Source organism: Gobio gobio (genome assembly GCF_949357685.1).
Source record: "Gobio gobio genome assembly, chromosome: 12".
NCBI classification, from domain to species: domain Eukaryota; kingdom Metazoa; phylum Chordata; class Actinopteri; order Cypriniformes; family Gobionidae; genus Gobio; species Gobio gobio.
Window position 1 is genome coordinate 27017854 of NC_137105.1, and position 72089 is coordinate 27089942.

The 72089-nt window shown below is 38.9% G+C and overlaps 1 protein-coding gene across 1 annotated transcript; it reads left to right on the plus strand.

Annotated features, from left to right (window-relative positions):
• The first annotated feature begins 41510 nt into the window (after window positions 1-41510).
• On the plus strand, window positions 41511-57951 carry LOC307134567 (apolipoprotein B-100-like). Its single transcript, XM_079830425.1, has 26 exons — window positions 41511-41627; window positions 41885-41923; window positions 43122-43234; window positions 43363-43508; window positions 44667-44811; window positions 45905-46057; window positions 46331-46455; window positions 46558-46643; window positions 46747-47197; window positions 47359-47476; window positions 47570-47716; window positions 47823-48034; window positions 48156-48384; window positions 48556-48735; window positions 48846-49049; window positions 49240-49404; window positions 49539-49744; window positions 49921-50094; window positions 50191-50321; window positions 50465-50666; window positions 50764-50936; window positions 51074-51249; window positions 51336-51451; window positions 51544-51917; window positions 52036-56423; window positions 56574-57951. Exons 1-26 carry the CDS (start codon window positions 41573-41575, stop codon window positions 57735-57737), a joined length of 9672 nt encoding a protein of 3223 aa, XP_079686551.1. The 5' UTR covers window positions 41511-41572; the 3' UTR covers window positions 57738-57951.
• Window positions 57952-72089: the final 14138 nt, after the last annotated feature.

Below are 72089 nucleotides of genomic sequence, written 5' to 3' on the forward strand. Positions count from 1 at the left end.
CCACTGTCCACCATGGTGTGACATTCAGGCATCTCCAGAAGGAAAGCGTTCACATTTGTAAAAATGTGTTTCTTTCTTATTACATAATTCCATAAAATTAGTTGTGAAATATTAAAGCCATGAGTAGGTAGGTATGCAAAAATAAACAAGTAATCAGAGACTGATATTAATATAAATAATAAGTAAATCATTTATAGAATATAAATTATATATAGGCCTACCATTATATAATTTAAATCAGATAAAGTATTTACAAATTAGCCTATTTATATATCAGACCCTGCATTGCCGTCTAACTAATTAAACAAAATGTCAAATACACCGTTGATGTTCCTCAACTGTAATAAGTTATGGTGTATCTTTGCGCTGGCTAATGTGTATACTGACACCTATAGGCGAGCGTGCAGCATCATGATGCTTGCATGCACAATTTAAAGGTTTACAGTAACGTGTGCGACTGTTAATGCGGTATTTATTGACTTATGACGAATGGTTTATTCGTGTTTTATAGGATGTGCAGTTTGCATGATCAACAACATTCATGGCATTACATTTAACATTCAGTGGCAGATACAGAAGATTGTCACAAACCAACACGTCATATATTACGATCTTTAAAACGTTCAATTGACATTTATTTCAAACATATCTCGAAAATAGTTTGTTTAGGTTTTTGTGGCACAAATACACCAGAACAGCTGCTCAGCTCATCTGTCAGTCACTGCTGAGTGTCACAACATACAGCGAGATGTTCCGCGACTCACTGTCACTGTGAGAGTCAGTGTTTCGCGACAATGTCAGTGACACATGCCACTCTCCACTGGCACATGCCACTGAGAACCGGAAGTGCCACCGGGTGTGTCAGTGTTTCGCGACAATGTCAATGACACATGCCACTCTCCACTGGCACATGCCACTGAGAACCGGAAGTGCCACAGGGTGTGTCACTAAGCATAGCGACATGTGCCAATGGCCTCTGTGCGTCAGATGCCATGTCACTTAATGTTACTACTGCGATCCTGTCAAACATATCACCTGTCGAACCTATCTGAACCTGCTTTTTAAAACCCAAAGGCACTTTTAAGAGCCATCTTTTCATTATTTTCTATATCTTACATCCTCTCTGTTCTCACTATCTATATTTCTGTCCATCTCTTCAATCTTTATCTATCTCACAGTCTTTATTGCTCTTTCTTTCCTCCCTGTACTGTCTTTGTCTACTTGTCTGTCTTACCCATCTTTTGTCAGCCTGTCTGTCTGTATCTGACTGTCTGTCTGTATCTGACTGCATTGCAATGGCCACCAAGCATAAACTTGATTCAAAGGATCCCCACTACCAAGAGGGGAGACGCATGGCTCTGGAGCTGAAATGAACACATTCTAGCTGAAGCCAAGGTTAGAGTTTTTGTACACCTCAATCATTTTATAACAAACATAACAAATTAAAATTAAAGTAAAGTATGATGAGGAATATGTAAGAATGATGAGTGCAGAAGATTTAATACAGGTATATTGCATGATGCATCCTGCCATGCTCTGTGACATGTGTTAATAAGGGAATATAATAATAATAATAGTATATGCAGTTCCATTCCTCTGAGTTACAGAGACTTGGAGAATCTATTCCAAGGCTCATTTAAGCTGTTCAACACCTTACTAACACACTATGTTGTGTTTTCCTTTCACAAGTTACCTGCCTTTTGGTTACCGTACTTTTATCAACATCAGTCTTACAAGAAATATTCACTCCAATACACAGAGAGCAGCTGATGAGAGGAAACGTGTACGAGACCCTCCACACACCTCTAAAAGGGACTCTGGAGGACGTGGTAAGCCGAGGAGGAGGCGAGGAGGGCGACGCCAAGCCTCCGCTACAGGTTATATCTGGATTATTTGACATTTGTAGGAATTTACTATGACAATGTTGGACCAACTCAAATTAGAACAATGTAATTGTTTATTGAGAGTTTAAAATATTCAAATATCTAAAAAGACATTAGAAAGTAGATAAACCTTTCAGTGACATTATTATAGAAGACACTACCAAGTACTTAACAAACATATGTCTGATTTCATAAATTGTTTAGTATATAGTTTGAAAAGAAGAACAAGAATAGAGTGTGATAGCCTAACTTGTTCTTATTCTTCTATTACTGTTTTACAGCCACATACCCCACGGTTGATTGCTCCCTGTCATCCAGTGTGGAGGTTCCACTTGCTGCAACCTCAACAAAACTAAATCCTCAAGAGGAATTTGGTAATTCACAGTGATGAATTTATGCATGTACAGTATAAAAAAAGTGTTCATTCTAATACTGATCAGTTAACTTTTAATTGTTCCTTATCTACAGTAAATGATACCTTACCGCTTTATTTTTGGATTTTCTTTACAGAAAAAAATATGGAGAGGCTCTCTGATATTTTGGCGTCATGTTCTTCTGCTGCTCAGCCTCAAAGTAGCTCTGCATCATCATGGTCTTTTCGGCAGCAGAAAGCCTCTGAGCGCTGGAAAGAGGCAAGACCATACCACCTAAAATGCCTTATTTCAAAAGAGGCTGTTGGTCATCCCCTGTGTTGCCTTTGCAACGAGCCTACTGTTATTAGGTTGGTTTTCATTAATACCAAACTTCAATTACCCAGGGTAGGTTTGCTGAGTGCCCTGCTTTATAGGCTAAGATGCATGTCTTTTGGGATGGGAGAAGACTTAGATACCCAGATGAAAAACACATTAATGAGAAAAGTAAATCTAGGACCTTCTTGCTGTGAGGTGACAGTGCTAAACACTGAGCCACTATGCAATCCTATACAATAAAATCAAACCTAGTAAAAGTGAAATAGCTTAAATAGAGTGTACAGTACTTTATATGAGTTATTCACCTGTAATAATTATATTATATTATAATATTGTTTTATTTTCTCCTTAGGTGCAGAGAGTGTCTTCCTGAGGAGTGGTTCTGTGGGGACTGTGATGTATTGCATCACAAAAAACAGCCACCTCACAACAGGGAATGCGTGATTCGTGTTTTTTTTTAAGCCATTCCTCCGACCACATGCATCATTAAAGGGGAAGATGGATATTGCACCCATGAGCAAGGTACGTTCTCACGAAAGCTTTAATTTTGCTGTTCAATGTGTGTTAGCAGACAGTTATAGATAATCTAAATAATTGGTTCTCCTTCTTTTTGCCAGCTTGCATTTTGCCAACTGTGAAGGTGCCAGACTGCTCCTGTGGAGGCACAAACTTTACTGTGTTACCAGGCAAACCAGTGATTTTAATTACCATCGATGGTAAAAAAAAAACAAAAAAACTAAAAACTAAATATATATATATATATTCTAGATTTCATGTTTTTCACACTAGTGTGCTGTGGCATTGTGCTTATAATTGCAGAAGTGACATAACATATGGAATAGCACATGGTATTGTTATTAACTGAAACAAAGACAGATGGGTTTTTTTTTTTTTGTCCTCCGCAAAGAAAAAAAAATAATTGGCATCTTTCCAGCATGATGTCCAATCAACACAGCAGTGTGGAATTTAGTGAATTAGAAAATATAAATGTGGGATTATAGGAACTTGTGCAAGTTCTCTCGACCATTCACAATGTGCATAATGAACTAAGTGTTGTAAAATTAAGTATGTGGTAAATGTGTATTATATTTTTTATTTTTATTTTTTGTTCCAAGGGCGTTTTGACTTGCATCAGCCACTGTATGAATGTCAAACATGCCAGCAGCAGTGGACCCCTGACTTTAAAGACCTCCTAAGAAGTGAATATTGGCCAGCCTCCGTCACCAATTCCACACTTTATACACTGGACCTCTTGAGCTCCCTTCAGGAACTCAAGATCATCTCTCCGGGATTCTCCAGACAAGCCTTCGCAAAGCTGCTGGAACATCGCACTAAGTGTGGAGGAAGAGTAAGTGTAAATGTTATTACCATTTTATATAAAAAAAAAATCCATTAGCAGACAATATCAAAATATTATTTCATTCTATATATTTTCCAGTCTGGACCTATCAACGGCGATGCACTGCAGCGCAGCTTCTCAGAGCTTTCGTATGCATCATTTGAGGAAGACCAGCTCTGCTGTAGTGTTCCTTTCACTTGCCCAGCCTGCACGCCGGAAATGTTGGCTGTTTCAGCAGATGGAAACAGAAAGCTATATCGCTTTCGCCGAAACGGAAGGTGATCTTTCTTCCAGTCTTTTTATTGATTTATTTTCTTACTTCATATATTTCATGAATGGATTTTCTATTTTTCTTTCTTCCTCAGCTCTGATGATCCTGGCTTTTTTGAGGGGCTCTTTGTGGCTGAAGACAGTGCGGTGTCTAGATTTGTCGACACCATACAGAAAGCAGTGAAAAATGCAAGTTGACAAAATAGTTGTTACAATAATAAACGTAACCCCCACTTCAATTACTGTTGACTACCAATTACAAAATAAAATTGAGAGAATAAATGCCATATATTGAATGACACCATTGTATTGAAATTTGATTTGTCGTGTTTGTTTTGTGTGTCATAGACACAGGGAAGAGGCACATGTGGGGACTCCCAGTGGACAGCAGCGAGGGAAACTTCAAGGAGGGCTTCAAAATTGGATGAAGAGGGGATGGAGGTTGCTGTGTGTCACCATGGGTTCCTTTTGAAAGCCCTTAATATGTACAGGGGGGAGATATTTGCCTACCCTCTGTACCTTCAAAGGGAGCTCATGCCAGCCAAGGAACAATTCTTCGCAATGGACGTGGCATGCAAATACTGGCCATACCTGGAGAAAGTTGCTAGTGTCCTTCCTGCTCTTCAGGAACTGACCACTATGAAACCCTTTCTCAGTGTAATGCAGGCTCGAGCCCATGCTACTAAGTGTGAGGTGTGTATAATATTTTGGCATCATATGTACATTTGTAATATTTACAAGCACATTAATAATATGAAATATAAGTTAAGCTACACTATATTATCTTGTGTTTTTGCATAACCATTTCTTGCATGGAATGTAATGCCCTTTGATGCAAATTTTGGTTTGTGATATTGGGCTATATAAATAAAATTAAATTGAATTTCTTCCACCCTTTACTAACAGATTAATTGGAGTGGCAGGAACCAGGAAGGAGCAGGGACAACCGCTGTGAGGAGGTGGAGCAAGTGAACAGCTACCTCTCACGTTGTGCCCTGACAACCAAATATATGTCCAAAGCAGGTGATCAGAGTTTGCAATATTCGTGTATACTTTTTTTTAGATTGATCATCATAACCTCATTATTTGCTTTCAACAGCACGGGTGGACATGCTTACATTGCATGCAATGGGGTGGAACGAGAAAAAAAATCTCTCTTTACATCAGGCACTTTCCACGAGATATGTGAAGGTAAGTCTCATATTCATTGTTTTGTGTGTCCTTTTGTTGTGTTTACTTGGCCTGTTGTTAATCATACAAAGTTTTAATCCTGATTATTGTATAACACTGTTCATCAGACTTGTCAGAGACTCCATGATGAGACTGCAAGGCTAGCTGACCTAAAAACAGAGCTAGATTGCACAGATGAAGTGGTGACACAGTGGCTATCTGATGTAAAGGAATGGGTATCTGGTGGTAAGCATGACCAGATAAAAGAAACAACAAACATCCCTTTCTACAATCTAAATTTTATGTTTGATATTAAAGAGCAGCAGAAAATAGTAGGCGGATCATCATCTAATGTGATGCCACATTTTTGTCAGGTTTATTAGTATATTCCAGTTCCCTGCAGGAAGTGCACATACAAAGTTTAAATAAGTTGGATTAAAAGGTTTTACATAAAATTCAAACAGAGAAACGGTTCTGTGTTGTTTTAACAGTGAATTTGCTTTCACTATATCTTCTACAGAGACACCTGATACATCTCGTGCCAGTCAAGGCACAACACACAGAGGAATGCAGCAATCAATTGAGGGGCTCTACCTTAGTGTGAGGCACCGGAAGTGAACCCTCTACCGTCAGAATGGTATAACTATATAATATAATATAATAGGTTGATAAATTCAGGCTACTGTATGCATCCTACTCCACCAACATGGAATTAGCTAATAATGTAGTAGCACAGTTCAGCTCAATCATTGAATTCTGTTCTTTAAATTACCAGTCTGTAGGATTTAGTCGTATCTGTCAGTGAGGTTTGACGATTGCAACCAGCTTCCCTCACCTCTATCTTTCCAAGCTACGGTAGCCGACGAGAAAATGTGAGAGGTACAATCTAAACCCAGTGTTTGTTTGTCCGTTGTGGGCTACTGTAGGAACATGGAGGTGCAACATAGCGGCCTCCGTGGAAAGGGAACGTATTTAGATAAAAAACTGCCCATTCTAAATTAATTAATGCACAATTATTATTTTCAGGCAATCATGAAAAGTGTGTGTGTTAGTTATTCCTGCAAATAGATTCCCCCCAAAATGTTACACACTGGACAATTTGTTTCCCATGTCAGTCTACATTATAATTTTCACATACTTCAATAACTGCAGCTTTGCTTTTAAAATTTTTGGTGCTATACTTTTTTTCTTGTTGAAGAGTTCTGTCAAAAACCTCTGCCTCTGTACTTCATGTCTTTCTAGACAGCAGCAAGTTTCGCCATCGCCTTCGAAGGAAGCTGGCAGAAGACAAAAAACTCCTTCTTCAGGAGATACAGAAATACAATGATCTTGTACTAGACTCTGCAACAACCATTGATGTAGCTGTGGTGGAGCATTCCCTTACTGGAGATAGCACTGTGTCTCAAATATGGCCGTGGGAGGTTCATGGCAGTGGTATGTCTGTTTTTATATGCTTCACAGGAATTTATTTACAGTTCTGCTTTATAGAGTATACTGAACTAAGGCATGCATGTTACATATTGAGTGTTGTAAAATTAATTTAGTTTAATGGTGTATTTTCAGTTTTCTTATGAATCAATTTGATAAAAAAAGTCAATGTTTGTAGTGATTATCCAAGATTGTCTCATGTATACATATAACTGTTATTGATTCTTAGCAAACATTTCAATCAAGAAACGAGTGCACGACCAAGTGATGTTAACAAGGCGACTGCATGAGGAAACAAGAGTTTTGGTTTTGGAGATGGCACAACACTGCACGTGGTTACAGAGCCTGGCAATGGTTCTCAAGAACAAGTTGGCTGAGGAGGGTAAGTTTAATTAAAACCCTGTCCATATAATGTGTTTTAAAAAAACATACAACAAAACACATCAGTCACTGAACTTGGATGGAGTAGAACGGTTATGGCTCTCTTTGCCGTAGTCCTTTGGGATATACATAAAATGGGGATTAAAGTTGTTACTGAAGCTATGGTAACAAGTCAGTAAGGCTATAAAGATTCACATTTGCTTGAAAGATGTGCAGATTTGTTGTACTATGTCTGTTACTGGAAAGCGGAAATGAACAAAAGAATTTGAACATTGGAATTTTTGTCCTGATGTGTTACATGGGGTTAGCATAACATCAAGATTAATCTTATTATTATCTCCCCCAGTCAACATAGAAAACCTTGCTGGTCAGCAAGTAACAAAATGTGTTACTTCAGCAAAACTGTAGTGAAGAAGAAAACTGTTTACTTAAAACAGCTATCAGACATATATATGCTGCTTTGGGCCTCCCTCCATAAAGTCACCTCAGTGAGCCATGTTGCCTTAAAGGGGTGGTAAACCACGATTTCACTATTCTAACTTTAGCTAGCGTGTAATATTGCTGCTTGAGCATAAACACCATCTGCAAAGTTACAATGTTCAAAGTTTAAAGCAAAGGGAGATATTTGCTTTTAAAGAAATCAATTTCTAAGGACTACAGCAAACGGCCAGTAGGCGACTACACACATTCCTCCAGGGTTGGTGACATCAACAGGCTCAATATTTACATAAACCCCTCCTCCGAGAATATTAAATAAGGGGGGATGAGGCCATTTTGTATCGCGGCGCTGTTGTGGTATAGTTAGGCTGGAGTGGTGTTGCTGCAATTCCGACGAAACGCTGTTATTTTCATCCGGATTGCAGTTCTGGGGTACTTGCTTTGTTCAGCCTTCCTTGTGGGATGGGGGTGCGTTGCAGAGCGTTTAACATACAGCATGTTATATGCACATGTGTGTTTGAGACGGAGGGGAACAGGCGCGTGTGGGGCTTCCACAATCTTTGCGAGTTCAATACAGGATTCGCACAACGTCAGCTGCCTGAGACAAACACGGCCAGTGTGAATCATGCACGACGCGTGCGGGGCTCCAGCAGCAGATTTCACGGAGGAAAACTTCCACAAACTTCGCGAGTTCAAAACAGGATATGCACAACGGCTTGTCCTGAAAGCTGGATTTACAAACAGAAGCTGTTTACGGACCACAACCTGTAAGTCTGATTTATTTTTCATCGATGTGTTTTCCTGTAATACATTGTACGTTGTAGCAAGGAAGTAAACAGATGACAACGCTGTTCTGCAAACCAGTCTGTTAAATGCTCATTCATACTTAACGTTATCCGACGAACACTTAACGTTACAAACACTAACGTTAAAATCTCAACAGCGAACTTGGCATTAGTGTAAATGATTCTTTGATTTTATGTATTGTTTATCTACAGGCATGCTAAACATGGTTCTGTGTGTGATTTGGCTAACTTACTAGTAAAGCCAATGTTTAGTGTTCGTTTTGGGTTAATAGTTCTTGCGACAGATATTTGGCTATAATCGTTATAAAAATACAAAAGTAACAGTGCCATTCAGCGATCGCTATAGATCCGCAAGCAGAATCTGAGCCCATCGCGTATTTTTGAGGGACTGGCTTCATACAACCCGGAAAGCATCAGACCGTTTTACAATGAGGGACAGAGCAGTGTAGAATAAAGGTCAAATATATGAAAAATAATGATTTTTTTTTTAAAACGAAGCATGAACACATGTTACAATGCACCCCACAAACACAATCAAGCCTTCAAAAGAATGTGTTTTACCACCTCTTTAAGTTGTTTTATACAGAAGCTAGCCTGGTCCCATGTCAGCGATACACATAAAAATGCCAATCATCCTGCTATGTAGATTTGAATTGGTGATATATTTTTACTCCATTTAAGTTATTTGGCCTTATGAAACAATCTTAAAGGTTGTATCAGTGATTTCAGGCCCAAACATAAATGATCACATTCATCTAATCTTACCTAACGATCCGCTAGCTGCCCGCCCCATAAGCAAGCCGTCAAAAAAACGCGTCTCTGTAGGCAGCCTGGGCTCTGAGATCTGCACACAAAAACAATTGGGTTCACCAACCACTCAAAACCAAAATAAATAGTGTCCTAATTCTTGCTTTTTTGTTTTTCTGTATTTCCCCAGATGGAAGCTGCACGATGGACTATGTTGAAGGAAATGGACTTGCCCTAAATCTGTGTATTATTAGTATGCTGATTGATAAACCACATCAAAATCTTGTTGAAAATTCAAACTGTGTCTTTAGATTTTCCAAGCAATTTAGTAAGGACATTGCAGTTCATTGAAAATGGACAAACCTCTCAGTATAGGTGCACCAATCTTATCCAAAAATGTCAACTTTGCATGTATGATATTACCAGATGTAATTACTGGGCTCAAATGATATTAGGGTAGTGTATACTCTTTTAAGAGAGACTCTTTTAAGGTGTCAACTCTTTTAAGAATTGACACCAACGTTAGGCCAAACTTTTGACTTGCATACAACAAATGTTATGAACCAATTTCTGTAATTTGCTCAGCAATGAATCATGTCATGTCTACCTTATGACATTCCCTGTAGCACAATCATTAGACCAGAATGTAAAATTGAATATTGTCTAATTGGGCAGATTGCCATGAAATCTTGTAAGCACATGATGACTTTGGTGACCTCATGACAATTCCTCTATCATCACATTTAGGCCTTAATGTAAAAACTCATTCTTGATTGCATTTCTCAATATTCACTTATTCTGTGGTGCAGCAGCAGTGTCTGTGTCAGTCTATGATATTTTGTTTTTCCCCAGAGGAGGCTGCCTATGGATCACTACTTGATTGAGTGTATATAACTGTTGTGTAACTTTATATCACTGCAAAGATGCATTAGGCCTATAGTATGAGGCGCCACGTAGGATTTAAATCAAACTTCGCTTATCAATACATACATAACACACGTGCATATACACCTATAAATTACTCGAATATATGTATACTATTGGATGTTCAAAATACATATATGAAATACACGTGCACACTAATATGAAATCCACACCAATACATATTATGTTAGTAATGAATGCATACACACTCGTGAATAACTTGCATATACATATAAACTTGACGCACGCATAGGCCTATAAATACTCGCATATAGGCCTACATATAAACTTCCATGCATATACACCTATAAACACTCGCACATACATATACACTCACTGCACGCAGACACACCTATACACACTCGCACATACATATAAACTTCCATGCATATACAACTATAAACACTCGCACATACATATAAACTCGATGCGCGCATACACATCCATAAAACACTCGCGCACACATACAGAATAAAACGTGGATGCATGCTTAAGTTGTGTATATATGTAGCCTATATGCGAGTGATTTCATATGTAGATGTGCGTGAACTTTTCAGTGCAAACGGAAGTGTTTATAGGTGTATATGCATGGAAGTTTATATGTATATGCGAGTATTTATAGGTCTATGCGTGCGTCAAGTTTATATGTATATGCAAGTTATTCACGAGTGTGTATGCATTCATTACTAACATAATATGTATTGGTGTGGATTTCATATTAGTGTGCACGTGTATTTCATATATGTATTTTGAACATCCAATAGTATACATGTATATGCGAGTAATTTATAGGTGTATATGCACGTGTGTTATGTATGTATTGATAAGCGAAGTTTGATTTAAATCCTACGTGGCGCCTCATATTATAGTATGTAACAGAAAAATACACAGTTTTTTATTTTACGATTATAATTTATATTGTATATTATTACAGTTGACAGATGACTTAATTCTTTGTTTTGCTGGAGCTTTTTGCAAGTGAACTTAACCTCACAGTCCAATGTTTTAAAATATAGCCTTATGGCTTGTTTGACAAATATGCATTTGGTGTATTTTCACTGGTATTGTTGTGAAAGACAAGAAATAAAGTATTTCCAAAGATGAATATTTTGTTTTTACTTTTTCATACTTTATTGAAAAACAATATTTTATATTTTTATAGTTGATAAAAAACATCACACTGTGGAATCTTGTTTACAGATAAACTGTTTAACAGATTAAACTCTGTTTAACATAAAACTGCATTATTAATTACTTTAATGCATGTCTTTTTACTTATTTTCAAACAATCAACCTTGTTTGTAATTAAACAAGATCTATCATAATAAGTAATGTGTATCTGTTAGGTGTATATGTTACAGTTTTTCTCGATTGCTGAAACACTATAACTATGGATTTGAACTAAAATTTCAAAAACACAACACCGTTTATCAAAAACCACACCCTTTCCCCCAAATTATAAACACTACTCCCCACTTTTGACACATGAGTCAGATTTGTTAAACTTTCACTGCAAAACTTTACACACATTATCCATTTATCATTGCCTGCCTACACAATGTTGTAATTTAGAAAGCACTACACAAAGAGTCAAAACTGATCACACAGCAATCAGAACCTTCAACAGATCGATGAAACGGATAAGATGAGAGGGGGAGGAGAAAGGGAAAGGGCAAAGAGACAAGCAGTCTCAGATGAGATTTGTGCCAGCTCCCTAGTTGGAGTTATCCCTCTGTTCCCACAGCTCTATGTTACAGCTACATGTTATGCTACAGCTAGTTAGGGTTAGGTTTAGGGTTAGGGTAACCCTAACCCTCTGTGGGAACAAAGAGCTGTGGGCACTTAGGGCTCTGGGAACATAGGGCTGTGGTAACACAGGGCTGTGGGAACATAGGCACGCTCCCCCCTGTAGAGACGTGCCATTGAACTTGTTACTAAGCGTACAAATCAGCGTCCATACTTGAAGTTCTTCCAGTTTCCAGAGTAGGGTTGGTGTTAGGGTTATAAAATTGTAGCTTTACTATACACTCACCTAAAGGATTATTACAGTTTTTTTCAATTGTTTACACGCAATTTTGAAAACAGAGTTCTTTTTTGTCAAAATATAATCACAATTATCCAAACACCACACTCAATTAGCAAAATTCCTAGATTGTTTGCAAAATGACACACTTCAGTCAAAACATACACACTTCAGTCAAAACATATACACATATTTGTGAAAATGCTATTTGTTTTCATTTAACCAACACAGTCATCAATGATCATACACTATTGCAGCCAGTTTCACACTGCTGTGATAAATAAAAAACACATTTGTAAAAAAAAAAAAAAATAGATTTTTAGCCAGACATTCTTACTGTATGTAAGAGATAATTTAGGTGACAAAAATAGTGAGAAACTCACAACATTATTCATGATTTGTTTTGAGATAGGAGAATGTAGACAAATACTGTAGGCCTACTATAACCTTACTGCACTGCACAACACTTGATGCTGCAGACTGAATATTTCAAGTATTTATTTCAATACTTACAGTATTGTAAGTTACAGTAATCAACCAACAATGATATCAATTACTGTAAACAAATAAAATCTATAGACAAATAAAAATTACTGCATGAATTACAGTACATACACTTTGACTCTGAAGAAAAGTAAAGTAAAAGTAAACAGAAATGAAAGAAAACTCAAAGCAACAAGAATACTGCAACTATCCATCTCTCCGTCTGGCTGGATCAGGCCATAAGATTTCATCAACATCACAGGCTATGTCTTCATTGGCAAGGCACCGTTGGAAGAATCGCCTTGTGTGACGAATCCACCCCTGCACTGAAGCTGCTTCAATAAGATCACATGCCTGTTCCATGGCCTGAATGAGGGGCAAACGGTCATAAGGCCGCAGGTCATATACCTTCCACCGCCACGCTGAAAAAAATTCTTCTATAGGATTCAGGAAGGGGGAGTATGGGGGAAGGTATAAAACTTCAAAATCAGGGTGATCATGGAACCAGTTCTGGACCAGAGCAGCCCGATGAAATGAGACATTGTCCCAAACGACAATGTACCACATCTGGTCCACTTGGTGTAATGCTGTGACAATCTCATGCAATCGGTCAAGAAATGCAAGTATCAGATTTGCATTATAGGGTCCCAGATTTGCATGGTGGTGGAGGACCCCATTTTGTGTGATAGCAGCGCAAAGGGTGATGTTACCCCCTCGCTGCCCTGGCACATTGGTGATTGCCCTGTGCCCAATTATATTTCTCCCTCTTCTTCTTGTTTTTGCAAGGTTAAATTCAGCCTCATCCACATATATAAATTCATGTTGAATTTCAGCAGCATCCATTTGCAAGACTCTCTGAAACACATTAAAGAAAATAGGATGCTATTCAATATCTATAGCACAGTATTTTTTTGTGACAGAACATTATGAGCAGTGCATGATACCACACCATAGTCAGATGAACAATGCATACCTCCACATACTCATTGCGCAGATGTTTCACCCTCTCTGAATTTCTGTCAAATGGTACCCGATACAGTTGCTTCATGTTTATTTGATTTTTCTTTAGGATTCAAACTAATGTTGACAGAGAGACTCGTTGGATGTTATTGAAAATATTGTCATCATTGATGATATTGGCTTGGATTTCTCGTAGCCTGATACAATTATTGGCCAAAACCATGTTCACAATGGCGGCCTCTTGTGCACGACTAAACATAGGGCCCCTTCCACCTTGGTGTCCTCGACCCTCAATCCTATGTAAAAAAAAAAAAGAGATTATATATATATATATATATATATATATAGATATATAATCAAATATACTATCAAATGTCACAGTAAACAATATTGATTATACAAGCTTCAGTTTCAATGTATACTGTGTGGTTAGCTTACCTGTTTTGTCGATGAAATATCCGAATTACTGACGCAACAGTATTTCTGCTGAGATTTGGTTGAACTCTTTGTCCAGCTTCCATCAGTGTCAGTCCATGATTGATAACATGGTCAATAAGTGTTGCACGGATTTCTCGAGTCAAATTTGGTCCTTGTCTTCTTTGTTCAGGTTCTATCACCTCTTCAAGTCCTTCTCTACCTCTTCCTCTACCTAGGTGTCCTCCTCTACCTCCTTCTCCTCTTCCTCTTCCTCTTCCTCTTCCTCCTTCTCCTCTTCCTCTACCTTCTTCTCCTCTACCTATGCCTCTTCCTCTACCTCCTTCTCCTCTTCCTCTACCTCTACCTCTACCTCTACCTCTACCTCCTTCATCTCCTCTTTGAGCTCCCCCTCTCATTCTCACTCTTCTTCTTCTTCTAACTCCTTCCATTTTTGTTGAAGACAGGTGAACTATTTCACAATCTGCTCAGTTACTGGGATTTTCACGCACAACCATTTCTAGGGTTTACAAAGAATGGTGTGAAAAGGGAAAAACATCCAGTATGCGGCAGTCATGTGGGCGAAAATGCCTTGTTGATGCTGGAGGTCAGAGGAGAATGGGCCGACCGATTCAAGCTGATAGAAGAGCAACTTACACTGAAATAACCACTCGTTACAATCGAGGTATGCAGCAAAGCATTTGTGAAGCCACAATACGCACAACCTTGAGGCGGATGGGCTACAACAGCAGAAGACCCCACCGGGTACCACTCATCTCCACTACAAATAGAAAATAGAGGCTACAATTTGCACAAGCTCACCAAAATTGGACAGTTGAAGACTGGAAAAATGTTGCCTGGTCTGATGAGTCTCGATTTCTGTTGAGACATTCAGATGGTAGAGTCAGAATTTGGCGTAAACAGAATGAGAACATGGATCCATCATGCCTTGTTACCACTGTGCAGGCTGGTGGTGGTGGTGTAATGGTGTGGGGGGTATTTTCTTGGCACACTTTAGGCCCATTAGTGCCAATTGGGCATCGTTTAAACATTTCTAGTACATTCCCTTTCGAGATTAAACTCCAGGTCATATTCTTGGAGATGTTCCCCTTTTCATTACTACAGAAAGATGAGATATGACTTCAAATGCAGCACAGAAACAATTTAATAAATAGGCTGAAACCAAAATGGAGTTCAAAACATACATTTTATTTATTTTCATTATTTTGGAGTGAATCCTTTGGCTGCCAGGAATGGGCCCACTGCTCACCACTAAAAACAGAAGGGATTTTTTTATGCTACTGGTTGGGGTTTCCAATAAACTTAAAATATTACCGAACATGTCTTTTATAAGTATAAGTTTAATTTTCTGTCTATGAAGGACCACCACCTTCATGCATGCATTAATGGTGGTGGTCCTTCATAGATGGAAAATGAAACTTATACTTATAAAAGACATGTTCGGTAATGATGTGTGCTTTACACTTGTTTAAAAGGCTTGTTTAAGCTGAAACAGAACAGATTAATAAAAAAATGTTAGCAAAAAACAAAAGTTTAATTAAATAAATAATTAATGCATTAATTCATAAAGCAGAAGAACAGAATAATACATACCATACTGGACAGGGCTCCCAGTCAACCAGCATTTCTGCTTTGCCCTAATGTAAGAAAAGACACAAAATAAAATCCATTCTTATCATAAGGCTATTATGTCTGATTATAGGCATTGAGTTTCACTGATTTTCAGAAGACACTCCTTCATAAACTGTAATTCAAAAAGACTGAATACATAAAAAGTATCTACCTAACAATTATGGCATGTATAATATATGTATTTGCCAAAACACACGGAAGTTTCTAAATCTTATATTACACTCTGCATACTGCCTACACTCTGCAGTTTCTTTATGACTGTCTAACCTTTCTCACTCTTTCTCTTAATACCCTCCTGATGGGGAAAGCCTCTAGGCGAGTGTGGTAGGAGCAATCTGTGAACATCAAAAACACATTTCAAATATTTTTTAGATAGTTAGATTAGAAACAAAATAAACACAACTATGAATACTTAAGTAGTGACCAGACTTGCAAGGATGACAAGTGATGTTTATCACTAATCAAAACATGTATCATGGAACCAAATTACTCTCGGTTCCAATGTGGTATGCTTGCTTGAATAACCATACTACTGCTAAGCCACAGCTCACAACTAAGAACACTGCTGCTACTTCTACTACTTGGCAATGCATTTTGGTCAAATTTGACTAATTAAGCCTGTTGGATTTTATAGCTTGTCAATTGTAATAATCTCAATAATACTAATTCCTATTCTATAGGCTATCTATTATGAATAATCATGGTTACGTGTGCTACGCTGCACTCTCAGAAAAAAAGGTACAGGGCTGTCACTGGGGCGGTACCCTAAGGTACAAAAGTGAAAAGGTACATCTTTGTACCTTACTCACCCCTGAAAGGTACATTTTAGTACCTCAAAAGGTACATATCAGTACTTTAAGAGTGCATATTAGTACCTTAAAGGTACATATTAATACCTTAAAGGTACATATTAGTACCTTTTTTGTTATGTACCTTAGGGTACCGCCCCAGTGACAGCAATGTACCTTTTTTTCTGACAGTGTGGACTAGCTGGACTGGTCACGACATTTAAATACAGTATTGTTGCCCTGTTGTTGATTTGACTGCATGTAGTGTAAATATTGTATTTATTTGTAAGTCACTTTGGATAAAAGCGTTTGCTAAATAATTAAATAAATAAAATTGTGACTACCGGAAATTGTCTGTTGTAGTAGTTAAAAAAAATAAGCAATTGAACTAAAGCGAATTAACAGGGGTTAAGTTGCAATGTTTAGCAAAGTATGAATCATTGCACTTACATGCACTTACTCTTTTGTGGCCTTTTCCTTTCAGGCATATGCCTTGGTCCCCCTGTGGGATATAAGATTACAGTCCAGTCATATATCCACTCAGAAAACAAAACAAAACACATTTACAATAATTAGACAAAATGCACTTTGTAATGTCTTTTCAACATAAATATGTGTCCCTGGTGTGTCTAGACACCCCTGAAATATGAGAAAAGACCATCCTCTCAGTTAATGTGTGTGCAAACACGCTGTTTAATTTGGCTCCAGATTTTACATCACATGCAGGCTCATTGGAAAATAGTAATCATTGTAGGCTTTTAGAATACTCCATCTAAAATGACCTGTTTCAGACAGGGTCTGCATAAAGGACCAGTTTAAGATAAATAAGGACTTTTTTAGGATCATGCAAAGCTACTCTAGTGGAGTATCAGAATAAAAATATAGAACTGAAAATTAGCATAATAGGTCCCCTTAATAATTTACTTTACTAAAATGAATTTACTTATTAGAGAATCTGCTTGACTAATGAGTTTCATTGAGTTTCATAGTTACCAAGCTATGGTAACAGTTATCAGAACCACCAATAATTACCCTAATAATAATAATAATAATAATTCATTACATTTATATAGCGCTTTTCTGGGTACTCAAAGCGCTTTACATTGAAGGGGGGATCTCCTCAACCCCCAACAATGTGCAGCATCCACCTGGATGATGTGACGGCAGACATATGGGCAGGGGCCAATGGGCAAATTTGGCCAGGATGCTGGGGTTACACCCCTACACCCCACCGCACCCTACTTTTTCGAAGGACACCCTGGGATTTTTAATGACCACAGAGAGTCAGGACCTCAGCTCAATTTAACGTCTCATCCGAAGGACGGACAAACATTATTTACATACCTGACTTCTTTTTTTTCCGACTTGCGACTGTGCCCCTGGCTGTGCCCCTGTGAAGACAGCTGTGGGTTTGGAGAAAGAAAATTACTCATATACCAAATAAATCTTTAACTTATTATTTAAAATTCGTGAAGATCATAACATCGCACAAGCGTGGCAGTACATGTATTAATAGGTGTAAAGTACATGCATTCTTATTGCGATTGAATTAAGGTTGCTCCATTAACTTCACGTGTTTCATTTTCTAATTTGTGTCCATCCTGTTTGTGATAATCCTAATTTGTTTCAACAAGCGCCGATCCTGCGCTGACTTGTTCAGGGAACGCAAGGGGTGGGAGAATGGTTAAGTTAAGTGTTCATGGGACACTGACATTGCCAATTATTTTGAATATTTGAATTATCCTAATATCTTTAATAATAAAATTTGGCCTAGTAATTTCAGCATTTGATTAGTAGTACTTATTTTACTTTTAGATTTATAATAGACTCACAAAATTCCTTCCAACAGCCCTAGTACAGAATCAGATAGACCTATCATCTATCTAATTATGTAATATCAGATCAACTTTGTTGATTATCCATTGAAAATGAGAACCCTGTAGGTGATGATACACAGGGCAACTTTTTGAGCAATGTTGCTGGGCAATGTTGCCGTCAACGGGCAACCAGATGAGACACAGGGCCCACAACCCATCTAAATTATCCAGATAGATATGTTGCCCATTTTCAATGTGAAAGTGCCCAAGGAACAATCGCTCGGCAAGATTGCCCAGCAAAATTGCTCAAAAAGTTACCCTGTGTATCATCACCTAGTGAGTTTTACTTTATCAAGCAGCAAAAAAGTTATAGCATGGTGTGTTTGAGTTCATTTCATTGAAAAGAGCCCTAACCTGCATCAAGCTCTATGGGGGAAAAACACTGGAAGTCAAGTAAAGTTAAGGTAACCCATGGGTCAAACACTTTTGGCCTTTACAAATATAAACTGTAACTCTTTAAATTTGTTCTAATTACCTTGCCCCTCCGTGGATTCTGGCTGCTCCACTTGCCCCTCCGTGGATTCCGCCTGCTCAACTTGCCCCTCCGTGGATTCTGGCTGCTCAACTTGCCCCTCCGTGGATTCCGCCTGCTCAACTTGCCCCTCCGTGGATTCTGGCTGCTCCACTTGCCCCTCTGTGGATTCTGGCTGCTCCACTTGCCCCTCCGTGGATTCTGGCTGCTCCACTTGCCCCTCCGTGGATTCTGGCTGCTCCATTTGCCCCTCCGTGGATTCCGCCTGCTCAACTTGCCCCTCCGTGGATTCCGCCTTCTCCACTTGCCCCTCCGTGGATTCCGCCTGCTCAACTTGCCCCTCCGTGGATTCCGCCTGCTCAACTTGCCCCTCCGTGGATTCCGCCTTCTCCACTTGCCCCTCCGTGGATTCCGCCTGCTCAACTTGCCCCTCCGTGGGGCTCGCCTGCTCAACTTGCGCCCCTGTGGGGCTCGCCTCGCAGGGTGTGAGCTGCAGAGTAATCAGCTGATCCTCATTGCCACTGGAATCCTGGGTCCATCCTGTGCAAGTTAACAAGTGTTGTGTTTTGCTTATTTAAAACATAGAGGTTAACCATAAGCTTGATCTGTACCTGTTTAAACTGTTAGGTAAATGTGTTTGAATAATATATACCAAATTTTCCCCAACCAGATTTGAAGGCACCTTTGATTGCAGGAGTCTATTGAGAGTCTACTGGATGTATTAGATATCTGTAATATATTTGATTGATTTTCTATGACGATAACCAATACAATATATCTTTAAGTCAGGAAAATAAAACCCAGAGTGCTCATAATATCTTTTGAAAAAATGACAAGTATAATGTTTGTTTACAGTCTGGGTCAAACTATTCAGTTAAGACTAGACTGTGTGCGCTAAAAAACGTTGGGCTTTATGCCTCAAAGTTAGTAGCAGTGTAAGTTTGTGGTGTATCCAGCAAAAATTTGATGGTTTTCTTTTTCTCTGTGTTATTTCCGTTAATGATCTACATTTTAGCACTGTCCTCGATATTGTTTCAATGAGTATATATAGATTCATCATCATTTGATTCATTGACCCAGTGACCAAAACGGGTCTTTGCAAATGTAAAGTGTTCAATTAGTATGTCACTACAAAAAATGCTGTGGTCACTCAGTGTGCCTAAACATTAAAAATATGGTTGTATGTGGGCTGAAAACAGAAATGAAATATGGCTCCTACAAAAACATAAATGGTAAATGGACTGCATTTATATAGCGCTTTTAACAGACCAATGGCCATCCAAAGCGCTTTACACATTGCCTCACATTCACCCATTCACACACCGACGGCGGTGTCAGCCATGCAAGGCGCCATCCAGCTCGTCGGGAGCAGCTGGGGTTAGGTGTCTTGCTCATGGACACCTCGACACTTGGTCAGGTGGAACCGGGGATCGAACCACCAACCTTCCGGTTTGTAGACAACCTACATGAACCACTGAACCACTGCCGCCCCACATACCACACATATGCTTGAATGCCCTTAACTCTGGGTGCCAAATCCCATTGTAGACCAGTGTGCTGCATGCTATTAATACAAACAGGGCTCAATACACTTAGAATCTACATGTCTACATCTGCAGTTGCAGTTGTTTTAAAACAGTTTACTTCAATTCCCATAATCAATTGCCAGGTGTGAATTTTTATGTTTTTCTACCCATTTGCGTCTACATTAAATGTGTTGGTAGAGACGTCACATAGAGTAGACTATGATCATACAAGCATTCAGCAGCAGAAAAAAAGAATGACTGAATTTAAGTTTTAGAGGTGAGCCATTCCTTTAAGATTTAAACATTAATAAAATAATTTGCTTTCTCAACACAAGTTGTGAACTGTGACTTTAAGATACAGTGCATGCATCTCACCTTCACAAAGGTATTCATAAAATGAACCTATCTTCTGTAGGTAGTCCTGGGCAAAGGTGGATAGTGTGCAGCGAGGCGTTAATATTTCACACTTGATTTCTTTTTTTTGTTCTCCTTTCCTAGTAGCAGAACAGGTTTGTAGCCAATGGCATGGAGTTTCTCAAGCTGCAATGACAAAATTGTGTGTTTGCAGTTTAAAGTAATAGAAAAACAACATAAAAAATAACTAAGAATATTAATTAAAAAATATATAACATTATTAATGACAGCATCCAGGTTACTGCCATTCAGGATTTTGAACCTAATGGTGAGTTTAGCTTTATGTGCAAACAGGAAAGGCTCATACAATAGAAGCAAAAAACAACTCTATATAGAAAAACAGTAAAAAGATGAACCTGACACCATGAGGGTACCCTTTATATAACTTTATATAAATATTTATTTTCGTAACATTAGCTCGGGTTTTGCACCTACATTGATAAGATTATGTAACCATTGTGCAACTGGACAATGACAATCTAAAGATTTATTAAAAAATAAAGGCAGAACCTTAGTGATTACTTGACCAAATGGGGGAATGCTGCACATATTTACAGTTGATGCATTCACATTTTAAAGTGCTTTTAGTAGTACAATATGAATGCATTTCATGTGTTATTTCTCATCCACTCGATAAGAAAGTTTGATTATTAAATTGCACCTGTAATTCCGTCATAATGCATGCCTGTATATGTTTTGAACTCAAGAATTCCTGAGTTTCAATTATATTTGCTGTGTGTTCAAATTTTGCTCTGGTAGATAATTTAGGTATGTGATGTATTACGGTGAAGATGTGATAACTTTATGGTTGTATTACCACCACTAAAATAAAAACTACAAATCACAATTATGTGTGCCTTCAAAGTTGATAGTTAAATTATACTTTTAAATTGATTCTGATGACACAGGGAGGACAAAGTATCATTGGAAAAAAAAATATTAAAATGTATCTATATTGGCAAAAAATAATGCCTTTCTGACCTTGTGCTGGCATGCTCAATAACAAATGGTACCACTGAATGTACTTCCTAGATGATCTGGACAGTTTACTGTCATGTATGAAATTGTACGTACCATGATATTGGCTTCATCCTTGATGGATGCAGTGTTGTGGTTTTTCTTACGAACAGCCACCCATTCCTCTCGCTTCTCATCAAACCTCTGAAGCTTCTTCTTGAGGCGCTGCTTCAGAGGCTGCTCCTTTTTACAATGCGAGCAGATTTTTTGAGCGCAAAATATTATCCCCTGACAAAAGGGGCAGATCTTTTTGTAGACCCCCCTGGCATTATAACGAAAGACAGACAGACAGACAGTCAGATACAGACAGACAGTCAGATACAGACAGACAGACAGTCAGATAAAGACAGACAGTCGTATACAGACAGACAGTCAGATACAGACAGACAGTCAGATACAGACAGACAGACAGACAGACAGTCAGATACAAACAGACAGGCTGACAAAAGCTGGGTAAGACAGACAAGTAGACAAAGACAGACAGGGAGGAAAGAAAGAGCAATAGATAAAGACCGTGAGATAGATAAAGATTGAAGAGATGGACAGAAATATAGATAGTGAGAACAGAGAGGATGTAAGATATAGAAAATAATGAAGAGATGGCTCTTAAAAGTGCCTTTGGGTTTTAAAAAGCAGGTTCAGATAGGTTCGACAGGTGATATGTTTGACAGGATCTGCAGGGAGAACAACAGAAAATGTTAATTATGTAGTGTTATGTTGATATAAGATTTAAAAAGTGTTCCCTAATAGTGAGTGATTCCCATTTTTTTATAAATGCTTAGGATAAATAAATACAGATCACGTTCTTCCTATTTCCTGTGCTACTGTTAAAAGTCAAGTTTTAATTATTTTTTATTAATATATATAGGCCTACATATAGGCCTATATCTAGAACCTATATCTAGGCCTAGAACATGTTTTTTTTTAATAAACTCGTAATTGTATTAATTTTGGACGTGTAAATAATGCTTATGAATTCATCTTGCTTATTAGACTGTTGTAAGCGACTTACCGTGGTGGAATCGCGCTGGGCAATGGTTTCTGCGATGGTCGCACACAGTGACTTGTTGCACAAAATTGCGCCAAAATATCAATCATAATTAAAAAGTACAGTCTTAATATTTTATATCCGTGCTCAAAATTTTAAAGGGGTCAGCATAAATGTCCAAGTGAAGGAAACACGAGTATGTAGCCATTACATTTAAACACATATCACTTCCCAGAATGCATCCATCTCTTTGCCAAAGGATATTTCCATATAAAGTAATATAAACATTTCTGCAGTAGGCTATATAAATAATTTATTACAACTTCATAATCAGTATTGAGATGAAAGTTATATAAAAGTAGGCTATTCTTGTGTTCTTTTCTTTTTTTGTCGCAAAAAAAAGCAAAGTAGGCTCACTATTGCAAATTGAAATACCATCGACAATTATAAAATATCCCACAATAAATTAAGGCATGTTTTAAGCCTACAGCAAATATGCAGTCCTGCAATTATGTCGTTTTAATGTATTCCGAAATTATATTAAAAAGAGAGGAAAAATCGTGATATTACCGAATTAGAAAAGGGTTTCAGCTAGCTACCCTCAACGTCGGCTTATGGACGTGAGGGGGAAATTACCACAATATGTGATCGAAAATTATCAAATATCCCACCTAAATTAATGATGAATGTTTTAAGCATATAGAAAATATACCGTCCTGTAATTATGTAATTTTAATGTATAAAATTAAATAAAAAAGAGAGGAAAAAGAGTTAGTGTTAGAAAAATAACCGTTGTCAAGTGACGAATAGGGGTGAGACCATGTTGCAAAGAAAGACGTCCCTTTGAAATACATTAGATTGAAAGTCGTGCTGAGTGACACGGAAAAAAGCAAGTAGGGCTCGCTGCAGCCGAGAAGGGGCTCGCTGCAGCCTGCGGTGGATGTCCAACCCGGCCCACATCCAAGTGTGACGTCAGAGGCCAGGCCAATGCTGCCCTGCAGCCGATTTTTAAGATTTTATTGGTCATATCAATCACAGTAGTAGAGACTGCCTCTACACCAAACACTGATCCCTAAACCTACCCGTCACTGTAACAAATTAAGTACTGATTGCCTACACCAAACTCTTTTCCCTAAACCTAACCGTCACTGTAACGAATTAAGTACTGATTGCCTACACCAAACTCTTTTCCCTAAACCTAACCGTCACTGTAACGAATTAAGTACTGATTGCCTACACCAAACTCTTTTCCCTAAACCTAACCGTCACTGTAACGAATTAAGATTGCCTACACCAAACTCTTTTCCCTTAACCTACCCGTCACTGTAACAAATTAAGTACTGATTGCCTACACCAAACACTGATCTCTAAACCTACCTGTAACTGTAACCAATGAAATTAGCTGCAGGGCAGGAGTTCTGACGTCACACTTGGATGTGGGCGGAGTTGGATATCCACCGCAGGCTGCAGCGAGCCCTACTTGGTTTAGGGAAAAGAGTTTGGTGTAGGCAATCAGTACTTAATTCGTTACAGTGACGGTTAGGTTTAGGGAAAAGAGTTTGGTGTAGGCAATCAGTACTTAATTCGTTACAGTGACGGGTAGGTTTAGGGAAAAGAGTTTGGTGTAGGCAATCAGTACTTAATTCGTTACAGTGACGGGTAGGTTTAGGGATCAGTGTTTGGTGTAGAGGCAGTCTCTACTGTGATTGATATGACCAATAAAATCTTAAAAATCGGCTGCAGGGTGGCATTGGCCTGGCCTCTGACGTCACACTTGGATGTGGGCCGGGTTGGACATCCACCGCAGGCTGCAGCGAGCCCCTTCTCGAAAAAAGAAGAAAATTCGTGCTAAAGGAGTAGCCTACCGAATATAAAGCAATACAACAAGGATTAAAATCTCCTGATTAAATGTTGAGTAAAGTAGCCCTTAAAGTTTACAAAATAAATAACAATTGGAAAAAAATAGTGTGCTCTCGGAAGAAAGACATGGTGCAGGCACGAAAAATACGTCCCATTGAAATACATTGAAAGTCGTGCTGAGTGACACGAAAATAAAGAAGGATATCTGTGCCCTTGGACACGAATAAATAGATTAATGTTGAGTATAGCCTAACGTTACCGAATATAAAGCAATAAAAACGAGGATTAAAATCTCTTGATTAAATGTTGAGTAATGTAGCTCTTAAAGTTAGCTAAATGAATAACAATTGAGAAAAAAACAATACTGTGCTCTCGAAAGAAAAACGTGGTGCAGGCACGAAAAATACGTCCCATTGAAATACATTAGATTGAAAGTCGTGCTGAGTGACACGAAAAAATGGGGAAATTCTTGTCCATGAACACGAATCAATAGATTAAATTTCGTGACTATGTCACGAACTGCCGTGAGACTGGGTTGTATAGAAAGGTAGGGTTTAAGGACTCTTGGGCCAAAAACATTTCCAGTTGGTCAAATATGGACTTCTGTACAGCCATAACATGTAAAAAAATAAAAATAATAATAAATAAATAAAAATGTAAAACCTTTCATGGAACTTTTGGCTTTTAATGAGAATCAGATGGGAAGTCAATGAGTATGTATAGTAAGGTACGGTTTAAGGACTCTCGGGCCAAAAATATGTTCAGTAGGTCAAATATGGACTTCTGTATAGCCATAATGTACAAAATAAATGAATTATTTTGTACATGATAATTATTTATTTTTTATAATTAATTTATTAAAGGTCCCATGGCATGAAATTTTCATTTTATGAGGTATTTCAACATTAATATGAGTTCCCCTAGCCTGAATATTGTCCCCAAGTGGATAGAAATGTTGATCGGTGTAAACCCGAGTTCTGGCTGTCTCTCTCTGCCTTTGAGAAAATGACAGGCCAGACGAGCCAATCCTGAAGCCTCCTGGTTTGACGTCCAAGCAGGAACGGTTACCTCCCTTTCCTCCACCCAGAGAATCTGGCACGCCCATGCAAACGCTCGAGAGATCATTAACGTTACTTGTGAACGAGTGAACTGGCAGTTTCTCAGTGTTTGGATGTACAAATGAAAACAGAAGTCTTTCTTCAGTTCCTTCTGATCTGTGATCATTGATTTCTGATGTGTAGCTAATTATTTATTATTCGTGCACACGCTGCGGCTTCTCTCTCTCCCGACAGAACGGTGTTTTCGTGTTTTCTATCTTGTGAGTCAGTGTTTTGTACGTCCTCGTCGCGTCTATCTGTTCTAAAATGTGCATACAGTCTTTTCTGTTTAACATCAGCAGTAACATCTTTAGAGATAAACCTCACACACGCCGAAGCTCGGCCTTCAACATCCCCGACCCCCAGTACTGCATCTGGCCCACAGCGGAGGCACCAAACGCGGCGTGAGATTAAGCAGAAGGGGGGTAAGCGTGAGGGTATCTGGGCTAGGCTAGCCAGCTTTCCCCACAATAAACTGGATTACATTCGATTACTGCTGTTGTGTCTTTGTTTGCGCTGTGTAAGTTACTCAATGCGCATCACTGACGCTATTCATATGATTGGAACATATCTAGAAATAATGCTTTAATCAAACTTACTAACTCGTTCATCTCGCTGTAATGGTACATTGCATGTGTTACAAAGTTGGTAGAATAATGATGAAGAGGACTCGGTGTGACTGGGACTCGTGTTTATTCAGAACTCTCAGATACAAACACAATAAACTCGCGCTGACAGACAGCGCTCTCATAACTCAGTAGTTACTATAAATAACTTTGTTAGCAATCGCTCCGTCTCCGTGATGTCCTGTTCGCGAACGAATCATTCTTTTGAATCGGTTCTTTTTAGTGAACCGAACCAGTCACCAAATCGGACTGAATCGTTCTAAACGGTTCGCGTCTCGAGTCAGCGCTGATCCATAATTTACTAACTTTCTGACATGAGTGACAGCCCCTCTGACTAGAAATAAACTAATAACCTGAAGTATATTCTAGTAACTACAACAGTTCACCCTGAACTGAGACATGCTGAGAGAACTGATGTGAAGTGAACACAGGTCTATCTGTCTCTGGCAGACTCGTGCCTGCTCGTGCCTCGTTAAACCACGCCCCCTCCGCTCATTTAAAATGCAAAGATGTCAGCCAATCACAACAGTGGGCGTTTTTGCTGAAGTCTCACAGCAGACACGCCTCTTGAAGCAGGGCAGTCAGCCACAGGGCAAACAGCAGTATAGAAAAAATGCCTTTTATTTCTAAATTATGACATTTTATGATGTAAAAATCATACTAACAATATAAGTACACCTCAGGAAACACTATAAAATAATAGAAAAATGCCATGCCATGGGACCTTTAAAAAAAAAAATTTAATTAAAAAAAATCTTTTGTGGAACTTTTGGCTTTTAATGAGAATCAGAAGTGAAGTGAATGAGTATTTATTGTAAGTTAGTTTTTCAGGAGTCTTGGGCCAAATATATGTTCAGTAGATCAAATATGGACATCTGTAGAGCCCTAATATGTAAACAAAAAAACAAAAAACTAAATTAAACAAATTTTAAACCAATTAAAACCTTTTGTGGAACGTTTGGCTTTTAATGAGAATCAGAAAGGAAGTCAATGAGTATGTATAGAAAGGTAGAGTTTAAGGACTCTTGGGCCAAAAACATTTCCAGTTGGTCAAACTTCTGTACAGCCATAACATGTAAAAAATAAAAAATAATAATAAATAAATAAAAATGTAAAACCTTTCATGGAATTTTTGGCTAGTAATGAGAATCAGAAGGGAAGTCAATGAGTATGTATAGTAAGTTAGTGTTTAAGGACTCTTGGGCCAAATATACTGTATGTTAAGAAGATCCAATATGGACTTCTTTACAGCCATAATGTACAAAATAAAGGAATTACTTTGTACATGATAATTATTTATTAGAGACCAGGCTTATTGTCACTTTTCATGTTTGTGTTTACAAAAATAATTTTCAGACTATATATTCAGAAGCAACTTAAGCCTTGAATTTCTGAAAAAAATGTTTTATAGGTTTTTGAAATTTGCCAATGCAAATGTTCTGACTATTTGTCAACATTTCAGACAAAATGCAATGCAGCAGTGACCTAAAACATCTGTCATTACTTGGGGATTGTTCTGTGGCTTCATCAAACCATAGACTACTAGACCATATCACAAATCACAGACTATTGTGATATGACATATATGTGTGTCATGTGTGAATGTGTGAAAAATGAACAAAAAAGGAACAACACAGATTCAACACCTCTTTTATGACAGCATGCCACACCTTATTGTATTGTATCGAATAGTTATTTGAATATAATTTTGGTTGAAAAACTAAATTCACTACAATTATTATAATTAAAGAGGGTTGTAATCCGACAATTATGTGCGCAAGATTTGGTGGTGTTACGAGTTTGTGCTCAGGAACAGGCAGGAGATGCGGAGTCAGACATATTTTAATTCTCAATAAACAAAAGGCAGGTAAACACACAAACACATAACGGAATGTTCACACTTAGCATAACTGACCAGACAAACAATGAATGAACAGGGAGGAACTTAAATAGTGGACAGAAACGAGATAATTAACAAGACACAGCTGGGATAAATTAACTAATGTCCTCACGCCGTCAAAAGACCAACCGGGGAGGGGTGGCGGGCACCCTGGAGGACTGTGGCAGGTGTCTGGGAATTCTCCAGGGCGGATTGGGAGCCTCGGGCGGCCATGGCGGATCGGGAGCCCCACCCACATGTTCATGCCCCACCCCCCCTTCTTTGGGGAGCTTCAGGGGTGGAGTGGAGGGCTCGTGGAATGGGACCACCTCGTGGGCTGGAGCAGGCTCGAGGAGAGCTGGAGCGGGAACGTGGAAGCTTGGAGCGGAATCCAGAAGACTTGGAGCTGGGACGTGGAAGTCTGGAGCGGAATCCAGGAGACTTGGAGCTGGGACATGGAAGCCTGGAGTGGAATCCAGGTTACTTGGAGCTGGGACGTAGAAGCCTGGAGCGGAATCCAGCAGACTTGGAGCGGGAACTAGGGATGGCTGATGCAAAACTGATGTTTCGGGCCTTTGTTGAGATCCAGAAGCGCAGATGTTTCGAAACACTGCTCCGAACTGTGATTCGAAACACCCATGTCACGCGACTATGGCTAAATGAAGCATGGAAGTGTTTCATCAGGTGGCGCCTGCCGAAACTGCGTTTGATTGAAAAGGGCGGGAACAAACCACACAGTCACACATCTGTATGAACCTAATTCCTCTCAGTTTAAAAGTGAAGTTAATCTGTCTTCACCTCGTGGGTTTTTGTGAGAGGAGAGATATTTTGTGATAGCAGTGATTTTGTGATAGCAGTCATTTCCCCTCATTTGTATGTAAGTTACTTGCTAAAAAATATTTGTGCATGCCAGCAAAGTGTCCCTTGTGAGAGGATTTTTTCAAAGGCTGGAGAAATTATATGTAAAAAAAAAGAAGTCAGCTAAGTCCTTCAACAGCAGAGCAAATAATATTTTTGAAAAAAAAAATTATGTAACAAATGTGACAAATTGTGGCTTTTTTAGGCTATTTTTATTAATCTTCTTTTTTCATGACCAGAAAAACCTATAGTTATTCACAATGAGTAGGCTATAGGTTAAAACACCAAGATCATGTAGTTGTCAGACAGATGTTAAAAACTTTTTTTTTTTTTTTACATGGATTGTCAAGGTTATTTCAGATCAACACATGCAAGTGACCACTAGGTGTCTCCGTAGAGACGGGTGTCGGATTTATTCGAAGCTTCGAAACACTATGGCACTTTGCTTCAACTGTTTCAGTGCTTCACGAAGCCTCGGTCTGCCCATCACTAGCGGGAACGTGGAAACCCGGAGACGTATTTTAATTCTCAATAAACAAAAGGCAGGTAAACACACAACTTGACATAACGGAATGTTCACACTTAGCATAACTGTAACCAGACAAACAATGAATGAACAGGGAGGAACTTAAATAGTGGACAGAAACTTGATAATTAACAAGACACAGCTGGGATAAATGAACTAATGAGGGTAATCAGGGAAACAGAAATGGCTGGAAAAATAACAAAGGAACATGTGACAAATCAAAACACAAGCAAAACAAACTAAAGCCAGGTGCACACTGTGAGATTTTGGCCACAATTTGGCCGTCTGAGACAAATTTTGAAATCCTAAAAGATTTCTCTGATCCTAGGCTAAAATCTGAAGTCTTTGATCCTTAGTCTGACATGTGCACCGACAACCGATTAATGACCGTTGCGATCAAATTTGACCTCGGACAAAATTCTGGCAGTGTCAGAAGATTTGAGCCGCAATCCTGCAGTGTGACCTCCTAGGACGACCGTCAAATCAAGAACCAATAGGAGCGCAGAACCTGATGACACATTTCGTGCGACAACATTAAATCACAACAGGGAACATGTCGAAAAGAGTCAGGTGAATGAAAAATGCCACCACTTGTTTTTGTTGTTTGCTGAACGCTACCATTGGGTGCGTTCCATTCGACCGCAAGTGGACTGCGAAGTGGACTTCAGAGGGTATTCCGCCATCTTAAGTGTGATTCCAATTCAAAGAGAGCAAACATGTTCAGTCCGAAGGGCACTGCGAATGGCGTAGGGAAGAAGGGAACATCGATACATCACTTCACAGGAGAGTGAAAATCACCCAACTGTCTTTGCGCGTCGCATGCATCACCTGTCTGAACTAATGATGGTGCAGAGCCATTGGTTGGAAGAGTTTTTTAACAGCTCTGCGATGGAGGAGTTTACATATGCATTTGAATATTCATAGTTATTATACAAATTCAGTATTTATGAATGGTTATGGCAATAACTGTTACATTCATATGTTATATTTTATGAATATGTAAACCAATTAAAAGTGTTGAGAAGCACCTGAGGGCTGTCATTTTTTATATTTTACTTTATTTACCTCAGGAATGATATATGCAGCTGCATTTGGGAAAGAAAGTGCACGAGATGAGACTGCTATAAAGACCATTGATTAAGAATAGCCTAAATTTATACATAGTTAACCAAATCAAAATGTATTTTTATATTGAATAGGTGCAGCTTCAAATCTGTTCATAGTCAATACAGGTAACTTATAAGTAAACTAATAAAACTAATGGACAATGTTTTGATTATATTTTTTAGATACATACTGTGTATTTTGTAAATGTATATGCTTATTACATGGTTTTCAATTTGAAAGTAAAGTAAATTACAATATTAATTTATGTTATATCATAATCTGCACCCGTTGTTGCTTTTCTTTGATGACGTTGCAGGGCGTTCCAAATGAGTGATTATTGTCAGCGAAGTCCACTTCAACTGATATACCGTGCTCAGGGAGTAGGGAGCAGTGAACAGTAGGGACCCTGTCGAATGGAATGCACCCTCAGTGTCTGTGAATTAGGGATGGGCGGATCGATCATAGAGTATCGATACTTCCGATACTGGTATTGTATCGAAAGTATCGATTCTCACATTGAAATATCGATTCTACCTGGGATTTATTTTAAACAAGTGATTTTAGAATATGTTTATAATAGTAGTAGGCCGTATAGTATATAAATTTACTTCAATATGAACGTCAATGAGAACTATTTCTTCTTCCGCTGTGTCTGTGCTCATGTATTCATGTCAGTGGCACAGCGGTAAGCGCCACAATCTCTCAGCACACTCAGCACAGAATCGAGTGCATTGCTGCGGTCATGACTTGACTTATTGCACTCCAGTTAACAACGATAAAGCTTCATGTGACATCTTTCAACAAACAAGTCGCCATTGTGGCAATACCACAAACATGACAAAGCATCTAAAAGTTAAACAGCATGACCCTAAAGAGCATGAAGTAGTACAGCTGAGCCGAGCAGAGAAGGTAAAACAGTCACGACCCTCATGTACCAAGTGATGATAACATAAATTCAATTATTTGAATAAAATAGTCTAGTCACGATTATTTATATATGCTTTAGACCTATACAATACAGATTGTTTCAGATATGAAAATTAAATACAGTATTTCATGAAGAATATACTGATTATAATAACTTACTGGACATTTTAATTTAAACAGTAGGATTTTAAATTTTTTCATTAGCCTATATGGAAGTTTGGGAATAACCCCATATGATATCAGAGTTTTAAAATCAAACATTTTAAAAAAGAACCATACATCACGGTTGTTTAAACCAATAAGCATTAAGCTGTGTCGTCAGCAAGTCGTTTCCCATCATGCTTTTGCTCCGCGCAGTCGGTGGAGAGCCCCTGCCCCTTTTGTCTCAAAATGTAATGTGCCCCTCCCTGGTAATAGTAAATAATATGTATTACTATTATTATAAATATTTTAATGAATAACAATACGCTTATATACCATTTTACCACTAACAATATTACAAAAAGTATTTTTTTAATTATTATTTTTTTTTTTGCGGAGGTGGATCGGTAGGCGGAGTTACATTTTCATCTCTATACACGCAGCCTGCGCACAGCACAGTCAGCAATTAGCCGCGCAAGTTTTCAAACGAGCAGCAGGTAAGCTAATAGCCTACAGAAAATGTATATTTATCCTACCACCACGCTACTGTAAAGGTTGCGGTAGCGTGCAAGTTATGCTTAATTATAATAAAAGCATAACTCCAGTCTTGAGTTCAGCAGCAGCATTCTGAGTCTGACAACAATGTCATTCAATTTGTTTTTATCCAAGACCATAGTGTTGTGTTCTTCTGTGCATATTGGCCAGTAGGTGGCAATAGAGGGTTGTGATATGTGAGATTGAAAACAGAAAATAATAGAGTCTGAGTTGTTGCATCAGCTGCTGTCTGCGCTGTTCTATTTTGCTACTTCTATTGTTCTTTAAAGAATTCCTTAATTAAGAATGCCTTTCATCCCTTCTTACTAAGTATATAACAAATTGGCGATGAGGTACTTTTCTTTTTTTTTTGGAGATGGCAGCTGTTTCTACTTTTTCCACGCCATTTTTGCCATGTCCTGGTGAACCAACTATTCCTTTCGACACGTGGCTACGGATGTTCCAGAATTATTTGCTTGTTGTTGGAGCTTCTGGAGATGCATGGCCAGTTGAGCGCAAACGAGCACTACTGCTACATTGTCTGGGGACTGAAGGACAAAGACTGTTCTATTCCTTGCCGAATCAAGGTAATACGATGGAAGATGCGATTGCTGCCTTGAAAGAGCATTTTACCCCTCGACGGAACATAGTAGCTGAGCGCCATGCTTTCAGGAAACGTGTTCAGGCACCAGGAGAAACTATAATTCAGTACGTAGCTGCTCTACGGGATTTAGCAGTTACTTGTGACTTTGCAGCTACTTTGGATGACATGTTGCGTGATCAGCTCGTGGAGAATGTGTCCAGTCATCGGATTCGTGAGAGACTGCTTTTGGAATCTGAATTGACTCTAGAAAAAGCCATTACTATAGCCACCCAAACAGAAGCTGCTGGTGAACAAGCCAAATTATTATCGAATACTCGTTCAGTTCCTGTGCAAGTGATACATGGAAAGCCTCCACCTGCAGCTGGACGTTTCCGTCGTAGACCACCTTTAAAGCCACCGTCTCCAATGCGTTCTTCAAAGCCTTCGTCAACTACTGCACCTGCTTCGTCCTCCCGTGAATGCTAACGTTGTGGATCTAAGAAACACCTCGCGAATGATCGTAGTTGTCCTGCTGCATCGGCACAGTGTAATAACTGTCAAAAAATGGGACATTATTCGCGGGTGTGTCGTTCAGGACAAGCTTGCTCAGTGCGTGAAATTGACTTGCCTGAAGTTCAGATCCTTTATATGCATGACTCACTAACTGACAAAATTCAATGCACTGCTCTCATTGCGACCGCAACTACGTCTGTGCCTATCGAGCTTACCGTGGATTCTGGGTCATCTGTTTCTATACTGCCTAAAATTGTGTATGATACACACTTCCAGAAAGATGCTCTGCTGCCTCCTTCATTGAAACTGGTGACGTATTCTCGTGCTCCGATTCCTGTACTTGGCTGCTTACCTGCCACTGTATCTATGGATGACGTTACCTGCTCCACGTCATTCTTTGTGGTGGAATCTGGCACAGCTCTGCTTGGGATGGATCTTATAAATGGCTTACATCTTCGTTTTGAAGGCAATTCAATTTTGCCAGCGCAGTCATCAACACCTGTGCTGCGATTGTCTGCGTTGACGCCTTCAGCTGCATTGGGATGTGCAAAAAGCTTTGTGCACAGAGTAAAGACTTCTCCAGCTGTTGCTCCTGTGCGGCAGAAACTCCGCCGCTTACCGTTGTCTGTTAGAGCTGCAGTCAGTGAGGAAATTCATCGCCTTCTCGAGTCTGACATTATAGAGAGAGTGGACGCTTCGCCGTGGGTCTCCCCGATAGTAGTAGTACAGAAAAAGTCGGGTGCCATTCGAATGTGCGTGGACCTGAGAGAACCCAACAAGGCTGTAATTACGGATAGCTACCCATTGCCACACATTGAGGAACTGCTGTCTTTGTTAAGGGGAGCAACTATATTTTCCACTATCGATTTGGAGAGTGCTTATTTTCAGTTGCCCTTACATGAGGAGAGCCGCGATCTGACCGCCTTCATTACTCACGAAGGACTTTTCAGATTTTGCCGCGTACCGTACGGACTTGCTTCAGCACCTTCTGCTTTTCAGAGAATGTTGGTAACAGTTTTGCAGGGACTTCCGAATGTTGCCAATTACCTTGATGATATCATTCTCTGGGGACGTACGCAAACTGAACATGATCACACGCTCAAAGCCGTTGATCAGCGCTTACAGGATGCTGGACTGAAACTGAATCAATCGAAATGTCAGTTCAACAAAACCAGTCTGCGTTTCCTGGTCATCTGGTGAATGCGCAAGGAATTCAACCTGATGAGGATCACCTTTCTGCCATTCTTCATGCACCCGCTCCAAAAGATGCACCTCAACTTCGCTCTTTCATCGGTCTCCTATCCTGGTACAATAAGTTTATTCCTAACTTTGCCACGGTAGTTGAACCTCTGCGTGCGTGCATCAGGCAGGGCTCAGATTTCGTCTGGTCGGAGGAAGCTCAGCAATGCTTTGATGCTGTAAAAAAGTTGCTCATTGACAGTCCTGCACTTTCATTGTTCGACCCCGATTTGCCTACGGTGGTATCTACAGATGCCTCTGACTATGGTCTGGGTGCTGTTCTTGCTCAAGTTCACGAGAATAAGACTGAGCGCGTCGTTGCTTTTGCATCCCGGACATTGTCGCCTGCTGAACGCAAGTACTCGACCATTGAAAAGGAAGCACTTGCGTGTGTCTGGGCAGTTGAAAAGTGGCAAACTTACTTGTGGGGTCGTAAATTCCTCCTGCGGACGGACCACCAGGCATTAACTGTGCTCCTCTCATCCAAAGGTACTGACCGTGCCGGAATGCGCATTGCGCGCTGGGCAGCACGGTTACTGTGCTTTAACTATGATGTGATTTACCGGCCTGGGGCTCAAAATTGCACTGCCGACTGTCTTTCTCGTCTGCCTTTGCCTGCTTCGGATGAAGACTGTATGGACGCTGAACCTGAGTTTGTGGCGTTTATGTCTCCTGCACTGTCAGCTCTGTCACCTGCTGAGTTTGCTTCTGCCTCCGCGACGTGCTCGGAACTGAGTGCATTACGCACACAAATAGCTCGCGGTTGGCCTTCCTCTTCAACTTCTTTGGATAATATTCTACGTCCATACTTCAAACTACGTGACGAATTGAGTGTGCAGCACGATTATGTGTTCAGAGGATCACGTCTGGTTGTGCCTGTTGCGCTAAGGCACACGATGGTGAAGTTAGCTCATGAAGGCCACCAGGGAATTGTGCGCACAAAACAACGCCTTCGTGAACTGTACTGGTGGCCAGGCATAGATTGTCTGGTTAAAGAGCACATACAAACCTGTCAAATGGGTCTGTCCTCTGACAAAACTGCCAACACCTCTGCTGCTCCGCTGCAGCCAGTGCCTTTTCCATCTGTACCGTGGGACAAGGTAGCTGTAGATGTGGTGGGTCCATTTGAAACCGCTGTGTGGGACTGTCGTTATGCGCTGACATTAGTTGATTATCACAGTAAGTGGCCTGAAGTCGCTTTCACCGCTTCCATCACAACTCAAAATGTTATCGCCTTCTTGTCATCTGTGTTTAGTAGATATGGCAACCCATGTTCTATCGTGTCTGATAATGGAACCCAATTCACGTCAGCGGAATTTGCTACATTCCTAAAAGCGAGAAACATTCAACACATACGTACTTCGGTCTACCATCCAGCCACGAATGGAGCTGTGGAACGTTTTCATCGCGTGCTGAAAAGCTGCATTCAGTCTGCTGTTCTGGGAACAAAACCGTGGAAATCTACTGTCACGGAATTTCTCCAAGTGTATCGTGCCACACCGCATTCTGCCACAGGACTATCCCCGTTTGAGTTGCTTCATGGCAGAAGGATGCGAACGCGTCTTAATGTTCTTCCTCTTCTCACCACACGTCAGGATGCTCCTTCGCTTCTTCAGCGAGTTTCTTTGAAACAACAGAAAATGAAAGCTTACACTGACTCCAGACGTGTGGCTCGCACTCCGGATTTCAAAGTGGGAGATTGGGTGCGTGTGTGCATTCCAACTCACGTTCCGAAAGCGCATCCAAGATTTACCAACCCACGTCAAATTGTGCGTAAACTGGGTGCGTGTACTTACCTGTTATCAGACGGGAAGAACTGGCATGCTTCTCACCTGGCTCGTTCTGTTGCACCTGTTTCAGAGGCTACTGATATGGATGCTGTGGACTTGTCATTTCAGTTACCTCCTCCTCCGGCGCCTCAGGCTCCTGAAGCTCCTGAAGCTTTTCAAAGGGGTTCTTCCTGTGTGAGACGTCCTCCTCGTTGGCTGGAAGACTGTGTTACTTAGTCGCTTGCATTGCGTGAATATAAAGGATGAGTAATTCATTAAGTCACCTTGTTGTTGATTTTAATATGAATACTACATTCTTGTGGTTGTCGTGAAACTTATTTTGTTCTTTAGTCTGATTGAGTCAAATAATTATGTTACATAACCAAGTTAATGCTTTGGTAATTTTGTAACTTTGTTATTCTGTTTCCTTTTGTTCTTAAATATCTGGGTAGACAGTTTGCTTTAAGTGATGGGGGAATATGTTGTGTTCTTCTGTGCATATTGGCCAGTAGGTGGCAATAGAGGGTTGTGATATGTGAGATTGAAAACAGAAAATAAGAGAGTCTGAGTTGTTGCATCAGCTGGGGCCCGTTTCAGAAAGGAGGTTAAGTGGAAACTCTGAGTATGTTAACCCTGAAATTAGGGAAACTCTGGGTTTTCTGTTTCAGAATGGGAGGTATGTCAAACCCGAGAAAGCAGGGTAAGTCAAGCGCGTTTCTAAAAGAGAGGTAACTTATACTCAGAGTCAGTTACCAGGGTCACTAACTGTGAACTTAACCTGGTCAGGAGCAGGTTTTCTTCGGTAAACCCAGAGTTTCTTTCAGTCTCCTCCCCCTTTTTAAAGCGCCAGCAGTGTTTAAATACTTAATTCATTCATTCAAACGCCACAAACGCTTTTCTTACTGAGTATTTTGGTCATATTTCATGTACACATATCAAAAAATTATAAATTTTATCTAAATCTATAAAGTAAGCAAAGTTTACTTAAAACAAATTAAATTATCAGCAACTTGACAAAAATACATAGTAAGAATAGCATTTTTGCAGTGCAGGAACATTCATTCATTGCTCATATTTCATCATGAGGACACTGTCAAAGTGATACAAATGGCATGTCCTTTTATACAGGATCCTGACGTTCACTTGATAAACCTCTAGAAGGAACATAATAATTAGAATTTCCTTTAGGATTTCCAGTGGTTGGACGCATTGATGACACTCATATTCCCATCATCACACTTTCTGAAAACAGATTATTGTGTGGGATTGAAGGACCACCACAGCTGTTAAATACATTTATTTACATTTTTTATGGTCATCTTTATTTCCTACAAATACTTTATTCTTTTTCCTGTTGGGTGTTAATATTCTTCCTCCATCTCCTCTTCATCTGTCAGTGGTGCTGGTGTTTGGCTGGCCTGAGTAAAAGTCAACTGTTTAATGTCATTACCCTGATTAATAAATGTAACAGGTGTGATCAGAGAACATTTCATTATGTGAAAAGAGCATAGACCCTTTTCACATTTCTGGGTTTTCCAAAGCTGAAGTCGTCATAGTCGGGTTAACTCTTATAGCGGTGAATGAGAGAATACATTAAATATATATTTTTTGTGTCCCCATTTGCTCAAATAGCAAAAGAAAAACTCCACAATAGTGATTTCACAACTTTCAAAAAGAGGGAAAAAATAGAGTGAGTTTGATAACGGAAGTGGAAAGAGAGAAATATAAATGCAGTAGTGGTAACTTGTTTTTTGTAATTTGATGCAAAAGTAATATAATACAAAGTATTAGTTATAAATGTACATACATTTAAACAAAATATATACAAAAAACGTTGAAGGATTTATGATATTGATGACTGTTAAAACACGTCATCACAGTGAAAAGGGTCTATGTGGGAAAAGCTGCTGCACATTGGACACTGAATGATGTTTATTTAAAATGTAAAACCCGTGAACATTTTATGCTTAAAGCTTTACCTGATTGAATTATGTTTTTATTTTAAATTTTTTGCTGCTGCCACATTCTTTTTTTGCCTTTTGGATACCATGAAAATTAAACTTAATTAAAATAATTAAGAATTAAACTTACATATTGACCCGGAAGTATGCAAACGTCTTTTTGTTGGGTGCTGTTGCCATGGTGAATCGTAATTTCGTAGCTCCATTGATCGTGGCTTTTCATAGTTGGAGTGCATGAGCTTAACTCAGAGTCAGTCTACTCAGAGTTGATTGAACTCCCTCAATTCAGCTGTTCTGAAACCCAAAACTCAGAGTTTCCCATCTCAGAGTAAGTCAACTCAGAGTTCAGGTTTAAACTCAGAGTTAGTTGAACCTCCTTTCTGAAACAGGCCCCTGCTGTCTGCGCTGTTCTATTTTGCTACTTCTATTGTTCATTAAAGAATTCCTTAATTAAGAATGCCTTTCATCCCTTCTTAATAAGGATATAACACATAGCATAGCACATCCTCTTGTTATTAGTTCGGGGAAATAAATCTAGTCATGAAATGAAAAGGTCCATGTCAAACTCTAAATTGTATGGAATTTATATATTTGATATCATGGTAACACTTGCATGAAGGTCTCATTTGTAAAGTCAATGTATTAACCAACATGAACTAACGTTAACCATGAGCAATACATTTGTTATTGTATATTATTTTAATCTTTGTCAATGTTAGTTAATAAAAATACTATACAGCTGTTCATTGTTTGTTCATGTTACTTGACACAGTGCATTAACTAATATAACATATACAACTTTTAATTTTAATAATGTAGTAAATGCTGAAATTAATATCAACTAAGATTAATAAATGCTGTAGAAGGGCAGTTTATTATTAGTTCATGTTAACAAATGTAGTTAACTAATGAAATCTTATTGTAAAATGTTACCTATTTCATGATAGCAAATACTTTCATACTTATAATACAGGTTTACAACATATACAACACAATTCCTCATAATTACCTGCTTGATTCTCACTGTTTTGTTTAGCAAAGTATATATATATATATATATATATATATATATATATATATATATATATATATATATATATATATATATATATATATATAGTAATATTCTCATAATTTCCCTGTTTTTGTTTGATGTGTTATGCATTCTATTTGTATCAATGTCTTTTCATAGAATGCCAAGGAAATATGGAATATTTTTAAGAATGGTTTTAGCCATATATTGAAAGCCAGTGGAGAACAAAATTGCCCCCCCCCCCCCCCTTTTTTTGTTAAAATATTTAAAAACACAACAGACAGACGCATACCGCTTTAAATACAGGTGATTTATGTCATAAATAAATGAATTTAAATTATGTAAAAAATACATTTGATTCATGTTATTTTTTTTGTGCCCTTTTTGGTCCTTCTGCCCCTGCCCCTGAGGAGGTCTGTGCACGCCACTGGTTTAGGGGCAGGGACAGTGTGTGTGTGTGTGTGTGTGTGTGTGTGATGGGTAGGTTTAGGGGTAGGGGCAGTGTAGGGGGATAGAATGAAACGGCGTTGATAAACACGCTAAAAAGCGATTATGTGTCTTGATAGCACGCAAAAATGGCATAGCGAATTGGCGTGTCATACATACGCTATTTCATGAGATCAGTCTGTTTATTCCCATTTCTCCCACACTTTTGCCATTCCTCACACACATCATCAACACATCTCTCCTCTCAGGCATTTTTCAGGCTCGGGTAACCCCACTGCTTAAAAAAAAACCACATTAAACACTTAACTTGTAGAAAGTTACAGACCTGTCTCTCTCATTGAAAGAGTTGTTTTCAACCAGGTATCGTCTTTCCATTCACATAACAACCAGCTGGATGATAACCAATCAGGTTTTAAAAGTGTCCTCTCAACCGATACTGGCTTGCTGTCGATTACGGAAGCTTTGCAGATTGCAAGAGCTACTGGGGCCAGTTGCATAGACACAAGACTGTGTTTTAAGAACTAGCCTGACTAACTAGCAGTTAACCAAGGGGTAATCAGTCTTTCTTTTCAGATTCAAATTAGACCAATCTACTATACCTTTTTATGTAACTGACTTGAAAAAATGGCCAAAAAATAGATGAACTTGTAAGAGTAGTCTAAGCAGTTAATGTAACCAGTCACTGATTCCAAATCATTAGTTCTCATTCGGATAAATCTATCTGCAGCTTTCGACACTGACTTTTGAAACTATGATTATAAGAAGTTTAGCATGATAAAATGCAACAAAAATTAAATGTAAGATTTGAGACTCATGTTGAGACACATGTAGTTTCTTTTTTTTTTCTATAATGATGCTGTTGATTATTCAGGATAGATAATTCCGAGCACAGTCCATTAGTTATCCTAAATGGTTGAAATGTTCTGTGAACTTTTGCACACTGACTTGGTTTCAAAGATAAGAGTTGTAAATTGGGAAAGGGCATGTTCTTTGAAACTAACTACGATTAGGACATGACTCACATGTCACTGCAGATAATGGTATTTGGTAGAAACTTGGATGTGATTTGAATCAGGGTTTCTGCTCCAATAATTCTGCTACGATAATTAAAAAATTGATCATTGAAATTGATCATTAAATCAGTGAGAGGCCATGTAGAAGAATACTATTTACCATAGTTTAATTTACCTTAAATGTTATTTGTGGCATTTGTAATGCAATGTTTATGAAAGTTTATTTCCTTATTGCTTTTATAAAACACTTAATGCATACTAAAAAATTATCAAGAATATAATCACACCCAAAAAAGTTTTTGGCCCTTTAAAGCCCTTTAGCCCTTTTATTGCTTATTATTTACATTTAGATTACATTGATCATATGTGTTTACACAATCTGTGAAAGATTAAACATATGTTACCCATAGCTAATGAAAAATCAGCTTAGAAACAAAACTTAAAAATAAACAAAACATCACAGTACTAGTTTGGTACTGTAGTAACAATCACATGAAAGAAAATCAATCAAGGTCTAAAAGCTGTGGTTGATGTTGGCTGATGCAATCAGTGAGTTCCATCAGTTCTATTGCTGACGGGCAAGTCTTGGGTGATGTTTATGAAACAACTTTTGCCTTTGGCCTGCCACACTGGCTGATGGAACTTTGGACCTTTTGCAACTCTGAATAGACCGGAGTATAAAAGATGCACGCCAGAGGATCACCGCCAGTCTCCGTTTGAAGGAAGACTCGCTTTAGTTTCAGGGCTTCTGAGCTTCTTCTGACCCAGCATGGGGAGTATGAAGCTCTGCCTATTGCTGCTGCTTGGCGCTTATGCCATAGCCCGTGAGTATAAAGTTCCTTTGCATTCTGGGGCATTAATGCTACAATCTACATGCACTGAAAATCTTTTATTTATTTTTCTTTGTCCTATGTATCCTATATTCAGTTTTTAGCATTTTATATTATTTCAAGGCTATTAATGTTATTAATGATAAAGTTGTTTGAAAGGTTAAATTCACCTTAATTTTATTTTTCAAAATCGAAATACATTATCTTTTAATGTTATGTTTAATGTAATTACATAATGACTTTCTCACCAGAACAAGAAATTGAGTCAAATTCTCATCCAGGATGTCACTGTAAGTATTTTTCTTTCTTTCTTTTTAATCCTTTAATTAAATTTGATTTGTATTCGAGATGTCTGAGTCACACATGTTAAAGTTCCCTATCATTTATCCTGACCTTTTACCTGTTGGACTCACTGTACCAATTGTTGTTGTCACTTACTTTGAACCCTCAATAAATGAGATCACTGTAACCTGGGCTACCATGTACTCTTTATCAACAACAGACAGTTCTTTAGTCAGGATATCAGTGTCCATATTTCTTATTGCTCATCTTGATTAGATAAAACAATGTAATATGTAATGCAATTTAATAAGTAATATTTTAAATAATAATCTGATGAATTGACCTCTAAGAAAAAGAAAGAAAAAGTCTACCATGTGCCATAAGACAAAATGTATATTCAGACATTATATTACATTTACATTCTATCAAAACAATCCACATTTTTTTAAATATATTTTGTTAATGAATATACAATTGTTCATTGTGTATTCATGTTAGTCACAGTTTAATAATTTTACTAATGTTAATACACCTTTTAATTTTAATATGTATTAGTAAAAGTTGAAAATAACAGTAACAACCTAATACATGCTGTAGAATTATTTTTCATTGTTAGTTCATGTTAACGAATGTACTCAATGTTAACAAAGGAAACCTTATTGTAAAGTGTTACCAAATGATTGTTTATCAGCGTGTGATTATTGTTTCAAATATATACTTTTTAAATTGATTTTGTATGTATTTTATTTACAGTATAACACTTGGTAACACTTACCTGGTAACACTTTACAATAAGGTTTCATTAGTTAACATTAGTTAATGTATTAACTAACATGAACTAACCATGAGCAGTACATTTGTTACTGTATAAGTTAATCTTTGTTAATGTTAGTTAATAAAAATACAGATGTTCATGGTTTGTTCATGTTAGTTCACAGTGCATTAACTAATGTTAACAAGATTTTAATAATGGATTATTAAATGTTGAAATTCACATTAACAAAGATAAATAAAGGCTTTATAAGTGCATTTCATAATTCATGTTAACTAATGTAGTTAACTAATGTTAACTAATGAAACCTTATTGTAAAGTGTTACTTACCGGAAACCTTACTGAAAGTGTTACCAAATTATTGTTTATCAGCGTGTGATTATTGTTTCAAATATATACTTTTTGAATTGACCTTGTATTTATTTTATTTACAGTATCTAAAAGATTTAAGATCTACAAAAAATATACATATCAGTATGAAGCAGAGATCCAAAACAGGGTTACTGGGACCTCTCCTGTCATGAATGGCCCCAAATTGTCCTGCAAGGTACATTGAAATTTGAGAAATCATGTTTAAATATACAATGATTATGTCTGATTATGTGACTATGTCTTTTCTGTTTTCCCCCTCCTCTTTTTCATTCTATAAAGATATTAACACTCTTTCATCCATAGGTTGAAATTGATGTGCCTTTGGCATGCAGCTTTGAACTCCGGACGAGTGAGTGCTCCCTAACTGAGGTGGTCGGAACAGATGCAAATGGAGCGCCCATCTATTCACCTGCTGCTGAGGCCCAACCCTTCCAATCTGCCATGGAAAAGTATGTTTAAGTTTCCCTTACCAGCCAGAAAATGAAAAATACTATACATTAGGGGAGAGCGGGGCACAACCTAACGTTTTTTGACTTTCTCAGTTTGTGTAAATCCACTTGGGGTTCAGAGTATTTATTGTTTCCCACATTAATTGCACACATGTCTAGTACAATTATGTGGTTTTGTTTCGTTAATACAGTGTATACTTTTTTCTTGATTTACCAAAAAAGAATGAATGAAATGTGACAACATGCCCCATAGGTGGGGTACATTGTAACATGTGGCGGGGCACAATGTAACATGACCAAATAACAGCTTAAAATGTTACCTGATTTAATCAAAAAAATATACAAGACCAACTAAAATATTTTGTCAACAAAATACAATTATTAACTTTTTAAAATAAAATAATGGCATTTTTTTAATCATTAAAAATACAAGCATTTTTTAGTTTGACTACAAACGCATCGCTAAATACAGCTATACAACATAGTTCAAAACATAATAATAATTAATAATTTCATAACATTAACTCTCAGTCATTATTCACCCTTTTCTCATGGTTTCTCAAAAGAATTCATAAAAGTATAGAATATAATGGCATATTTCTAATAGGGGCTCATTGTAACGCAATGTTACAACGCACCCCACCTGCACAACTGGGATTTAAATCGCGACTCGTGTCTTCTGCTGTTTAGATCAGCATTAAAGAACGATCTCAACTGTTAAATAACAGATATAAGATTAAAATAATATCGGATTTGTCTTATTTTAAATAAACACAAAAAAAAAGAGATGAAAACTAAACTTAAGTAAGAAATTTACTTTTGCTGTGGTTAAATGCATGTTCAGTAATATCTTCCAGAGATTTTTAAATTTTGGCGCCATTTTTTCTCTAAATAATGTTGATATGGCAACTAGTAAATGCACTAAGTTTCGTCATTCTGGCATGTGTTACGTTGTGCCCCGCGCTCCCCTATTTACAATGCCCAAACAAACACTGACCTTTTAAATATTTTTTAGTTGCTTTTGGCAACAACAAGTAAAGTTTGTGTTTGTTGAAGCATTGTGAACTATACTTTGGTCTCCAGGTTATAATAAATTGATTTTAAAATTGACCAGAACCCCAACAAGTGATTCAACAGCCATTAATTCTCTTTGAACAGGAATGTACTAAAGTTTGTAGTTGAGGGTGAAACTGGTGTGAAACTCTATCCTGAGGGTGATGAAACCAACATTCTCAACTTCAAGAGGGGTATCATCTCTGCTCTGATTGTGCCTGTCATGGAGAAGGAGCAGAGCAAAGACATGGTACATAATACTTCTTCCTTAAAGGCACTAATCTGTAAAGGTATTAATTGCCTTTATTGTATGTTGAACTTGTTAGATTAATTGAATTTTTAAAATTTTTTGTTATGGACACCCATTTCATAACTGAGCAGAGAAGCAATGAATCTTCCTATCTGGAATAATAAATAGGCTTTATGCCATATATCACATGTACAAACAGGAAAACCGGTCGCATTGCATCAGCTTCTCGTAAAAAAAACGTGTTAACAACAGTATGAACTGATGCCGATATCTATGGACTATTAAGGTAATCAGCTAAACTAGCTAGTTATTTTTATTGTTGCTGTTTTATTTGATTTAAATATCTAAATGTTAGTGGGAAGAAGAAAAATAAAAACTATTTTAGATAATAATCTTCATATGCGATGAACATTGGTTATGCTTATCGTTGAAGAAGGCTCTATAAAACGGCTCTATATTTAATGAAGCACATACAAAATACCTAACCCAGAAGTGATGAGACCTGTTTTACAGAGTACGGAAGTTTGTTGCGCATAACCCCCATTCCAATGAACAACAAGGTAATCTTGAAGTACTTTGCTGATAGGAGACAATTTCATTATATCTATTACATTGCCACTATATCATCAATATCCATTACATTGCCACTATATCATCAATGACAGGTTTGAAACAATTATGTTAGTACTCTCAGGATTTGGTGAAAAGTGTTGAGGCTAGCTTTTGCATATTTGCTTAGTATAATTATTATTATAATTTTACATAAAACAAAGGCAGTAATTAAACAATATCCTTTCTCTATCATGCACCCAATCCCCACTACACCATTACTTAATTTAAAGCTGCAGTCTGTCTTAAATTCACAGCGGTAAGTTTGTTAAAAGGTGTTATAATTTGAGTGGTACTGGTAGCTTTCCGCGGGAAATGCAAGCTTCCATTGTTTGTCTTTGCGTCATTACGTCACATCTGTATACAAAGGAGTCCGGGCTAGTAAACAGTGACTGAAAGTAAGTGGGGATCTGTAAAAGTTTGTTGTAAGCCTGTACACAAACATTTATTTTTGCATTGATTTAGATTTCCTTATTTCATCTAGGTTACTGTCCATGGAATCTGTGCCACTGATGTCAAGGTCAATACCAAGGAAGATATTATCACTGATGTCACCATCACTAGGGACCTGTCAGGATGTGATACTTTCAAAACCCAAAGAAGCCACACCAGCCCTCTTGCCATCATCACTGGTTTGGTGAGACAATCAGTTTTTTTTTATAACACCCTCTGCTGGTTCAATCTTGCAATTATTGCCTCTTAGCTTTTTATTTGTAAATTAAATTAAATGCATTTGTTCCATTAATTTACCAATTACCAAATGTTTAAACAATTACTTAAAGATTAGGCAAGTTACCTCTAACCAATATTGACAAAAGAATTATATTATACAACAACAGGGGGAAAAAACGGTTCTCATATTTTTCAAAAAACAGATAATGTACTTACATTTATTTGTGTTTATCAACAGCAATACCCTCTGTCCAAGCTGATTGGCAGTACCCAGACCTGCAACTATAAGTTCGACAACCAAAAGAAGCACATGACCTCTGCCACGTGCACAGAGAAGCACATATTCCTTCCCTTCTCTTACCAGTGAGTGACACTGACATCATATCACTAGCTACATTTCCTAATGCACTGTACCTGCATAAGTGTACAACTGATTCATTTAAATGTATTTAATTTCCTTTGCAGGAATAAGTATGGTATCTCTTCTCTTGTGAAACAAATCCTAACTCTTCAGGAAACCAGCAAGATCAATGACAGAGTTTTTGATTACAGTGAGTATTCCCAGTTTAACTGTATCTCAAATAGATTACCACCACCCCCCATTCTGACTATGCAGCCTTGTACTCACATATCGTCCCGCTCTCTACAATACAGGTTCTACTAACCCCAAGGACTTGGTTCTAGAAGCAATAGATGATAAAGCCCCAGTCCAGACCTCAGAGGCTCTGCTGTTCTTCTTTAGGGAGCTTAAATCCGTGAACGACAAACCAGATCGCCAGCAAAGGGCCAACACATTCCAGAGTTTGGTATCTGAACTCCGTGGACTTGAGCATGAGGTTTTGCAGCAGACCATTACTCAGATGGTGGAGGAGGACAAGCTCTTGACCTGGCAGGCTTTGACTCAGTGTGGTACCCCAGAGTGTGGAAGTACCATGTTCAGTATCCTGAAGACCTTTGACGCTGATGCCATCGAGGTAGATGCTGCTGTCTATGCTCTAGGAATGATGCACAGCCCTACTGGCCTTTTGGTGAAAGACATATTGGAGATTGCCCAGACCAAGCAGAGCAAGCCAATAATGTATGCTCTCAGCAATGCTGTAAGGCGGTAAGCAAACTCTTTTTCCGTTTCTAGACCATTTACGTTCTTATTGAATCTTTCACTTCCAGCACAGAACATGCATTGATTTCCCATGCTTGGGGGGGATCCAAAAGGCTTTTGTCAGGATTTGCCCACTGTAACTGACAACATATAATATATCCCTTCAGGCACTTCCAAGCTGAACGTCAGCTCACCTCTGAGATTCTTGAGGTGTATAACTTCATTAACTCCATACTTGGTGCTGACTGTGCTGGCGAGAAAGATCTGACCTTCTTGACCCTAAGGGTGTGTGCTTGCACATCTATATTCCTGGACATTTTCACACTTGGAAAACAAATGATTGTTATTATTATAATTATTATAATCTGCCCTGTTTAGGTGATTGGAAACATGGGAGAGGCTATGGAAGCAGCTGATCCCAACATGAAGACCACCCTGCTTAAGTGCATGAGACAGCCTGCCACAACCCTATCCGTTCAGATGTCTGCCATCCAGGCTTTTAGACGTATGTCTGTGACTCCCGATGTAAGTATTGCTGTATTTTAACTATTTCTATTTCTTCAGAACCAATTGTGTGGAACTATCACAGTAAGACAAATCAACTTCACACATCAATCTTTTTCATGCTCAGGTCCGTTCCAACATTCAGAGAGTGGCCCTTTATGCCAAAGGTGCTGTTCAGAAGAGACTGGCTGCATATCTTATCTTGATGAAAAAGCCAGAGGCAAGCGACCTGGAGGTTGTGAAGAAGATCCTTACCCAGGACCAGAATGTGCAAGTCAAGTCCTTTGTGGCATCTCATGTCTACAACATTATTCATTCCAGGGATCCTGAAATTCAAGAGTATGTTTCTCAGTTTGTTTTATTTAGACTGCATTTAAAACATATCATTGCACATAATTTGCTATCTACAATTTCAGCTTGCTCTTTATCCTCTCCTTAACACATTTTTTTTTCTTCACAGGTTGGGCAAAAGAATAGTCAAGGTCATGCAGGATGATGAGGTGCTTACCCATGCAAACTACACTCAGCTTTCTCGTAACTATAAGATGGACACATTTATGCCAGGAAAGGATGTCATGGGCTCCAGCACGCAGGGAAGCATCATCTTTGATCCCAGCAGCCAGCTGCCCAGAGAGGTTATGCTGGAGACAACACTTAAAGCCTTCAGTTACAACCTTGACTTTATTGAGGTAGGAATCTTCATGTGATATGTACTTGTAATTAGTTAATTGTGAAACTATTATTATATGTTTTAATTATTTCTAATTGTTTGTTCCTATCCTTTATTTTTTTGTACTTGTTGCATACGCATGTGACATTTAGAATTTAAAAATTATTATTATTATTTTTTGGTCACCAAGTTTGGTATGGACGGCAAAGGATTTGAACCAACTGTTGAGACCCTCTTTGGAAGCAATGGCTTCTTCCCTGATACGATTTCCAAGGCAATGTACTGGGTTGGGGACAAAATGCCAAACAAAATCAATGAGTTTCTGCAAGAATGGGTTGACCCTCTGAGAACAGAAAAAACTAAGAGACAGGTACTGATATCCATTGCTTATTCCAACCCTAACAATGTGATTTCTTGCATGATTGAGTTTTTGATGCATTCATCTAAGACTAGATAATATCAGGTCCTACTCTTTGACAGGTTCCTGAGAACATTATAAGGGAAATGGTGCGCAATTTTAACAAGCTTGCAAAGGACCTGTTCAACCAGGACTCACCAGAGACCATGGCTTACTTAAGGATCATTGGGAATGAATTGGGATACATCAAGAGTACCAATGAACTGACAGCTATTGTTGATAGGATGGCCACATATATTCAGGCCCTCAAGTACTCACCTGCTTGGGTATGTATATACAATATGTTGCATTTTACATGCATATCATATGTATATATTAGCTCATATATTGGACAGCATATTGGTATTGTCAAGATTTGTTTTGTGATACTTGTTGAGAATTGTTGTCTTGTTGAGAATAGTTGTTTTTCAGGTGCTATACATGCAAAAATCATACATATTATTCCTGTGTCAATAGATTACAAAGGTATTAATGTCTGGAGATCAGAGCATCTTTGCTCACTACATCTTTATGGATAATGAGTTCTTCCTTCCAACTGCCTCTGGATTCCCCCTGAAATTTGCTCTGTCTGGGACTTTTGCACCTGGTGTTGAGGGTGGTCTTCGCATTGAGCCTGGCAGGGTATTACATTTTTCCCCTGATTACTATCTGTTTAATAGATAGATGGTTAATGTATTCAAATTTTACAAACTATGTTTCATCTTATTACTGTCCTGTTTATTAGCATTACACATGTTTCCCTGTTCTTTTCACAGCATGAACTGTCCTTTTCACCCTCCATGGCAGTAGAATTTGTCACCCGAATGGGAGTCCATATCCCCAAGTTTGTTGTCTCTGCTGTGGAAATGCACACTAATATGTTCCATGAAAGCTCTTTTAATGCCAAAATCACTAAGGGCGATGGTCAAATAAAGCTGTCTATCCCGGCACCTAAGGGTACAACTGAACTCTTCAGAGTCAGGTAGCTTTGTGCTATATATCTTGAAACATACTCCAATGCTTTATTTTAAATGTATAATCTTTATACATATAAAGAAAATATACATAGAGAAATGGCATCAGCTTTCAACAAATCTGGTCAAGTCAGCTGTTTAACAAAGACATAATGGGAAACCTCTTGTCATTTTTCACAAATAGCAACAAGCTAGTGATGGTGTCCAAAACCCAGGTCACACTTGTTCCTGACACAGGTGACAGGACGGCCATAGCGCACTGCAGCCCCCTTATCTCTGGAATCAATTACTGCACCACCATACTTAATTCTAGAGCTGAGAGAAATTCTCCATACTTTCCTCTCAGTGGAGAGTCCAAGTAAGAATCAAACTTTTTCCTTGCAAAAACACACTAAATCATTCATCTACTTCCATTTTCAACTCTTGTTAAACTAAAATGATTACTTTACGACAGTTTTGTTTTGGGTATCCAGCCCACTGGTGACATCACTGAGTACACTGCAACTATTGCCTACGAACTCTTGAACGAGGGCAAGGAAGGCCGCCAGAAAGTTGATTCTCTGAAAATGATTTTCGAAGCAGAAGGCATGTATACTTAACAACAGTGAATTTTAAATCATGACTAATTTGCTATATTAAATAAACCACATCTCTAAATTGTTCAAAGGTGGAGATTTAAAAAAAAATGGGTTTTAGGTTAATTACTTTTTTTCTTTTCTAATCCTAAGGTAATAAGCCCACAGAGGCATCCGCTACTATTAAGTACAACAGGAACAAGAATATTCTCACCACCGGCATTGCGATTCCAGACTATGATATTGAAGCTGGAATCAAAGTTGGTGTCACTGACAGTTTTGCCAAGGGAAAGAAGATCACCATTGATATCTCCAACAAAAATATTCACCAGTTATCCCTCATTGGTCGTGTAAAGTAAGTAGAGATCCAAATAACTTTTTAAAACCCTTGTTGATGGACAACCAAAATTCATATTTCCTTTCATCTAAAGACAAGTTTCTGCTAATAACAGGCTCGATACCATGAAAGATGGCTTGCTGGAAGCTCAGTTGATTGTGCCCTCACTTAACACTGAGGGCACTCTTACTGCCACCCTGAACTGTGTTGAAGATATAACCCTGGAACTCAAGAGTCACATCAAGCTCCCAGAGACCAACTCTGTGCAGACGATTACCTTCCAATATGGTATTGGATCCTGTCACTGTTTTTGCAAACTCTTGATTATTAATTTAAAATATGTATTGTATTAAATCAATCATCAATCAGTAAATATTTATTTTCTTATGTCAGATATAACAAGTGAAAATTTGCTTTTACAACAGCTAAAGATGAGATGAAGATGGAGATGAAGTCTGACATAGACTCCGAGATACAGAAGCTAATGCCTAATGCAGCACTTCTTCAAAGTCGTTTGGATCAGGTCTTTGGTGACATCATGGAACATAAAGTTGTCAAGACTGACATGAAGCTCCGTCACATTTATGCAAAACTCTGGGAGGTATGATTGTATGAAATTTCAATTTAAAACAGTATTCATAAAAAAAATTAAGGATGTTCATTCCACTTTGTTCATTAATTGTATAGGCTTACCACATTTGGATGGATAAAATTGCTTCTGATGTGCCCTACATTAAGACATTAAGAGAGAACATTCCTGAGTTGGTTATTCCATCTATGCCTGAGAGGGTGTTCATGAACAGGTAAGATTAATGCTAACTTTTTTTACTCTACATAATCCAACTACAAAGGTACATATCCATTCACTTCCAAATCATTTGTATTCACTTTACAGTGAGAGCATTTTCAAATACAAGTTCAACAAAGATCGTGTCACTTTCACCATTCCTTTGCCTCTTGGTGGAAAGACATCTGAGGACCTGAAAATCCCTCCCACTATAGCCACCCCCGACCTAACTATGCCTCAAATTGGTCTAATGCTGCCCTCTAAAGAGTTCAGTCTACCAACCTTCTCCATCCCCTCAAGCTATGATCTATCAATGCCTCTTCTCGGAATGGTAGAGGTATCTGCAAAAGTGAGCACTAACTTTTATGATATAGAGGCGGTTTTCTCTGGTGGCAACAACACTGTCAATAAGTCTAGCTACATTGCAGGCTACAAAGTTGTTGCTAACAGCCCTTTGGAACTTCTTGCCTTTACTGTGGAAGGTAAACACATGCATACTGTACATGCATTATACATGATACATGATTTTAGTTTATTGATATTGGTCTTGTAAAAAAAAAATTCTATAATTTCTTTAATTTCAATATCTGTTACATGCAGGATCTGCACAAACTGCTGGCATCTCAGAGGACACTGCGAAGTTTGACATAATTTCTTCCCTGAAGCATAAGCTCTTAGATGCAAATGTGAGCCTACTGGAAACAGCCAAAATCACAGATGCAGTGAAAACAACAGGAAATTACAAGATTGAAGCCTTCAGCCCTCTGGGTATGCAGATGTCCATGATATACATAACCCAGGCTTTAGTCTCTTCTGAAATCTCAGGTGATGGCAGTTTAGATGGATCGCTAAAAGTAGGATCAATGTCTGCTAGCACCACTGCCACCCAAACCTTTATACTTCAACCCAAAAACAGAGAGGCAAAAGCTGAATCCACTTTCATGGTCAGATGTCCCATTCTCCAAATCAAAAACAAGATGAAAGCTGCAGCAGTCAACGGAGAACTTTTATTTGAGTCGAACACTGATATAGAGAATGACCCAGTCCATCACACCACCAAGTTCAACATTGAACTGAAAGATGCTCAGTTTACCATTATGTCTGATTCTGTCACCAAAGCTAATGAGCAAAAGCTTCAAAATCAAGTAGACTTCACAGCAACCACGAAGGAAGTCACTCTCAGGATAGAGTCCCAGGCTGAAGACAACACAAACCGAGCTTTCTCCCAGCTTGCTGGATCCCTGAACACCCAGGGACTGGAGCTTAATACTGATGTCACTATCAGCTTTGCTGCCAACCGTGCCTCCAACAAGGGCACCCTGTCATTCACCAAAGACGGCCTGAGCACTAGCTGTACCACCAATGCTCAGGTCAGCTCTCTGAACTTTGAAAACATTTTCCATGGTGGCATTACAACCACTGGTGCTGCAATGTCTGTCTCTACCAAGGGAACAGTCCATGAGAACAGTGCTGAACTCAAAGTTGAGGGAAGACTTTCAAGCTCAGAGGTATACCTAAACAGTATGTATGAGGGTGACATTTTCAACGTCAACACTAGAAACAGAATCAATTTCAAGTTGAATGAAGATGGCCTGAACCTCTCTAACAACTTAATTGCATCACATCAGGAGATGAAAATAGAAAACACAGACTCTCTGATACTTACCCTCAAATCTCTGGCCATCCGCTCTGAGTCTGACAGTTTTCTGAATGAGAACAACTTCTACAAGCACAACATTGTAGTAGACATACATGACTTTACAGCATCTTTAAATGTCAACAATGAACTTAAAGTCATTGGTGTCAACTTTATCAATGATGCCCAGGTGATGGCAAAGCCCTACAGGATGGAAGTTACTGGAACTCTGAAAGGGGCATTTGGTGAAGAGGAACTCAGACATAAATATGAGATCACCTATGTTGACCTGACAGCCACTGCAAAATGCAGCACCAATGGAAAACTCTTGGGCAATCAAATGACTCAGAGCTCTGAGTTTGAGATTGTTGGATTTTCAACAAAGTTCAGCAATGATGTGCGCTTCATCTCTCCCTCTCTTCGTCTGGAGAGCAACATCCTCACTAAAGCAAAACCTTTTAGTGTGAATGTTGAGACCTCCTTCAACTCTGATGGAGCGCTCAACCTGTATGGAAAACACAGTGGCCAGGTGAAAAGCATGCTGCTCATTCAAGCTGAACCTACGTCTTACTCACACCAGCATGAATTCAAGGCCTCAACCTCTCATCAGTTGAACAATGGAAACTCCATTGAAACTAACTTCCAGCATAAAATAACCAGCGCTATCACCCCTCAGCAGCAGAATTTTAACATGAATATGAAGTCTACGCTGAATGACCATGCCGTTGACCACTCCCTGGAACTTTTCAACACTCCAAAGAACATAGGTATTGCACTGAAAGGCACCGTGTCCACCAACCTCTTGAACAAAGCAAATGATAATCAGGAATTTGCTATCACAAGTGCTCTGCAATATGAGAAGAACAGTGATAGTCATTTTATTTCCCTGCCTTTCATTGAGAAGCTGCCTGTTCTCATAAGGGAGGTTAAAAGTGCAATGCTCACCATGAAAGATCGTAGCATTGACCTGCTTCATGGCATTGATGATAAATATGACATTGACAGCAAAGGAACTGAACTTTCACAGGTAATTGAACATTTTGATGTAGATATGTTCTTGGATGATGTGAGACTTTTCGCCTCCTACATAGTAACGGGAATGGGCAAAAATCTGCAAACTGTAAGGAACTTGATTGAGAGTTTGGACCGAAGAACTGGCATTATCACCAAGATAAATAAAATCTTCAGCAAAATTGATGAGGTCTTGGCAGAATATGAGATTGAGGCAACGGTCGAGAAAATCCTTGATGATGCTGTGGATTTAATGAAACAATATGAGCTAAGGGAAATTATGCAATCAGCTACAAGTTACCTAAACTCTCTTGACATAAAACCAGTGGTTGAAAGAATCTTTGGACAGATTAATGAGCTGACAAAACAACTAAATACCAAAGTCAATGAAATGATTGCTTATGATTTTGACAGCTTGGCTGATGAAGTAAAGCAGATTGCCACTGACCTCATTAGAGTCCCCTGCTTTGGAATGCTACATGGTGAGATTGAGATCAAATCCTCCGAGCACACTCTGAAGACCAACGCTGAACTCAAAAACTCAACAGACAAGATCACAGCTAACCTGAATTCTCAGTTTCAGACTCCCATTGATCTCCTGGCCTATACCTTTGATGCCACTGCTCACCTTAACATCCCTAGAATGAAAGAGCTGTCCTTGACTGAGACAGTGAAAGCCAATCACATGGCTTTCTCCCTTGATCACCAGGGAATCATGTCCATCAATGACGTTTTTGCCCAGTTATCTTCCAAGACCACAGCTAAGGCAACCACAGAACCATACACTGCTGACTTAGTGAACAATGTATTTCTGAGCACAGAGGATGGCTTCTCGTGTACTTTTGATACCTCTTACATCCACATTGTGAACATGCCATTGGCCAACATCTTCAGTGAAGCTACAATGACCCAAAAAGCTTCTGCTCAGCTGGAATCTGGCATATTCACTCTCACCCTTGGAAATGATGGCAAAGGAAAATACTCTATCCTTGATTATTCTGATGAAGGAACCCATCAGAGTAACTTGGAGATTGTGATAAATGTGGAGTCCATAAAACTGATCTTTAATGGTGACACTGAGAGTAGTCTTCTCAAGATGAAGCAGAAAGTGGATGCTGAGACTGGTGGTTTGACTCAGATTAAGTTTAATGTACATGCAGAAACAGAAACCCCCTTCATCAAAAGAAGCATTGCAGCAGTGAAAGGGCAGATTTGTGTGAAGGAACTCATGTTTGAGCTGAGTGGGTCTCATGATGCTGAACTGATTGGCAAAGTTGAAGGCACCATTACTAACTCAATTAACATCAAGGCTGTGCCTTTTGAAATGATCTTTGACACCAAGAACAAGGAAAGCACAAAGCTGATGCTTCCCTTTAAGTTGTCCAGTAAAGTTGATTTACAAAATGATATAACTTTAACTCTGAGTCCCTCTGTGCAACAGGGCAGCTGGACCGGTCTTGCTAGGTTCAATCAATATAAATACTCTCATTATATCAGTATGGCTAATGGCGAGAAGGAAATTCAGATCTCTGCATCAGTCAATGGTGAGGCTGACTTTAATATGCTGACCTTGCCAATTAACATTCCTAAATTGACTATCCCATTCATTAACAAGGAAACATTGCATGTAGAGAAATTTTCTTTATGGGAGGACACAGGTCTTAAAACAATCTTGATCACACCTCAGCAGACCTTTGATATGGATGCAAAGCTTAGGTATGTGAAGAACCATGAGATGTTCAACATGCAGCCAGCCCTCAATTCTGTTATTAGGAAAATTGAAATACCCATTTTCGCAACTGCCAAAATCTCATCTGATATATACGAATGTCCTTATTTGGCTAAGATCCCTCTTCCCAGTATAAAGGACTCAATTATGATCCCTGTCATTGGAGACCTGACCTATGACTTGTCTGTGAAAACTGCTATGATCACCATAAATACAAAGGCTGAGATCCTCAATCAGGAGGAATTTGCTGCCCACTTTGAAACTAAGGCTATGTCTGAGTTTGGTGTTTTTAATGGCAAAACCAGTGGCTCTGTCACCTTTAGCATGAATTCAGGGATGAAATTGTTTACCAATCTGATTGTGGAACATCAATATTTTGAGAACAACTATAATGGACTTCTTGAGGCCAACACCGTATCGAAGGCTGTCATTTCAAATGCTGCCAAAGTCAATCTGCCAGATGGGAAATTTGTGCTTTACCACAAATTAACTGGAAATGCAGAAGAAGGTCTTACGGTCTCTGTATCTTCCCCATCTGCTGGACTCCTTGGTCTTCAGCTACAGAGCAAGAACTTATCCCACCATACAGGAAGACTTTTTGTTGCAAACCTAGTAAGCATCTGTTTATCATTTCAGAATATAACAATTTATTATACATTAAGTGTATCTTTCATATCAATCAATTGTTGATATCTTAATAATACTTTGAACGTTCAATTACAAGTTGACATGATTATAATATTTTCTGTTTCTTTATTACAGTCTGAGGATAATGTGGACATTCTGAAGGTTGACATTGCGATAAAGAACTCAAACAGACTGAGCTTCCAGACACAGTGGAACAAGGAGCTCCCTAGTCAAATTCTTTTGTGGCTGAAGGAGAAAGTTGCTTCATTAAAGGATTTGAAAGACACCATAACATATTACATTACTGCAGTTTACAATGGCATCAGCGAGAAGTATGAGAAGCTAGAGAGTACCATTGATCACATCAAGGATCAAGGTAAAGTCATGTACAAGAGGATAGCTGAAAAGATTGCTGCTGCGGACCTCACAGGAATCAGCAGTAAGATTTCAGACAACATTGTAATGATCCTAAGAGCATACCAGAACAATATTCAAACCCTGCTGGAAGCAGCCATTTCATTTATGAGGGACACCCAGTTCCAGCTTCCTGGACACATTGAGAAACTCTCTGGACTTGAGGTCTACAATAAAATCAGTGTCTTCATTTTTGATGTCATCGAGGAGGCCATCACAAGGGTGCCAGATATCTTTACCTCATATGCTAAAGCTGTTATTGAACATATTAGAGAAGTAGAAGTCATAATTCCTGGGTCTACCCATATTATCACTGGAAGAGATGTGTTGGATGACATCCATGTTGCATTTCAGAAGATCCAAAGCCAATTGATCACTATTGTGAAGGATCTAAGAGAATTAAGCTTTGAGACCATTGTGCAGAAATTGTCTGAAATCCTCAAATTAAGTGTGGAGAAAGCAGAGGAACTCCTTAACACTATCAAATTTCAAGATCTTGACAAGCTCTCATCCTGGATCTCTAAAGTCTTCTCTGATGCTGTCAATTCCAATATCCTAAGTGAAATAACTGAGCAGGTTGAGAAGTCCAGGGCAATTATTGAGGACTATTATAAAACTGTCAAAGCCAAGGCCCAGGACATTTTTGCTGAGATGACCACTGAGCAACTAAATGAAGACATCCAAGCTTGGATTGAATCTATAATGAACCGGCTGGAAGTTCTCGTGAAACAAATTACTGAGACCCTCAAAGATGCCATCAAGAACATCCAGTTTTATGTCAGAGTAAGTGACACAGAGATGGACATTGACATTCCTATTCCATTCATATGGGATTTCTTCAGTAGAATGATTTCTCATCCTTGTATTAAGACACTAATTATCTAAATTCTTTGCCAAGATAAATTATCAAGATTGCCTCATTATAAGTGTTATGCCCACAAAAGATTTAATCCGTGCTGCTTTGGTTCCCTCTTTTTTTTGTAAGTGACTAATTTAGAATATTATTCTTTAAATTAAATAGCTGAATGTTACAATCTGTCTTGTTTTATTTAATAAGAAATGACAGTGAATTATCAATAAAAAAAAACATTTGTACTGCATAAGGTGTTGTGTGTTGTATATAATCAGTTACTGATCTCCACTTTAAGACACTTGCATTGCATTTTCTTATATTCAGGTGTTGTTTTTATTCATTCTTTAGTATGTGCATCTTCATTTTCTGTATGTCATAGGTTGACCATAAACTCGCCACTGGGTGTCACTAAACAGCAAGGGAAAACAGATAAGATTTAAGATGCACTTCAGTTAAATTTTGGAGAAAAGGTAACACTGATTAGATATTCCACAGATACAAGTCTAGAAATATTACAAATCAAACTGTAAGTAAAGTGTTCACTCATTTTGTTTGTCAATTTTGTTGCTCAACATTTAAATAGCCTGGTTTAGTGTTCACTGTTGGCTAGTCTTGCAGCAGGCTATCTGAGATCCTCTGTAATTAAAACTATATTAAAAACGTGAATGGTCTTACAATACCCTTTACAATAAGGTTCCTTTTGTATAGGGTTTGTAAAGATGTTTATTAATGACTAATAACTCATTTAAAATTGCATTTTATATGCGTTGATAAGTTATAACTGCATGAATAAAAAGGGTGACTTTAGTATGATGTATACCTGCCAAATAGTGAGCCATTTCTAACTCAAATGTTATAAATATAATTATTCATACATATTTCACTCAAAACCAGATTCCTGATTTATTTCATGATGCTGCAAAAACTGACTATTATAGTAAAACTGAAGGGTGTTGTGTTTTTGGTTTTGTTGCTTACCAGAAGCTCTCTTTTCGCTTTTTGTTCTTGATTTATAAACATTTATAATCACTTTAAATGCAACGTGGTCACCTATGAACCATTTATTTCATAAAAATAAATGTTATACATATTAGTTATATATGTTAGTAACATGTGAATGTGAATCTTAATGCGAAGTGGACACATGCTAATTATTTAAGCTTGTGCTGTATGGTGAATAAGTCACGGGACTCACGGCTGAAGGACGTTGTTAGGCATGACATTATTCAATACATAATATTTTATTTTCGTCTGTTAGTGATTGTGATTTTCGACTTCAGTGAAAGTTATATTATTACGCTATTAAATGGTGGCATAGTCAGTAGCAAAGACTTATATATTGAAAGGGACTGAAACAAGGTTGTAAACAAGGACGTTATTTTTTCTATAAAGGTAGGATAAGCTTTTTACAGAGAGGCTAGCAATAGTGAGCTAGCTTTGAAAGCATAAGATCCCACTCTCTCTTCAGAGCATCTCCAAAGCCATGCCACCTTCAAAACACATGAACACATACAGCAGGGAGCAATCAAAAGCGTCACAAGAAAAAAGCATTATGTAATTTGTTACATTTATACAGCAATTTTTTTAGGTACTGTGGCAGGGTGAAGAATCACGCAACACTGCGGCTGATGAAAAGCCCCCGGAGGGTGGTTTTATTGTGGACAAGTGAACAAACGTTAAAAGTGACAAAGGTGCTGGTGCACTGTGCTTCCTTCTCCCGTGCCGTGAGACTTGCAGTGACGTCAGTGTGGCGGTGTGGCCGGAGCATCACAGGCTGCTGTCTGGGTGAGAGAGAGAGAGAAAGGTTAGCGTTTCCTTGCATGGAGTGTTGTGCTCAAACTGGAGTCCCGTGGTGCTGTGCTTTATGCTGGGTGGTGATCACCTGCAGCTGTGACGGTCCGGCCCGTGCTGAGTGCGTGCAGGTGATCCTTGTTTGTTTCCAGGGTGACGCTGACGAAAGCTCGGGAGACTTGTCACAGTACATACAGAAGGAAGGAATCTCCTCAACCACCACTGATGTGCAGCATCCACCTGGATGATGCGACGGCAGCCATATTGCGTTAGAACGGCCACCAGCTGATTGGTGAAGAGGAGACAGATTGATGAAGCCAATCAGGATAGGGGGATGATTAAGAGGCCAATGGGTAAATTTGGCCAGGATGCCGGGGTTACACCCCTATGTACAGCATAACTACCTCATGTCTCAAAGCACATAACATTACATTAATAATGAACATAAACAACTTAAAAAGCACTGACCACCTGTACCACCTGACTGCTGCAGATTTTTTTTTGGCGTTGATAGTGTTGCCATTGAAACGCATGCATTCGAGTCATGCTCTGAGTATAACGTTACAGGTAATTACTGTAGTTATGGTGTGAACACAGCATAAGCTCGTTGTTTTGGTTCAGGAGGAAATGTAAAGGGCTAGTGGCTACTGTTTCGGTTGCGGTGCTTGCACTGACGTCTGTCTAACTGCATAGCCAACCCCCAAATAAAACTATAAAAACTATTATTATTTTTTAATAAAACTTTACTTGCTTTTACTGCAAGAATTCACTGTAATGTCATCATATGTGATAATTATTATTTAATTATTATTTACAGTATTAACAGATTTACTGTTTGTTATTCCAGAATATTAATAATAGCCTATTAGGCCTATAAGTCCTGTATAGATTCAGTCTTCCACATATTCTGTAGCTTATATAAACAAAAGATTTTAATGCATTTAAGCACTGACATCGCAAGGCAAACTGCACCTTATCTTGTATTTTGAGTATTTTGTGAGGCAGAAGTTGTTCTTTGTTCAGAGTTCAGAGTTCGTCGATCTGTAAAAGTCAATTTAACAGAAGGATGAAAATGTATAATGTATGATGTGTGCGGAAGCCACATCATTCCCGGAGGGAGGTACCATGTGGAGAATACACGTATGGACTGGCCTTGGGCAGTGCAACATACGGGAGTCCCAGGGGTGGCCCCGGCCAATGCAGGTGGGGGAACAGCACCGTACTGAGACGGCACAGAAAGCTCTGCCGAGGGAAAGACACAAGCTCGCCATAGGGAGCTGTACTGTGGAAGAATACACACATGGGACCGACGTGGGGGTCACAACATATGGAACCCAGCCTAACACAAGATCCATCAATGCATACGAGTGTTAGACCTGGTGTCAGATGCTCAGCCACATCCGACTGCCGGAGGACTCAACAGGGTTTGCCGTTTCTGGGGAACTCGACTGGAGCATATAAGCGCACGTATCTGTTCCATGGGGAAGGGAATGGCGCAGCCAGCCGACAATAGAACGGGCACTTCTGTGTTACTGGCTGTGGGAAGCGAGCACAGGGGAAGCTACCGGCTCTACACGGAGGCTATAGAATCTAGCAAGCGTGTTAGGTGTCGCCCAGCCCGCAGCTCTACAAATATCTGTCAGCGAAGCGCCACGAACCAATGCCCAGGAAGAAGCTACACCCCTGGTGGAGTGGGCTCTTAACCCGAGTGGGCAGGGCATGTCTTGGGTTTCATACGCCAAGACGATGGCATCCACTATCCAGTGGGCCATCCTCTGCTTGGAGACAGCCTTTCCCTTCTGTTGTCCTCCGTAACAGATGAAGAGCTGCTATGAGGTCCTGAAGCTTTGCGTTCTTATCACGTAAGTCCGCCGGGCGCGGACTGGACAGAGAAAAGCTAGGGCTGAATCTGCCTCCTCCGAAGGCAGCGCTTGCAGGCTCACTACCTGGTCCCGGAAGGGAGTGGTGGGAACCTTGGTCACGTTGATGCGTTAATCATCCTTTCATCCCTTGGGTTTTGTTTTTAACAAGACATTTTTTATCTATGGATACAAGTATTCAAGAGCGCACCGACAGCAGTGTACTGTAGAAAATGTCATAATCGGACAAACCAAATTATCAGTTTCGATGTCTTGTAGACTGGCTGCTGAAGGGGCAAAATATAAATGTTTTTCAGCCATTTACTGCTCTGGTTGAATCCCAAATAAGAGTGGAGAATAAATTATTTAATACAATAAATAACTTGCTTAAGTTTAAATGGTGTGCAAATGGAGCTTTACTGTCACTTTATGAGGATGGTGTGTGTGTGTGTGTGTGTGTGTGTGTGTGTGTGTGTGTGTGTGTGTGTGTGTGTGTGTGTGTGTGTGTGTGTGTGTGTGTGTGTGTGTGTGTGTGTGTGTGTGTGTGTGTGTGTGTGTGTGTGAGTGTGTGTGTGTGTGTGTGTGTCAAATACTTAAAGATAAATACTTATGGATTTACAAAATTTTGAGCAGCAAATTATAACTTCTCACTCATTTGAAAGTGATGTATGATAATATATTTATCTAAATATAAATGGTCATAGTTGCACCATTTGCTGCACTAAATGAAGCATATTCAAACGAGAACATATAAGTCAAATCTCATACAGAGTGAGATTCTGATTGAACATTTTTTTTTTTTTTTTTTTAAATCTAAACGGTGGGAGAGAGTTGTTATTTCATTGTCTGAAACATTACTTTACTATAGGAATAATAGTTTTATCTTCAAAATAGATTCTGCATTTACCTTTTTAAAGAGAGACTTTGACTTTTAAACCTCTTTTAATCAAACAACTAGTTAAAAACAATTATTTACACCACACAAAAAAAATAAAAAAAATAATAATAATATCAAAATCACAATTTTACCAATTAAACCATAACTCTCCAAAAACATCCCTCACCACAAGAGCATTTTTCACACTCCACCTTGCATAAAAAAACCCATATTATTTGTTAATTTAGAATATGCATATTCTACAGCAACCCTGTACTTTACTAATGATTTAAACATGCCAACCAAATCAAGATTTTTCCCCTCATTTTTACATGTGCGGGACTTTAAAATTGCCAACTTTGCCTGCCCTAGCAGAAAATTCCCCAGCGTGCACTGTGCTTTCCATTCTTTCTTGTATTTCAAGCCCAAAATAAACAGATTTTTAGTAAACATAAACCCAAGTTCAGTAAATATTTTTTCAAACAAGGGAGTTAATCTGAAACAATCCGAGAAAAAATGAAAAACAGTATCAGAAACATTACAAAAAGGACATGTACATGAAACCGTTACATTAAATTTATATTTTTGCAAATATTCAGTTAGTCATAGCGCCACCTGCTGACAACAGGAAATGGCATGCTTTATACTATAATTCACTCCCAGAAACACTTTTAAATATGCCATGAAATCCCAAACATGCTAGAAACACAAGAAATCTTGCAACACGTGGATACGTGCTACTGTATGTGATTTACGCCATTAAACAGGAAGTTGTTGTAACTCAGGTATACAATGTCCGATCTGCCTCAAACTTCACATGTTTGATAATAGTCCTGACCTGAAGACTCTACATGGCAATATTCAGTTATAGTCTAAGCACCACCTGCTGGCAGAAGGAAGTGTGGCACATTGAAGTGAGTTTGCCATATTTGTCCTATATTGACCCGCTTAAATGCATGTCGCCCACTATTCACTGTTTTCCTGAGGCCACCGGGTGGCGGTGCATGTGCGAGGGCCCTTTCATCGCTGCTAGCAGCTTTAATTAGGGCCCAAGCCCTGAAAGGTGCTCAGAGCCCTATTGTTCTTCCTCAGATTATTATTAGGGCCCAAGCCCTGAAAGGGCGCAGAGCCCTATTGTTTTTCTTAAGATTATTATTAGGGGCCCAAACCCTGAAAGGGCGCAGAGCCCTATTGTTTTCTTTAGGATTATTAGGGCCCAAGCCCTGAAAGGGCGCAGAGCCCTATTGTTCCCCTAAAGATTATGAGGGCCCAAGCCCTGAAAGGGCGCAGAGCCCTATTGTTCTTCCTCAGATTATTTAGGGCCCAAGCCCTGAAAGGGCGCAGAGCCCTATTGTTTTCTTTAGGATTATTAGGGCCCAAGCCCTGAAAGGGCGCAGAGCCCTATTGTTCTTCCTCAGATTATTAGGGCCCAAGCCCTGAAAGGGCGCAGAGCCCTATTGTTCCCCTAAAGATTATTCTTTTTTTTTTTTTTTAGGGCTCAAGCCTGAAAGGGCGCAGAGCCCTATTGTTCTTCCTCAGATTATTCTTTTTTAAAAAAATTTAGGGCCCAAGCCCTAAAAGGGCGCAGAGCCCTATTGTTCTTCCTCAGATTATTATTTTTAGGGCCCAAGCCCAAAGGGCGCAGAGCCCTATTGTTCTTCCTCAGATTATTCTTTGTTTTTAGGGCCCAAGCCTGAAAGGGCGCAGAGCCCTATTGTTTTCGTTAGGATTATTAGGGCTCAAGCCTGAAAGGGCGCAGAGCCCTATTGTTCTTCCTCAGATTATTCTTTTTTTTATTAGGGCCCAAGCCCAAAGGGCGCAGAGCCCTATTGTTCTTCCTCTGTTTCTTATTAGGGCTCAAGCCTGAAAGGGCGCAGAGCCCTATTGTTCTTCCTCAGATTATTAGGGCCCAAGCCCAAAGGGCACAGAGCCCTATTGTTCTTCCTCAGATTATTCTTTTTTTTATTAGGGCCCAAGCCCTGAAAGGGCGCAGAGCCCTATTGTTCTTCCTCTGTTTCTTATTATTAGGGCCCAAGCCCAAAGGGCGCAGAGCCCTATTGTTCCCCTAAGGATTATTAGGGCTCAAGCCTGAAAGGGCGCAGAGCCCTATTGTTTTCCTTAGGATTATTATTATTAGGGCCCGAGCACCGATGGTGTGAGGACCCTATTGGATTTCGAAAGTTTATTAGGGCCCAAGCCCTGAAAGGGCGCAGAGCCCTATTGTTCTTCCTCAGATTATTAGGGCCCAAGCCCTGAAAGGGCGCAGAGCCCTATTGTTCTTCCTCTGTTTCTTATTATTAGGGCCCAAGCCCAAAGGGCGCAGAGCCCTATTGTTCTTCCTCAGATTATTCTTTGTTTTTTAGGGCCCAAGCCCTGAAAGGGCGCAGAGCCCTATTGTTCTTCCTCTGTTTCTTATTAGGGCCCAAGCCCAAAGGGCGCAGAGCCCTATTGTTCTTCCTCAGATTATTCTTTGTTTTTTAGGGCCCAAGCCCAAAGGGCGCAGAGCCCTATTGTTCTTCCTCAGATTATTTAGGGCCCAAGCCCAAAGGGCGCAGAGCCCTATTGTTCTTCCTCAGATTATTCTTTGTTTTTTTATTTTTTTATTAGGGCCCAAGCCCAAAGGGCGCAGAGCCCTATTGTTCTTCCTCAGATTATTAGGGCCCAAGCCCAAAGGGCGCAGAGCCCTATTGTTCTTCCTCAGATTATTCTTTGTTTTTTTTTTTTTTTTTTTTTTTTTCGACTTCTCGGGTACTTTTGGGGCACTTAACATGCTCGAAAACTCTTGAAACTTCGCACGGGCGTCGGAATGCGCGGCCATCAGAGCCGGGCTGAAGCTGGTACCCGGGCGTGGCAGGGGGGCTCGACAGCGCCCCCTAAAGTGGGGTCTGAAAACTTGGTCCATATATCAAACACACTTGCACGTACATGTATGAAACTCGGTACACATTTAGATCTCATCGGGCCGAACAACTTTCGTGCTCATAGTTATGCGTCAGCCCTACAGGAAGTGAGCGATTATGGGTTGTTCGGAAAACGCATGCTCTGGAATTTAATATACTCCTCCGAGGCCATTGTTTCGATCATTGCCAAACTCGGTCAGCATGAAGAGAACATATCCAGGATGCTAAATTGCGAGCGGATTTTTGATATCTCAAATGGTCTGGCCGTGGCGAAGCAACGAATTTATGGCGAGAAAAGGAAAACAGGAAGTGTGTTATAACTTGTGCAAACATTGACTGGTTTGGATGAAACTTCAGCTGTGTGTTTGTTGTAAGAAGCCGATCACATGGATATGACTTTTGTGAGTCAAAGTTATAGCGCCACCAACTGGCAGCAGGAAGTGTGTCACTTTCAAAAATGCTTTGAATCACCATCTTATTTTGACCCGATTTATTTCAAACTTCATCAGTATAATGTGAAAACATGACAGATAGAGACGTATGAAATGGATTCCTGAAATTTCAAATACTGTTGCCATGGCAACGTGTCAAAGTTTAATAATCTTTTGGCTGTTCTGAGGCTCTTAGCATGCTTGAAATTGCTTGAAACTGCTTGAAACTCAACACACACATCAGAGATGTCAGTCAGTACACATGGACAAAGCCTCAGAAACGGGCGGGGATGAGGGGCTCTCTAGCGCCACCTTTTGACAAAAGTGGGGGGGTTAGTTTTATCTTCAGTCACCAAACTCGGTACATATATTGTTCTCTTCGAGCCGGACAACTTTCTAATTTACAGTCATTAGCTCCGACCAACGGGAAGTCAGATATTTTGGTTTGAAGGTGAATATTTATGTAATTCAGGGTCTGAGTTTTTACGTTCTCCTCGTAGGCGATTTATTCAATCTCCACCAAACTCGGTCAACATGAAACAAAGATACGGAAGATGCTAAAATGCGAACGAATATTGGATATCTCAAACGGTGTTGCCATGGCGAGGGATTAAATAAGGACAAAAAAAGGGGAACAGAAATTGTCTCATATCTTGTAAAATAATATTTTGATTTAAATTAAATTAAGATTGTATGTTTGGTAATTGAACTTAGATTAATTTAAAATGACTGTACTATTTTTCAGATGAATATATATATATTTTATAAATATTTATTTGTATAATGTATTGTGCCCGTGTGTGCTGCCCTTCCCTCAATGAACACAAGATGGCAGCATTGTGTTAGTTTTGAAGCAGGATAAAAAAAAAACTTGTTTCTCTCTCTCTCTCTCTCTCTCTCTCTCTCTCTCTCTCTCTCTCTCTCTCTCTCTCTCTCTCTCTCTCTCTCTCTCTCTCTCTCTCTCTCTCTCTGTGTGTGTGTGTGTGTGTGTGTGTGTGTGTGTGTGTGTGTGTGTGTGTGTGTGTGTGTGTGTGTGTGTGTGTGTGTGTGTGTGTGTGTGTGCTTCTGTGATTTCTGAGGACATACATTTGTAGACATTTCATGTGTCCCCGTACATATATTGTTCTCTTCGAGCCGGACAACTTTCTAATTTAACTAATCTAATTTAACTAATTTAAAACTTTCTAATTTTAAATAAAAACGTCATGTGCTGTGTTTGCCAAGATCACGTATGATGCATATGCAGGGTATATGCAGGAATCCTGAAGTAAATTTTAATACCTTTTTAAGACTTTTTTAAGACCTTCTCAAAATATTTAAAGACCTCATCGGCGATGAGAACTACTGTTGACCAATAAAATAAAAATATATAATCATAAGCTATAACAAAAATATATATTAAATTAGGTGAGTGGATAGTTAAAAAAAATTGCAATTACAAAAAGTAATTCTTGAAAAAACATCTCTGGACTAATTATCTTATCACCTGACAGCCGTGATTACATGTACTCATTCAGACAGAACTCTTTTTTAAAACAGAGGAGTGTGAGTGTGTTTTCTATACATGTGCTTTAAGGTCATGTGCTGTGTTTGCAAAGATCACTTTTGACACATTTGTCTTTAAATTCATTATTTACTGGCATAGTTCAAATTTATTTTAAAACAAAATTCACATTGTTTTCTACAAGTGTCTGTTTATAAGTGTCTTTTTTTCACAGAAAGTTTTTGTTTGAACATGAATATTTGTATAATTCAGGGTCTGAGTTTTTACGTTCTCCTCGTAGGCGATTTATTCAATCTCCACCAAACTCGGTCAACGTGAAACGGAAGCTTAACGCATTAAAAATATTTAACGCAAATAACGCAGCGTCCGTTTTTATATCCATTTTTGCTTAGCGTTACATGATCACGCTCCTATTCATGTAAATGCTTCCAAGCGCGACAAGACACAAGAGAGCGCGCTGTATGCCAATGTCCTGTCTGTGTGTGTGTGTGTGTGTGTGTGTCAGTGTCCTGTCTGTGTGTGTGTGTGTGTGTGTGTGTGTGTGTGTGTGTGTGCCAGTGCCCTGTCTGTGTGTGTGTGTGTGTGTGTGTGTGTGTGTGTGTGTGTGTGTGTGTGTCAGTGTCCTGTCTGTGTGTGTGTGTGTGTGTGTGTGTGTGTGTGTGTGTGTGTGTGCCAGTGTCCTGTCTGTGTGTGTGTCAGTGTCCTGTCTGTGTGTGTGTGTGTGTGTGTGTGTGTGTGTGTGTGTGTGTGTGTGTGTGTGTGTGTGTGTGTGTGTGTGTGTGTGTGTGTGTGTGTGTGTGTGTGTCAGTGTCCTGTCTGTGTGGATGCGTCTCATGTCAGCTAATCAAGGGACACTGACACACACACACACACACACACACACACACACACACACACTCGATGCATAGATAGACACGCGTTAGTTTCCTGCTCACATCGAGTTCTCTTTTGCTGTTGAACAACCAATAACACAGAGGATTTTGAGTATTCTCATATTAGAGTCTTAAATTAGTTATATAACGTCTTAAATGAACTTAAAGAGTTGTGAGGAAATGAGATGCGCGGGACCCCGCGTGAGATCCGCGGCTGTTCTTAAAGTGACAGTAGCACTGATGATGCCTGTCATTAATGTTTCATCAAAGAACAACGGGAACAGAGAAAATTGTAGCTTTAATGATGATTCATCTATATTTCATTTATTATTTATGCAGTTAAGGAAGGTTTGATAACTATTACATTTCTGTATAACAGGGAAGGCCATGGGTAAATATAACATTTATTATTTTGGGTTTATGTAAAGATTTTTTTAAGTTCACTTAAATTAAAAGTTGTTTTTTAAAGCCTAATAAATGTTGAAATTGGGAGCTTTCAGTTATACTGTAATGTAACGTCATTAATGTTTCATAGAGTAAATACTAAAGTAAATAAAGAGTAAATTTCATAGAGTAAAAATAAATACTATCGAGCAAAGATACTAATAAAATAAACTATGCTTTTCAGGTTTTTCAGGTACGTCTAACATTAGTTTTCAGTTACAGAAATTGATCAAATGTAAAATAACATTGCATATATGACTGTATAAATTAAAGATTAATCCTATTAAACTTACAAAAGTTATTCAATCAAGTGCAGTGAGTGATGCCCTTGTCTTTTGTTTGACATTAAACAGACAGCAGTAAAGGCTTTTGCCCCTTTAAGACCTCGGATATGTGTCGTCTTTTCTGGACTGTATAAAGCTTACTTAAGCCATATACAGACTATGTCTGCTAGAACACTCATCAATATGTTGACATACTTTTTGCGTGAGTTTGTCCGTTCAAGAGCAAGACTTGAAAGAGAACTCAATATTTGCGAGCTGAGAGACGTGTGCGCGCTCTTGGATGAGTGCACGGAAAATTTTCTCACAGTGCGCGCGACTTCTCATTCGCGTCTTCTGGCACTAAACCAGATAGTTGCGTGTTCTGAGTTAACACAATCAGAACGTAAAAATACGGGATATTTTACGGGAAAATACTAAAACGGGAAGACAGCGGGAAAAGGGTGAGAAACCCGGAAAAAACGGGAGGGTTGACAGCTATGGTGTGTGTGTGTGTGTGTGTGTGTGTGTGTGTGTGTGCGATATGTAGGCTTAGGGGTAGTGTAGGGGGATAGAATGTACAGTTTGTACAGTATACAAACCATTAAGTCTATGGAATGCCATCTGCCTGTCTTTCCCCTTCCCCCTCTCTATCTGTGTGTGTGTGTGTGTGTGTGTGTGGGGGGGGGGGGTCTCTCTCTCACCCTGTGAGTTTGTGTGTGTGCCTTTCTCTCAGTCCTTCCCCTCCCCCTCACTCTCACTCTATCATTGTGTGTGTGTGTGTGTGTGTGTGTGTGTGTGTGTGTGTGTGTGTGTGTGTGTGTGTGTGTGTGTGTGACTTTCTCTCTTGATCATAATTTAACCCTTTCATATAGGCTATCACAAATAACTATCACTTGAAATAAAAACGTCATGTGATGTGTTTGCCAAGATCACGTATGATGCACATGTCTTTAAATTAATTATTTACTGATATAATATAAATGTATTAAAACATAAATTTCACATGATTTTATAAAAGTGGCTATTTATAATAAACTTCCATAAAATGTAGACACGCATCTTACTCTTACCTGACACTGATATTAAAATCATCTTTGCAGTTTCTGTGATTTGGCTCCATTTATACATTTTTTATTAAAAAAAAATTATTGGACCACCCATATTGAAATGAAAGCATGTTTTATGGTGCATAAGATTGGTGCACAAACGGTAGCTAAGGTAGCTCAAAAACACATGAAGAGAAGTGTTAGAATAAAACAACATCAGCATTCGAATGGTATTCTGAACTCATTCCAATTTGACCTTTGACATAATCTGACATGAAATTCATATAAATGTAATTGATCTCATAGATGTGGCTGTTGTGGTCATAGCAGCACCAACTGCTGCAGTTAATGTGGTGAATTCAGATGACTTTGACATAGTCCTTTTATGTTTTCCCATTTTAAATGCCTATTGCCTGCCGTGCACAGTTAAACTGATGCCACCGGGGTGGCGGTGCCACCGGCTTGGGCCCGACATCGCTGCTCGCAGCTTTAATTAGGGCCCAAGCCCTGAAAGGGCGCAGAGCCCTATTGTTCTTCCTCAGATTATTTAGGGCCCAAGCCCTGAAAGGGCGCAGAGCCCTATTGTTCTTCCTCAGATTATTCTTTGTTTTTTTTTTTTTTAGGGCCCAAGCCCTGAAAGGGCGCAGAGCCCTATTGTTCCCCTAAGGATTATTCTTTGTTTTTTTTTTTTTTTTTTTTTTGTTTTTTTTTTCGACTTCTCGGGTACTTTTGGGGCACTTAACATGCTCGAAAACTCTTGAAACTTCGCACAGGCGTCGGAATGCGCGGCCATCAGAGCCGGGCTGAAGCTGGTACCCGGGCGTGGCAGGGGGGCTCGACAGCGCCCCCTAAAGTGGGGTCTGAAAACTTGGTCCATATATCAAACACACTTGCACGTACATGTATGAAACTCGGTACACATATAGACCTCATCAGGCCGAACAACTTTCGTGCTCTAAGTTATGCGTCAGCCCTACAGGAAGTGAGCTATTATGGGTTGTTCGGAAAACGCATGCTCTGGAATTTAATATACTCCTCCGAGGCCATTGTTTCGATCATTGCCAAACTCGGTCAGCATGAAGAGAACATATCCAGGATGCTAAATTGCGAGCGGATTTTTGATATCTCAAATGGTTTGGCCGTGGCGAAGCAACGAATTTATGGCGAGAAAAGGGAAACAGGAAGTGTGTTATAACGTCAGCAAACATTGACTGATTTGGATGAAACTTCAGCTGTGTGTTCGTTGTAAGAGGCCGATCACATGGATATGACTTTTGTGAGTCAAAGTTATAGCGCCACCAACTGGCAGCAGGAAGTGTGTCACTTTCAAAAATGCTTTGAATCACCATCTTATTTTCACCAGATTTATTTCAAACTTCATCAGTATAATGTGAAAACATGACAGATAGAGACGTATGAAATGGATTCCTGAAATTTCAAATACTGTTGCCATGGCAACGTGTCAAAGTTTAATAATCTTTTGGCTGTTCTGAGGCTCTTAGCATGCTTGAAATTGCTTGAAACTGCTTGAAACTCAACACACACATCAGAGATGTCAGTCAGTACACATTGGCAAAGCATCAGAAATGGACGGGGATGAGGGGCTCTCTAGCGCCACCTTTTGACAAAAGTGGGGGGGTTAGTTTTATCTTCAGTCACCAAACTCGGTACATATATTGTTCTCTTCGAGCCGGACAACTTTCTAATTTACAGTCATTAGCTCCGACCAACGGGAAGTCAGATATTTTGGTTTGAAGGTGAATATTTATGTAATTCAGGGTCTGAGTTTTTACGTTCTCCTCGTAGGCGATTTATTCAATCTCCACCAAACTCGGTCAACATGAAACAAAGATACGGAAGATGCTAAAATGTGAACGAATATTGGATATCTCAAACGGTGTTGCCATGGCGAGGGATTAAATAAGGACAAAAAAAGGGGAACAGAAATTGTCTCATATCTTGTAAAATAATATTTTGATTTAAATTAAATTAAGATTGTATGTTTGGTAATTGAACTTAGATTAATTTAAAATGACTATACTATTTTTCAGATGAATATATATATTTATTTTAAATATTTTTTAAAATAATCAATTCTGTATCTGTCTGTGCTGCTCTCCCCTCAATGAACACAAGATGGCAGCATTGTATTAGTTTTGAAGCAGGATTAAAAAAACTTGTTTCTCTCTCTCTCTCTCTCTCTCTCTCTCTCTCTCTCTCTCTCTCTTGTTTATGTGATTTATGAGGACACAAATTTGTATAATGACATGGGTATTACACTGGTATTACAACGTGTATGTGTGTGTGTTTAAAAACATACTAAAACAATGTTTTATTAAAATGTAACCAAATAGCTTTAAAATAATCATACTATTTTTCAGATCAATATATTTATTT

Excerpts from the sequence above, each read along its gene's own strand:
- LOC307134567 (XM_079830425.1), top strand. The coding sequence starts at position 41,573 with ATGGGGAGTATGAAGCTCTGCCTATTGCTGCTGCTTGGCGCTTATGCC. Across the intron at positions 48,035-48,155 it reads AGGGATCCTGAAATTCAAGA|GTTGGGCAAAAGAATAGTCA; the intron begins GTATGTTTCTCA and ends TTTTCTTCACAG. Across the intron at positions 51,452-51,543 it reads GAGAGGGTGTTCATGAACAG|TGAGAGCATTTTCAAATACA; the intron begins GTAAGATTAATG and ends TTCACTTTACAG.